This window comes from Coregonus lavaretus (assembly GCF_964263955.1).
Source record: "Coregonus lavaretus genome assembly, contig: HAP1_SCAFFOLD_1209, whole genome shotgun sequence".
Taxonomy (NCBI): Eukaryota; Metazoa; Chordata; class Actinopteri; order Salmoniformes; family Salmonidae; genus Coregonus; species Coregonus lavaretus.
In genome coordinates, this window is record NW_028161877.1 from 25,240 (window position 1) to 97,328 (window position 72,089).

The 72,089-nt window shown below is 45.4% G+C and overlaps 1 protein-coding gene across 2 annotated transcripts; it reads right to left on the reverse strand.

The window, feature by feature from the left end:
- Positions 1–10,955: 10,955 nt before the first annotated feature.
- tdrd3 (tudor domain containing 3) lies at positions 10,956–51,298 on the reverse strand. Of its 2 annotated transcripts, XM_084194608.1 has the most exons (15): positions 51,077–51,298; positions 50,274–50,358; positions 49,058–49,123; positions 46,589–46,749; positions 38,961–39,102; positions 37,306–37,377; positions 32,802–32,951; positions 32,332–32,553; positions 30,449–30,620; positions 29,391–29,537; positions 19,027–19,912; positions 18,322–18,832; positions 13,364–13,489; positions 12,799–12,938; positions 10,956–11,387 (listed from the first exon to the last, which is right to left on the reverse strand). In XM_084194608.1, the coding sequence occupies exons 1-14, from the start codon at positions 51,112–51,114 to the stop codon at positions 12,828–12,830; spliced, it is 2,889 nt and encodes a 962-aa protein (XP_084050734.1). In that variant the 5' UTR covers positions 51,115–51,298; the 3' UTR covers positions 10,956–11,387; positions 12,799–12,827. The 2 variants fall into 2 exon arrangements, with proteins under 2 accessions (XP_084050734.1, XP_084050735.1); XM_084194609.1 differs by lacking the exon at positions 12,799–12,938.
- Between the last annotated feature and the right edge of the window lie 20,791 nt (positions 51,299–72,089).

Sequence of the window (72,089 nt, forward strand, 5' to 3'; positions counted from 1 at the left end):
TGTTACTGTCTGTTGTTACTGTCTGTTGTTTTGTTGCTGTCTGTTGTTACCGTCTGTTGTTTTGTTACTGTCTGTTGTTTTGTTGCTGTCTGTTGTTACCATCTGTTGTTTTGTTGCTGTCTGTTGTTACCGTCTGTTGTTTTGTTGCTGTCTGTTGTTGCTGTCTGTTGTTGCCTTCTGTTGTTTTGTTGCTGTCTGGTGTTTTGTTACTGTCTGTTGTTTTGTTACTGTCTGTTTTGTTGCTGTCTGTTGTTGCTGTCTGTTGTTGCTGTCTGTTGTTACCGTCTGTTGTTTTGTTGCTGTCTGTTGTTACCGTCTGGTGTTTTGTTGCTGTCTGTTGTTTTGTTGCTGTCTGTTGTTACTGTCTGTTGTTTTGTTGCTGTCTGTTGTTTTGTTGCTGTCTGTTGTTACTGTCTGTTGTTTTGTTACTGTCTGTTGTTTTGTTGCTGTCTGTTGTTTTGTTGCTGTCTGTTGTTACTGTCTATTGTTTTGTTGCTGTCTGTTGTTTTGTTAATGTCTGTTGTTACTGTCTGTTGTTTTGTTGATGTCTGTTGTTACTGTGTGTTGTTTTGTTGCTGTCTGTTGTTTTGTTACTGTCTGTTTTGTTACTGTCTGTTGTTACTGTCTGTTGTTTTGTTGCTGTCTGGTGTTTTGTTGCTGTCTGTTGTTACTGTCTGTTGTTACCGTCTGTTGTTTTGTTGCTGTCTGTTGTTACTGTCTGTTATTTTGTCACTGTCTGTTTTGTTACTGTCTGTTGTTACTGTCTGTTGTTACTGTCTGTTGTTTTGTTGCTGTCTGTTGTTACTGTCTGTTGTTTTGTTGCTGTCTGTTGTTACTGTCTGTTGTTACCGTCTGTTGTTTTGTTGCTGTCTGTTGTTACTGTCTGTTGTTTTGTTACTGTCTGTTGTTGCTGTCTGTTGTTACCGTCTGTTGTTTTGTTAATATCTGTTGTTACTGTCTGTTGTTTTGTTGCTGTCTGTTGTTACTGTCTGTTGTTTTGTTACTGTCTGTTGTTACTGTCTGTTGTTTTGTTGCTGTCTGTTGTTACTGTCTGTTGTTTTGTTGCTGTCTGTTGTTGCTGTCTGTTGTTACTGTCTGTTGTTTTGTTGCTGTCTGTTGTTACTGTCTGTTGTTTTGTTACTGTCTGTTGTTGCTGTCTGTTGTTGCTGTCTGTTGTTTTGTTGCTGTCTGTTGTTTGTCTTCTTCTATCAGTAGATCAGCAGACTGAGTGGTCTTGTGTGTAGAGTATCACCATTACCATCCACACCACTGTGACATTTTTCTTTTGCATGTTGGTCCAGTCAGTCAGCCAAGCAGCCAGTCAGCCAAGCAGCCAGTCAGTCAGTCAGCCAGCCAGTCAGTCAGTCAGCCAAGCAGCCAGTCAGTCAGTCAGCCAGCCAGTCAGTCAGTCAGTCAGTCAGCCAAGCAGCCAGTCAGTCAGTCAGCCAGCCAGTCAAGCAGCCAGTCAGTCAGTCAGCCAACCAGCCAGTCAGTCAGTCAGCCAAGCAGCCAGTCAGTCAGTCAGCCAGTCAGTCAAGCAGCCAGTCAAGCAGCCAGTCAGTCAGTCAGCCAAGCAGCCAGTCAGTCAGTCAGTCAGTCAGTCAGTCAGCCAGCCAAGCAGCCAGTCAGTCAGTCAGCCAGCCAAGCAGCCAGTCAGTCAGTCAGCCAGCCAGTCAAGCAGCCAGTCAGTCAGTCAGCCAAGCAGCCAGTCAGTCAGCCAGTCAAGCAGTCAGTCAGCCAGCCAAGCAGCCAGTCAGTCAGTCAGCCAACCAGCCAGTCAGTCAGTCAGCCAAGCAGCCAGTCAGTCAGTCAGTCAGTCAAGCAGCCAGTCAAGCAGCCAGTCAGTCAGTCAGCCAAGCAGCCAGTCAGTCAGTCAGTCAGCCAAGCAGCCAGTCAGTCAGTCAGCCAGCCAAGCAGCCAGTCAGTCAGTCAGCCAAGCAGCCAGTCAGTCAGCCAGTCAAGCAGTCAGTCAGCCAGCCAAGCAGCCAGTCAGTCAGTCAGCCAGCCAGTCAAGCAGCCAGTCAATCAGCCAGTCAATCAGCCAGTCAATCAGCCAGTCAAGCAGCCAGTCAGCCAGTCAGTCCAGTTAGTCAGCCAGCAGCAGATGCTGGTCATGTTGATTCTTGGGTTCCTTTCAATTTCCAAACAACTCTCTCTTGGTATAATGTGTATCTTGCACACACACACATACCTGCATACACACACACACACACACACACACACACACACACACAGACACACACACACACACACACAGACAGGAGTGTGTGACTTGTCAACCATGGGCATACAAAGAATATGCAAACACACCATGCTACAGATTGTAGCAGGGCTCTCAACTTCCTGTCCTGATAAATCCATATAAAGTCTTAATCTTTTTAAGAGCAGCCAAAGCCGCCATTTCCTCATTCCTTCTGTCTTGTGTCCTTCAGAAAAGACTCCTCTTCTGAAATCATAACAGTCTGAAATGAGAGGTTTATTACAACCTGTCAGCCTGTTTAATCAGAGTACACACCCAAACCCTCCCCCACAGCTAGCAACGGTAAGCCTTCCCTGGCACTACAAACCCACGTGAAATATATTATAGTATAAACTGGGTGGTTCGAGCCCTGAATGCTGATTGGCTGACAGCCGTGGTATATCAGACCGTTTACCACGTGTATGACAAACATTTATTTTTACTGCTCTAATTACGTTGGTAACCAGTTTATAATAGCAATAAGTCACCTCAGGGGGTTTGTGATATATGGCCAATATACCACGGTTAAGGGCTGTGTCCAGGCACTCCGCGTTGTGTCGTGCTTAATAACAGCCCTTAGCCGTGGTATATTGGCCATATACCACACCCCCTCGTGCCTTATAGTTTACTATAGTATTCACTGTAGTGTTTTAGTTTTATCTTTGACATAGAAGTGGAAACTTATAGAAGAAATACTAACAGAGCAGATTTTCCATAACAGACAGACAGACAGACAGACAGACAGACAGACAGACAGGACTGGGGTCTGAACAGAGAGTTCAGAGCTTCTGGTCTTTTCTATAACCTGTAGGTAGGTAGGACTGGGGTCTGAACAGAGAGTTCAGAGCTTCTGGTCTTTTCTATAACCTGTAGGTAGGCAGGACTGGGGTCTGAACAGAGAGTTCAGAGCTTCTGGTCTTTTCTATAACCCGTAGGTAACACAATATATTGTCTATACTTGACCTGTAGGGTATTATGGCTTGTACAGTGCCTTCAGAAAGTATTCACACCATTTGACTTTTTCCCCATTTTGTTGTGTTACAGCCTGAATTTAAAATGGATTAAATTGAGATTTTGTGTCACTGACACAATACCCCATAATGTCAACGTGAAATTACACTACCAGTCAAAAGTTTGGACACACCTACTCATTCAAGGGTTTTTCTTTATTTTTACTATTTTCTACGTTGTAGAATAATAGTGAAGACATCGAAACTATGAAATAACACATATGGAATCGTGTAGTAACCAAAAAAGTGTTAAACAAATCAAAACATATTTTATATTTGAGATTCTTCAAATAGCCACCCTTTGCCTTGATGACAGCTTTGCACACTCTTGGCATTCTCTCAACCAGCTTCACCTGGAATGCTTTTCCAACAGTCTTGAAGGAGTTCCCACGTATGTAGAAAATAGTACAAATAAAGAGAAACCCTTGAATGAGTAGGTGTGTCCAAACTTTTGACTGGTACTGTATGTTTGATTTTATTTTTATAAATTCATACAAAATTCAAAGCCGAAATGTCTTGAATCAATAAGTATTCAACCACTTTGATATGGCAAGCCTAAATGAGTTGAGGAGTAAAAATGTACCCCATCTCTGTTCCCCACACATACAATTATCTGTAAGGTCCCTCAGTCGAGCAGTGAATTTCAAACACAGGTTTAACCATTTCTACAGACTCAGGCTATAGATGATAGGGCTTTCATTTGTAAAGGCCTCATTCTACAGACTCAGGCTGTAGATGATAGGGCTTTCATTTGTAAAGGCTTCATTCTACAGACTCAGGTTATAGATGATAGGGCTTTCATTTGTAAAGGCTTCATTCTACAGACTCAGGTTATAGATGATAGGGCTTTCATTTGTAAAGGCTTCATTCTACAGACTCAGGTTATAGATGATAGGGCTTTCATTTGTAAAGGATTCATTCTACAGACTCAGGCTGTAGATGATAGGGCTTTCATTTGTAAAGGCCTCATTCTACAGACTCAGGCTATAGATGATAGGGCTTTCATTTGTAAAGGCTTCATTCTACAGACTCAGGCTGTAGATGATAGGGCTTTCATTTGTAAAGGCCTCATTCTACAGACTCAGGCTATAGATGATAGGGCTTTCATTTGTAAAGGCTTCATTCTACAGACTCAGGCTGTAGATGATAGGGCTTTCATTTGTAAAGGCCTCATTCTACAGACTCAGGCTATAGATGATAGGGCTTTCATTTGTAAAGGCTTCATTCTACAGACTCAGGCTGTAGATGATAGGGCTTTCATTTGTAAAGGCCTCATTCTACAGACTCAGGTTATAGATGATAGGGCTTTCATTTGTAAAGGCTTCATTCTACAGACTCAGGCTGTAGATGATAGGGCTTTCATTTGTAAAGGCCTCATTCTACAGACTCAGGCTGTAGATGATAGGGCTTTCATTTGTAAAGGCCTCATTCTACAGACTCAGGCTATAGATGATAGGGCTTTCATTTGTAAAGGCTTCATTCTACAGACTCAGGCTGTAGATGATAGGGCTTTCATTTGTAAAGGCCTCATTCTACAGACTCAGGCTATAGATGATAGGGCTTTCATTTGTAAAGGCTTCATTCTACAGACTCAGGTTGTAGATGATAGGGCTTTCATTTGTAAAGGCTTCATTCTATAGACTCAGGCTATAGATGATAGGGCTTTCATTTGTAAAGGCCTCATTCTACAGACTCAGGCTGTCGATGATTCCCACTGTGTCACAGGAAACACCTGTAGCTATCTGACCCCCCTCCTCCTCTCCTTCCCTCTTCTTTCCCTCCTACTTTTCATTCACTGACCATTTCATTTACTGGCTCAGTCATTTGCTCACTGCCGAGTTTACTTCCCTCTCTTAAAACACAGGGGAGGGAGGGGAGGGGGGAGAGAGAGGACAGGGGAGGGGGGAGAGAGAGGACAGGGGAGAGGACGGGAGGTGGAGAGAGGACAGGGGAGGGTAGAGAGGACGGGAGGTGGAGAGGGGACAGGGGAGGGGGAGACGGGAGGGGGGAGGGGGAGAGGGGACAGGGGAGGGGGAGAGGGGACAGGGGAGGGGGAGAGGGGACAGGGGAGGGGGAGAGGGGACAGGGGAGGGGGAGTGGGGAGAGGGGACAGGGGAGAGGGGACAGGGGAGGGGGAGAGGGGACAGGGGAGGGGGAGTGGGGAGAGGGGACAGGGGAGGTGGAGAGGGGAGAGGGGAGGGGGAGAGGGGACAGGGGAGGTGGAGTGGGGAGAGGGGACAGGGGAGAGGGGACAGGGGAGGGGGAGAGGGGACAGGGGAGGGGGAGAGGGGACAGGGGAGGGGGAGAGGGGACAGGGGAGGTGGAGAGGGGACAGGGGAGGTGGAGAGGGGAGAGGGGAGGGGGAGAGGGGACGGGGGAGGGGGAGAGGGGACGGGGGAGGGGGAGAGGGAAAGGGGAGGGGGAGAGGGGACAGGGGACGGGGAGAGGGAGAGGGGAGGGGGAGAGAGGAGGGGGATAGAGGGAGAGAAAGGAAACCTTTAATCCACACTACAGGGTCAGATATCAGTCTCCACTGTGCTGCTTCTGTAGAGCTGCTGTGAGTTGGAGGGAGAGGGGGATGAGAGGAGGAGAGAAGGAGAGAGCAGGCTGTTGAAATAATGCCCAATAGATGTGGATAGGGATGGAGGGATGGATGGAGTGAGGAAGCAGGTGAAAAGCGAGAGGCGAAAGAGAGGGAGGGCAGGAGGGAGGAGGTTGCGAGGGGTGGGGGTTTCCCTCTTTCTACCTCTCTGACTCTCTCTCTCTCTCTGAGGGCCAGAAAAGCATTCCTCCGTCTGTTACCAAAGCTTATCGGGTTCCGAGAGGGACTGTGGGAGAGGGTCGACTAGCTGTGAAACCCAGGGCTGAAACACTAAAGCCCCCCCCCCCCCCCCCTCACCTCTGTTCTTTCAGGTTCTGGTCTAAAGAGAGGCCCTTTAGTGTTTCTACACCATGCCCTAACTGCTGGGTATCTAACTCTGCACCATGCCCTAACTGCTGGGTATCTAACTCTGCACCATGCCCTAACTGCTGGGTATCTAACTCTGCACCATTCCCTAACTGCTGGGTATCTAACTCTGCACCATGCCCTAACTGCTGGGTATCTAACTCTGCACCATGCCCTAACTGCTGGGTATCTAACTCTGCACCATGCCCTAACTGCTGGGTATCTAACTCTGCACCATGCCCTAACTGCTGGGTATCTAACTCTGCACCATGCCCTAACTGCTGGGTATCTAACTCTGCACCATGCCCTAACTGCTGGGTATCTAACTCTGCACCATGCCCTAACTGCTGGGTATCTAACTCTGCACCATGCCCTAACTGCTGGGTATCTAACTCTGCACCATGCCCTAACTGCTGGGTATCTAACTCTGCACCTTGCCCTAACTGCTGGGTATCTAACTCTGCACCATGCCCTAACTGCTGGGTATCTAACTCTGCACCATGCCCTAACAGAGTTAGATACCCAGCAGTATTTTACAGATTAGAGCCAGGGGCCTTGGAGGTCCTCCAATGCTTCTCTTTCATATTTCTTCTGTGTGCGTGTGTGTGTGTATGTGTTTGTGTGTGTGTGATGGTCCCAGAGTGTGTGTGTGTGTTTGTGTGATGTGTGATGGTCCCAGTCCGCTGCTGTGAAGTCAGCTTTGTGGGAAAAAACATCATTAAATACTTGCTGCCTAGTCCCGGGGCGCGCGTGTGTGTTTGAGAAATGGGATGAAAATTAAATGTTAGAATCGAATACCTTGAAAAGCAGCAAACGAAATCCCAACTGACCCTGGTAAAATAGTGGATCCTGGTTCTCATCCAGAGTAAATGAAATCCCAACTGACCCTGATAAAATAGTGGATCCTGGTTCTCATCCAGAGTAAATGAAATCCCAACTGACCCTGGTAAAATAGTGGATCCTGGTTCTCATCCAGAGTAAATGAAATCCCAACTGACCCTGATAAAATAGTGGATCCTGGTTCTCATCCAGAGTAAATGAAATCCCAACTGACCCTGGTAAAATAGTGTTTCCTGGATCTCATCCAGAGTAAATGAAAAAGCAAATGGCACCCTATTTCATACATAGTGCACTACTTTTGACCAGGGCCCTATGGTATGGAAAATAGTGCACTACGTAGGGTACCATTTGGTACACACATTGATAACACCCCAGAGGAGGTATCGGCAACATTTATTCTTATTATTCAGACTGAGATCAAAACAGCTAGATGGTTCCATCACACATACACTGGCTACAGGGTTTATTAGTTCATTTACTGGCAGTAAATAAACTGATAAACACTGTCACGGTAGCCAGTAAATAAACTGATAAACACTGTCACGATAGCCAGTAAATAAACTGATAAACACTGTCACGGTAGCCAGTAAATAAACTGATAAACACTGTCACGGTAGCCAGTAAATAAACTGATAAACACTGTCACGGTAGCCAGTAAATAAACTGATAAACACTGTCACGGTAGCCAGTAAATAAACTGATAAACACTGTCACGATAGCCAGTAAATAAACTGATAAACACTGTCACGGTAGCCAGTAAATAAACTGATAAACACTGTCACGGTAGCCAGTAAATAAACTGATAAACACTGTCACGGTAGCCAGTAAATAAACTGATAAACACTCTCACGGTAGCCAGTAAATAAACTGATAAACACTGTCACGGTAGCCAGTAATACCAGGCGGTGTCAGAGGAAGGCCCCTTAAAATAGTCAAAGACTCCAGCCACCCTAGTCATAGACTGTTCTCTCTGCTACCGCACGGCAAGCGTTACCGAAGCGCCAAGTCTAGGTCCAAAAGACTTCTCAACAGCTTCTACCCCCAAGCCATAAGACTCCTGAACAGCTAATCATGGCTACCCGGACTATTTGCACTGACCCCCCCTCCCCCCTCCCTCTTTTATGCTGCTGCTACTCTGTCTATTATCTATGTATAGTCACTTAAACTCTACCCACATGTACATATTACCTAAATTACCTCGACTAGCCGGTGCCCCCGCACATAGACTCTGTATATAGCCTCCCTACTGATATTTTATTTTACTGCTGCTCTTTAGTTATTTTTTTAAACTTAATACTTTTTTTTAGAAAAAGAAAAAAAATGCATCGTTGGTTAAGGGCTTGTAAGTAAGCATTTCACTGTAATGTCTAAACCTGTTGTGTTCGGCGCATGTGGCAAATCAAATTTGATTTGGAAATAAATTGATAAACACTGTCACGGTACCCAGTAAATAAACTGATAAACAGACGTGACGCTTGGCATTCAGGCCAAAGATTTAGATCTTGGTTTCATCAGACCAGAGAATCTTGTTTCTCATGGTCTGAGAACTCTTTAGATGCTTTTTGGCAAACTCCAAGCGGGCTGTCATGTGCCTTTTACTGAGAAGTGGCTTCCATCTGGCCACTCTACCATAAAGGTCTGATTGGTGGAGTGCTGCAGAGATGGTTGTCCTTCTGGAAGGTTCTCCCATCTCCACAGAGGAACTCTGGAGTTCTGTCAGAGTGACCATCGTGTTCTTGGTCACTTCCCTGACCAAGGCCCTTCTCCCCCGATTGCTCAGTTTGGCCAAGCGGCCAGCTCTAGGAAGAGTCTTGGTGGTTCCAAACTTCTTCCATTTAAGAATGATGGAGGCCAAATCATGTGCAATCAATTTAATTTACCACAGGTGGACTCAAAACAAGTTGTAGAAACATCTCAAGGATGATCAATGGAAACAGGATGCACCTGAGCTCAACTTCGAGTCTCATAGCAAAGGGTCTGAATACTTATGTAAATAAGGTGTTATTATTTGTATTATTACTTATTGTTCTAAAAACCTGTTTCCACTTTGTCATTATGGGGTATTGTGTGTAGATTGATGAGGGGAAAAAAATTAATCCATTTTAGAATAAGGCTGTAATGTCACAAAATGTGGGAAAAAGGGAAGGGGTCTGAATACTTTCCGAATGCACTGTTATTGACCGTTAATGAACAAACAGGTTAATCATCTCCAGGCCTACAAGCCACTGATGTGCAACCCTTCCTAACAATCTACATTTAATACATTGGTCAGCCAGCGTGCGATGAATTATTCACACTGGCTGGTCATGGTTGACCAACTCCCTGACCTTTTATACGGTCACAGGACCTTTCATGTCCATTCTAGTATTCTGATTCTCTGATTCTCCCTTTCCTCAAGGCTACTGTTTACTACTGTATTTCACAACACGACTGCTCCTGCCCTGCCAAGGTTATATTAACGTGTTAATACTGTTGGACACTAGGACCCTGCGGTCAATGAGGAGAGGATTAAAATTCCTCCAAACTCACTACAGGTATCTCTCCAACCAACCAAGCCTTCTTCCTTTTAAAACAGCTCATCTGTCAAAGTGGAACTGCTGCCAGCTCTGATGTCACCACTATCCATCCATCCATCCATCCATCCATCCATCTCTCTCTCTCTCTCTAACTCTCTCTCTCTCTCTCTCTCTAATATATATCTATCTATCTAATATCCATCCATCCATCCATCCATCTCTCTCTATCTATCTAATATCTATCTATCTATCTAATATCTATCTATCTAATATCTATCTATCTATCTAATATCTATCTATCTATCTAATATCTATCTATCTATCTATCTATCTATCTAATATCTATCTATCTAATATCTATCTATCTAATATCTATCTATCTATCTATCTATCTATCTATCTAATATCTATCTATCTAATATCTATCTATCTATCTAATATCTATCTATCTATCCATCCATCTATCTAATATCTCTCTATCTATCCATCCATCTATCTAATGTCTGTCTATAATATGCCATTTAGCAGACGCTTTTATCCAAAGCGACTTACAGTCATGCGTGCATACATTTTTGTCTATCTAATGTCTGTCTATCTGTCTAATGTCTATATAATGTCTGTCTATCTAATGTCTGTCTATCTGTCTAATGTCTAATGTCTAATGTCGTCCGTCCATCCATCCATCCTGCTAGATAGACAGTAATATGGAAACCTATCTATTGTTCATCTATGCTCTGATGGAGCTGCATCTAGCTGGGGAATATAGAGTAACAGGTGACCTTCTCAAACCTTAACCGACCTCTGTCCAGCGGACATGGTGGGGCACATTCAAAATGAGAGTGGAGGGGTGAGTTGATTGTTTCGTGGCTGTATCCCAAAATAGCACCCTATTCCCATGGGCTCTGGTCAATAGTGTACTTTATAAGGAATATGGTGCAATTTGGGACACGTACAAATCTGTAAACCGCTTGAGGAGTCATGTCCAATGGTGGGGTCCCGTAAATAGCCCTGTGTGCAATCATGGCTGAAGAGCTGCGGCAGTAGTTCCGTTTGTAATCTGCAAAATGACATCTATCCTCCAGCGCTCTCTATTACAGGCCGACGGATCGTCTTACTCTTCTGAGCCGCTTCGCTGAACGCTGCAAATGAGCTTGAGCTGTCAGAGAAGAGAAGAGAGGAACACATGGACTGTTGTGGCAGACTGAGCTTGAGCTGTCAGAGAAGAGAGGAACACATGGACTGTTGTGGCAGACTGAGGCTCCGTCCCAAATTACACCCTATTCCCTTTATAGTGCACTACTTTAGACCAGGGCCTAAAGGGGAGAGGGTGCCATTAGGGATGCAACCTGAGACAGTTCATTACATAAAGAGCTTTCAAATCAGGCAAATAGAAACCAGACAAATAGAGGAGCAGCGTTTTTATTAGTCTAATAAACTATTTTACAAGTCTTCCCCGTGTACAGCGGCTGGGCACTTTACAAAGTTCGTTAGCTACAGTCCTTGTTGTCAGCGTCTTCGCGCAACAAGCCCTTCTCCTGAACGTTTCACACTTCTTGATATGGACACACAAGTGAACACACGAGGAAGAGTTGTCATCGTGTATTGGTGAAGAGGAGAGAAGGCTTGCAAAATTCCACTAACTTTCCCAAAGTCATCAGGTTTTCCCAGAAATCCCAGTTGAAAGATTCCGGAATAATAAGCATATCTGGAATCCTCCCAACCAGGATTTCTGGGAAAAACCTGGGAAAGTTGCCGGAATTTTGCAACCCATAGAGAAGAGAGATGTAGTTTTGGGGTCAGATGCGTCGACCTCTGGGATCCTTTGTGGACTCAGTCTGAGGGAGAAAGGAAACAGACAGATAAGAGTGTCAGTTCATCAGTTCACTCTTCCTTCCTTCCTTCCTTCCTTCCTTCCTTCCTTCCTTCCTTCCTTCCTTCCTTCCTTCCTTCCTTCCTTCCTTCCTTCCATCCATCCATCCACCATCAAACCTGTGTTCAGTTCACACTGCTTTGTCCAACATCATCCTGCCTTGGGGAGTAAACATATTTTTCATCAAAACACACAAACCTACCCATCATATTATCGGGGCATAGCGCTAGTAACCATGGTAACGGCTGCCGCTGCGGTTTGGGCTGTTTACTTGACGATAAGGTCCGCAGGCTAGATACTGACTAACTGTGTGTGCAGGGAGGGAGGGGGGGGGGTGGAGCACTTCCGCTGTTAAGCGATACCGTCTGTTCACGCATGCAGTATTCATGTATTCACTTCACTCACAAGAAAAGATGCCAAGATGTGCCGACCCGATGTGTCCTTGCTTCTTTGCTTACTAGACGTGTAGTGGGTGGATCTAGTGTGAACGGTTAGCTTGGTGGTTCTCAGAACGGGGTATGTGTCCAAAACGGCTCCATATTCCCTAATATAGTGCACTACTTTAGACCAGGGCCCATAGGACTAACCCATAGGACTCTGGTCAAAAGTAGTGCACTACATAGGGAATAGGGTGTCATTTGGGACTCACTGGTGTGTTCTCTGCTGTGTCTATAAAAGGCTTTAGTGTTTATCTGGCCAGGGGTCCAAGTGTAACCCCGTGTCCGTACCGTAACCCAGTCATGTGGTGCGTGTCCGTACCGTTAACCCAGTCATGTGGTGCGTGTCCGTACCGTAACCCGGTCATGTGGTGCGTGTCCGTACCGTAACCCAGTCCCGTGGTGCGTGTCCGTACCGTATCCTCAGTCATGTGGTGCGTGTCCGTACCGTAACCCAGTCATGTGGTGCGTGTCCGTACCGTAACCCAGTCATGTGGTGCGTGTCCGTACCGTAACCCAGTCATGTGGTGCGTGTCCGTACCGTAACCCAGTCATGTGGTGCGTGTCCGTAACCCAGTCATGTGGTGCGTGTCCGTACCATAACCCAGTCATGTGGTGCGTGTCCGTACCGTAACCCAGTCATGTGGTGCGTGTCCGTACCGTAACCCAGTCATGTGGTGCGTGTCCGTACCGTAACCCAGTCGTGTGGTGCGTGTCCGTACCGTAACCCAGTCGTGTGGTGCGTGTCCGTACCGTAACCCAGTCATGTGGTGCGTGTCCGTACCGTAACCCAGTCATGTGGTGCGTGTCCGTACCGTAACCCAGTCATGTGGTGCGTGTCCGTACCGTAACCCAGTCATGTGGTGCGTGTCCGTACCGTAACCCAGTCATGTGGTGCGTGTCCGTACCGTAACCCAGTCGTGTGGTGCGTGTCCGTACCGTAACCCAGTCATGCTGTGATCGGTCAGTCAGTCCCTGGCCCTGGGCGGCTGGTAATACTGGACTGTGGGCCGCGTCCTCGTGGTGCTCCTAGGCTGACCGTCGCCCCCGCGCCGGTACTCTAACCCCGCCTCTTCCTTCTGCCACCACACATAACAGATCTAGGATCAGTTTGGGCTTTTTAGATCATACTGAATAAAGAGTGTATTTTGACAGGCAGGACCCTGATCCTAGATCAGACACCATGAATACAGGGCCCTGGTTTATCAGATTCTATATCTCAGGCCGACTGATAGATATCTTCCTTAAGGCAAACCATGTTGTATCAGTCTATGTATTCACAACTAAATATGTAGCTTCATCTTAGACGGAACGGAGGATTTCCTTTAGGCAGAACATACTGTAGGCTCATCGTCAAACCCCCAACAGAGGAGACGGTATAGGGGGAGGGACCTTGGACCTTATCGTCCAATACGGTTGAGAAGCTGGAGAGGAGAGAGGATTGTGAGGCATCATCATGGAAAGGTGAGTTGAGATAGAACCCTGCAGTCCCATAGATACTTACCCAGAAGTCCATGTTGACAGGTTTGATGTTGTGTAGAAGGACCTCCTCACAGTTTCCATACTCAGTAAAGGTCACGACCGCCGTGGAACCAGAGGGATGCACAGCATCTATCCTGGACCTGTAGAACTAGACACAGAGGTTTCATTATACACAGCATATATCCTGGACCTGGAGAACTAGACAGAGGTTTCATTATACACAGCATCTATCCTGGACCTGTAGAACTAGACAGAGGTTTCATTATACACAGCATCTATCCTGGACCTGGAGAACTAGACAGAGGTTTCATTATACACAGCATCTCTCCTGGACCTGTAGAACTAGACAGAGGTTTCATTATACACAGCATCTCTCCTGGACCTGTAGAACTAGACAGAGGTTTCATTATACACAGCATCTCTCCTGGACCTGGAGAACTAGACAGAGGTTTCATTATACACAGCATCTCTCCTGGACCTGTAGAACTAGACAGAGGTTTCATTATACACAGCATCTCTCCTGGACCTGGAGAACTAGACAGAGGTTTCATTATACACAGCATCTCTCCTGGACCTGTAGAACTAGACAGAGGTTTCATTATACACAGCATCTATCCTGGACCTGGAGAACTAGACAGAGGTTTCATTATACACAGCATCTATCCTGGACCTGGAGAACTAGACAGAGGTTTCATTATACACAGCATCTCTCCTGGACCTGGAGAACTAGACAGAGGTTTCATTATACACAGCATCTATCCTGGACCTGTAGAACTAGACAGAGGTTTCATTATACACAGCATCTATCCTGGACCTGTAGAACTAGACAGAGGTTTCATTATACACAGCATATATCCTGGACCTGTAGAACTAGACAGAGGTTTCATTATACACAGCATCTATCCTGGACCTGGAGAACTAGACAGAGGTTTCATTATACACAGCATCTCTCCTGGACCTGGAGAACTAGACACAGAGGTTTCATTATACACAGCATCTCTCCTGGACCTGGAGAACTAGACAGAGGTTTCATTATACACAGCATCTATCCTGGACCTGGAGAACTAGACAGAGGTTTCATTATACACAGCATCTATCCTGGACCTGGAGAACTAGACAGAGGTTTCATTATACACAGCATCTCTCCTGGACCTGGAGAACTAGACACAGAGGTTTCATTATACACAGCATCTCTCCTGGACCTGGAGAACTAGACAGAGGTTTCATTATACACAGCATCTATCCTGGACCTGGAGAACTAGACAGAGGTTTCATTATACACAGCATCTATCCTGGACCTGTAGAACTAGACAGAGGTTTCATTATACACAGCATCTATCCTGGACCTGTAGAACTAGACACAGAGGTTTCATTATACACAGCATCTATCCTGGAGAACTAGACAGAGGTTTCATTATACACAGCCTCTATCCTGGAGAACTAGACAGAGGTTTCATTATACACAGCATCTATCCTGGACCTGGAGAACTAGACAGAGGTTTCATTATACACAGCATCTATCCTGGACCTGGAGAACTAGACAGAGGTTTCATTATACACAGCATCTATCCTGGACCTGGAGAACTAGACAGAGGTTTCATTATACACAGCATCTATCCTGGACCTGTAGAACTAGACAGAGGTTTCATTATACACAGCATCTATCCTGGACCTGTAGAACTAGACAGAGGTTTCATTATACACAGCATCTATCCTGGACCTGTAGAACTAGACAGAGGTTTCATTATACACAGCATCTATCCTGGACCTGGAGAACTAGACAGAGGTTTCATTATACACAGCCTCTATCCTGGACCTGTAGAACTAGACAGAGGTTTCATTATACACAGCATCTATCCTGGACCTGTAGAACTAGACAGAGGTTTCATTATACACAGCATCTCTCCTGGACCTGGAGAACTAGACAGAGGTTTCATTATACACAGCCTCTATCCTGGACCTGTAGAACTAGACAGAGGTTTCATTATACACAGCCTCTATCCTGGACCTGTAGAACTAGACAGAGGTTTCATTATACACAGCCTCTATCCTGGACCTGGAGAACTAGACAGAGGTTTCATTATACACAGCCTCTATCCTGCACCTGTAGAACTAGACAGAGGTTTCATTATACACAGCCTCTATCCTGGACCTGTAGAACTAGACAGAGGTTTCATTATACACAGCATCTATCCTGGACCTGGAGAACTAGACACAGAGGTTTCATTATACACAGCATCTCTCCTGGACCTGGAGAACTAGACAGAGGTTTCATTATACACAGCATCTCTCCTGGACCTGGAGAACTAGACAGAGGTTTCATTATACACAGCATCTATCCTGGACCTGGAGAACTAGACAGAGGTTTCATTATACACAGCATCTCTCCTGGACCTGGAGAACTAGACAGAGGTTTCATTATACACAGCATCTCTCCTGGACCTGGAGAACTAGACAGAGGTTTCATTATACACAGCATCTCTCCTGGACCTGGAGAACTAGACAGAGGTTTCATTATACACAGCATCTCTCCTGGACCTGTAGAACTAGACAGAGGTTTCATTATACACAGCATCTCTCCTGGACCTGTAGAACTAGACAGAGGTTTCATTATACACAGCATCTATCCTGGACCTGGAGAACTAGACAGAGGTTTCATTATACACAGCATATATCCTGCACCTGGAGAACTAGACAGAGGTTTCATTATACACAGCATCTCTCCTGGACCTGGAGAACTAGACAGAGGTTTCATTATACACAGCATCTCTCCTGGTCGTGGAGAACTAGACAGAGGTTTCATTATACACAGCATCTCTCCTGGACCTGTAGAACTAGACAGAGGTTTCATTATACACAGCATCTCTCCTGGACCTGTAGAACTAGACAGAGGTTTCATTATACACAGCATCTATCCTGGACCTGGAGAACTAGACAGAGGTTTCATTATACACAGCATCTCTCCTGGACCTGGAGAACTAGACAGAGGTTTCATTATACACAGCATCTCTCCTGGACCTGTAGAACTAGACAGAGGTTTCATTATACACAGCATCTCTCCTGGACCTGGAGAACTAGACAGAGGTTTCATTATACACAGGATACAACCAGTCTATTCTGTCCAGGAACACGTCTAACATGTATGTAAAGCTTTGGGAAAGTGTTGAACGTTATATCAAACTCAATAATGTAAACAGCGTTTAATATCGTCAAATGAATTGCCTTCTGAAAGGGCAATTTGGTTATTTACTTGAGGAGATTCCAATATAACTGATTGTCATCAATTTGTAAGTCGCTCTGGATAAGAGCGTCTGCTAAATGACGTAAATGTAAAATGTAAATGTCATCCCTTCCATTGATATGTAAACATCATTACAGTGTTAATATACAGTGGGGAAAAAAAGTATTTAGTCAGCCACCAATTGTGCAAGTTCTCCCACTTAAAAAGATAAGAGAGGCCTGTCATTTTCATCATAGGTACACGTCAACTATGACAGACAAAATGAGAAAAAAAATCCAGAAAATCACAATGTAGGATTTTTAATGCATTTATTTGCAAATTATGGTGGAAAATAAGTATTTGGTCAATAACAAAAGTTTCTCAATACTTTGTTATATACCCTTTGTTGGCAATGACACAGGTCAAACATTTTCTGTAAGTCTTCACAAGGTTTTCACACACTGTTGCTGGTATTTTGGCCCATTCCTCCATGCAGATCTCCTCTAGAGCAGTGATGTTTTGGGGCTGTCGCTGGGCAACACAGACTTTCAACTCCCTCCAAAGATTTTCTATGGGGTTGAGAGCTGGAGACTGGCTAGGCCACTCCAGGACCTTGAAATGCTTCTTACGAAGCCACTCCTTCGTTGCCCGGGCGGTGTGTTTGGGATCATTGTCATGCTGAAAGACCCAGCCACGTTTCATCTTCAATGCCCTTGCTGATGGAAGGAGGTTTTCACTCAAAATCTCACGATACATGGCCCCATTCATTCTTTCCTTTACACGGATCAGTCGTCCTGGTCCCTTTGCAGAAAAACAGCCCCAAAGCATGATGTTTCCACCCCCATGCTTCACAGTAGGTATGGTGTTCTTTGGATGCAACTCAGCATTCTTTGTCCTCCAAACACGACGAGTTGAGTTTTTACCAAAAAGTTATATTTTGGTTTCATCTGACCATATGACATTCTCCCAATCCTCTTCTGGATCATCCAAATGCACTCTAGCAAACTTCAGACGGGCCTGGACATGTACTGGCTTACGCAGGGGGACACGTCTGGCACTGCAGGATTTGAGTCCCTGGCGGCGTAGTGTGTTACTGATGGTAGGCTTTGTTACTTTGGTCCCAGCTCTCTGCAGGTCATTCACTAGGTCCCCCCGTGTGGTTCTGGGATTTTTGCTCACCGTTCTTGTGATCATTTTGACCCCACGGGGGTGAGATCTTGCGTGGAGCCCCAGATCGAGGGAGATTATCAGTGGTCTTGTATGTCTTCCATTTCCTAATAATTGCTCCCACAGTTGATTTCTTCAAACCAAGCTGCTTACCTATTGCAGATTCAGTCTTCCCAGCCTGGTGCAGGTCTACAATTGTGTTTCTGGTGTCCTTTGACAGCTCTTTGGTCTTGGCCATAGTGGAGTTTGGAGTGTGACTGTTTGAGGTTGTGGACAGGTGTCTTTTATACTGATAACAAGTTCAAACAGGTGCCATTAATACAGGTAACGAGTGGAGGACAGAGGAGCCTCTTAAAGAAGAAGTTACAGGTCTGTGAGAGCCAGAAATCTTGCTTGTTTGTAGGTGACCAAATACTTATTTTCCACCATAATTTGCAAATAAATTCATAAAAAATCCTACAATGTGATTTTCTGTACCTATGATGAAAATTACAGGCGTCTCTCATCTTTTTAAGTGGGAGAACTTGCACAATTGGTGGCTGACTAAATACTTTTTTCCCCCACTGTAGTTGTTGAAGCAGCCTCCCTCCTACCTTGTTGTCTTCCCAGTAGAGAGCTAAAACCTGGTCTCCTGGTTTCCAGTTCCCCGGGCCTTGACACACTGCAGGCTCCATGGACCCAACCTGACCCTGGTCTGACCTCTGCCCTTTGATCTGCCCCGACCTCTTCTTGGGGGCGGTGTTGGAGTTGTTATGGGCAGGGTTAGTGCTGTTCCAGTTATGTGGCTCCTCCCTCTCCGTGGGGGCAGGACCAGAGGAGGAGTTCTGTTGTTTGATTGGCCCTGTCCTGTGTTCCGTTGACGAGTCACCGTTCTGGAGGTGTGGCCCTGAGCCCGGTCCGCCGCCCACTTGGCCTTTCACTGGACGAGACTCACCACGGGACACGCCCCCGTCCTGCGCCCCAGCGCTAGAGTCCTTCTCTTGGCCAACCCACGAGTTCGAAGAGTTCAAAGGTCCGTTGTCCCGGTAACGGTCAAAGTTGTCAGAGTTGGGCCTTTCCCTGTGGAACTTCCCCCCTCCTCTCCTTCTGCAGTTGGGCTCAGCTCTACAACACACAACAACACAACTTCACTGTCCATCCCAGGATGCACCTTTTCTACTGGCATCATCACCGTACAAGAATGAAAAACATTGCGTACACATTAAAAAACAGTCAGCCTCGCACACCGTATTCATAAACACAGAATGACATTGACACTGGGAGGACATTCATAATTAAGTCTAATCAAGTGTCCATACCTGCTGTCAGATCTGTGGATCCCTTTATGTTCTGATACAGTGTTAGAACTGGACTCTGTCTGGTGCTGGCCTGGTTTAGAGGCAGCTGGTGCTGGTCCGTTGTCCTGCTTCACCCCTCCTCCTCCTCCTCCTCCTCCTCTCTTATTAAACGACAGATCAGGTACCGAGTGCTGCTCTCTCCGACTTTGGTTCTGGAACCCTCCGGACCCAGAACTAGAACCTACTCTGATTCCCTGCTGGAATGTTCCAGATCCAGAAGGATCCCCCTGGGTTCTGTCTCTGGGTTCTCTGTTCCTCTGGCCAGTGGCGGGGTACGTAGCAGGGCAGAACACTGATGTCTGTCCTCTTGCCTCCCTGGCTGCTTGTCTCTCATTCTGGGCCTCTCTCCACCTCTCTGACCCTCCTCCACCTCCAGGAGGGGCCTTCTCCTGTGTCTGGCCCCTTTCCTGGCCTCTGTCCTGGGCTCTCTCCTGGCCCTGCTGGCCCCCTGCTGGAGCTGGAGCTGGGGAAGGGCTGGATGGGGTGGTGGAGGGGTCGTGGCCAGGTTTAGGGAAATCCTTTTCACTATCCCTCTGGAAGCGTGGCGGTCCGCCGTTCCTCTCCTTCCTGAAGTCTGCTCTCTCATTTCTCTCCTTGCGTGATGTGTCGTTCCTGGACGAGTCATTCCTATTGTCTGACCTGTCGTTGCGGCTGTCGCTGCGTTGGGGGTACCTGCCCTGGGACTGGCTGTCGCTGCGTTGGGGGTACCTGGCCTGGGACTGGCTGTCGCTGCGTTGGGGGTACCTGCCCTGGGACTGGCTGTCGCTGCGTTGGGGGTAATACTGGTCGTTGGGGGGGAACGTCATCTTACCCTCGTGGTGCCTCTGAGAGGACTGGCTCTTTGGCTCTGGAGGAGAGACCCAGAGAAAAAGGTTAGACATTCAGACACACACGGGGTGTGAACCTTTAGACGTTAAAACATTGCAACAAAACCGGGATCCTTTTTTCCCCAGGAAATGTAAATCCGAGCTGGCTGGACTTCTCCTTCTCTTCAGTAATGAGGCCAGTGTGTTGAGTTTTCAGTCATTTGCCTGGACAATATCCAGCCTATTCATTGATGATAGGCCCTGCTTTACTGAACAGACGTTGCAAGGCAAGAAATTGCAAGATACAGCTTTTGATTGCAAATAGATAGGCCTAGTGCAGGGTTCTGTCTGTCTGGTGGCTGACCTGCCTGTACTGATAGATAGGCCTAGTGCAGGGTTCTGTCTGTCTGGTGGCTGACCTGCCTATACTGATAGATAGGCCTAGTGCAGGGTTCTGTCTGTCTGGTGGCTGACCTGCCTATACTGATAGATAGGCCTAGTGCAGGGTTCTGTCTGTCTGGTGGCTGATCTGCCTATACTGATAGATAGGCCTAGTGCAGGGTTCTGTCTGTCTGGTGGCTGACCTGCCTATACTGATAGATAGGCCTAGTGCAGGGTTCTGTCTGTCTGGTGGCTGACCTGACTATACTGATAGATAGGCCTTGTGCAGGGTTCTGTCTGTCTGGTGGCTGACCTGCCTATACTGATAGATAGGCCTAGTGCAGGGTTCTGACTGTCTGGTGGCTGACCTGCCTATACTGATAGATAGGCCTAGTGCAGGGTTCTGTATGTCAGGTGGCTGACCTGCCTATACTGATAGATAGGCCTAGTGCAGGGTTCTGTCTGTCTGGTGGCTGACCTGCCTATACTGATAGATAGGCCTAGTGCAGGGTTCTGTCTGTCTGGTGGCTGACCTGCCTATACTGATAGATAGGCCTAGTGCAGGGTTCTGTCTGTCTGGTGGCTGACCTGCCTATACTGATACGATAGGCCTAGTGCAGGGTTCTGTCTGTCTGGTGGCTGACCTGCCTATACTGATAGATAGGCCTAGTGCAGGGTTCTGACTGTCTGGTGGCTGACCTGCCTATACTGATACGATAGGCCTAGTGCAGGGTTCTGTCTGTCTGGTGGCTGACCTGCCTATACTGTGCCCCTCCCCTCTCTCTCCGTCCCTTGCCAGCTCGCTATGAAAGATGCGAGTGTTTGTGTTCTCAGAAGAACGGCAACTAATCAGTCTCCGTTCCGAAGACGCTGAATCTTAGGAGGCCATTCCTAGAGGAAGATGGATTTTCTTTCCACTAAATGTCTTGGTAAGTCAAGGTATTTAACTAAATGTGGAGAGATTGGTCCGTGCGCAGGCAGCCAAGGCAGCTCAATATTAATTTGATGGACAGTTCTGGTCGCCTCGTGATGGACGTTAGTCCCACTTCAGAAGCGACATTACAGGGCAAGTAAAAACACCCGTTCAGCTGCGCTTCCATCTCCAGAGGAGGTTTCGTGTTGGCATTTAAAAAGCCGTAGTGTTCCCTTACAAACAAACACTGTAGCAGAGGCGCTTTCAAGGGGATATGACTGCAGTAGATACGGCTTCATTGTCCGGCCCTAGCGGTAATTAACAGGACCATTATTCTGCATTGTGAATTAACAGGACCATTATTCTGCATTGTGAATTAACAGGACCATTATTCTGCATTGTGAATTAATAGGACCATTATTCTGCATTGTGAATTAATAGGACCATTATTCTGCATTGTGAATTAACAGGACCATTATTCTGCATTGTGAATTAACAGGACCATTATTCTGCATTGTGAATTAACGGGAGCATTATTCTGCATTGTGAATTAATAGAACCATTATTCTGCATTGTGAATTAACAGGACCATTATTCTGCATTGTGAATTAACAGGACCATTAAATAAACGTCATTATATACCCGTAAATAAACAAAGAAGGGGGAAACAAACGTCAATATATACCCGTAAATAAACAAAGGGGGAAACAAACGTCATTATATACCCGTAAATAAACAAAGGGGGAAACAAACGTCATTATACAGTGGGGGAAAAAAGTATTTAGTCAGCCACCAATTGTGCAAGTTCTCCCACTTAAAAAGATGAGAGATGCCTGTAATTTTCATCATAGGTACACGTCAACTATGACAGACAAAATGAGGGGAAAAAATCCAGAAATTCACATTGTAGGATTTTTAATGAATTTATTTGCAAATGATGGTGGAAAATAAGTATTTGGTCAATAACATAAGTTTCTCAATACTTTGTTATATACCCTTTGTTGGCAATGACACAGGTCAAACGTTTTCTGTAAGTCTTCACAAGGTTTTCACACACTGTTGCTGGTATTTTGGCCCATTCCTCCATGCAGATCTCCTCTAGAGCAGTGATGTTTTGGGGCTGTCGCTGGGCAACACAGACTTTCAACTCCCTCCAAAGATTTTCTATGGGGTTGAGATCTGGAGACTGGCTAGGCCACTCCAGGACCTTGAAATGCTTCTTACGAAGCCACTCCTTTGTTGCCCGGGCGGTGTGTTTGGGATCATTGTCATGCTGAAAGACCCAGCCACGTTTCATCTTCAATGCCCTTGCTGATGGAAGGAGGTTTTCAGGTCATTCACTAGGTCCCCCCGTGTGGTTCTGGGATTTTTGCTCACCGTTCTTGTGATAATTTTGACCCCACGGGGTGAGATCTTGCGTGGAGCCCCAGATCGAGGGAGATTATCAGTGGTCTTGTATGTCTTCCATTTCCTAATAATTGCTCCCACAGTTGATTTCTTCAAACCAAGCTGCTTACCTATTGCAGATTCAGTCTTCCCAGCCTGGTGCAGGTCTACAATTTTGTTTCTGGTGTCCTTTGACAGCTCTTTGGTCTTGGCCATAGTGGAGTTTGGAGTGTGACTGTTTGAGGTTGTGGACAGGTGTCTTTTATACTGATAACAAGTTCAAACAGGTGCCATTAATACAGGTAACGAGTGGAGGACAGAGGAGCCTCTTAAAGAAGAAGTTACAGGTCTGTGAGAGCCAGAAATCTTGCTTGTTTGTAGGTGACCAAATACTTATTTTCCACCATAATTTGCAAATAAATTCATAAAAAATCCTACAATGTGATTTTCTGGATTTTTTTTCTCAATTTGTCTGTCATAGTTGACGTGTACCTATGATGAAAATTACAGGCCTCTCATCTTTTTAAGTGGGAGAACTTGCACAATTGGTGGCTGACTAAATACTTTTTTTCCCCACTGTATACCCGTAAATAAACAAAGGGGGAAACAAACGTCATTATATACCCGTAAATAAACAAAGAAGGGGGAAACAAACGTCATTATATACCCGTAAATAAACAAAGGGGGAAACAAACGTCATTATATACCCGTAAATAAACAAAGGGGGAAACAAACGTCATTATATACCCGTAAATAAACAAAGAAGGGGGAAACAAACGTCATTATATACCCGTAAATAAACAAAGAAGGGGGAAACAAACGTCATTATATACCCGTAAATAAACAAAGAAGGGGGAAACAAACGTCATTATATACCCGTAAATAAACAAAGGGGGAAACAAACGTCATTATATACCCGTAAATAAACAAAGAAGGGGGAAACAAACGTCATTATATACCCGTAAATAAACAAAGAAGGGGGAAACAAACGTCATTATATACCCGTAAATAAACAAAGGGGGAAACCAACGTCATTATATACCCGTAAATAAACAAAGGGGGAAACAAACGTCATTATATACCCGTAAATAAACAAAGGGGGGAAACAAACGTCATTATATACCCGTAAATAAACAAAGAAGGGGGAAACAAAAGTCATTATATACCCGTAAATAAACAAAGAAGGGGGAAACAAAAGTCATTATATACCCGTAAATAAACAAAGGGGGAAACAAACGTCATTATATACCCGTAAATAAACAAAGAAGGGGGAAACAAACGTCATTATATACCCGTAAATAAACAAAGAAGGGGGAAACAAAAGACATTATATACCCGTAAATAAACAAAGGGGGAAACAAAAGTCATTATATACCCGTAAATAAACAAAGAAGGGGGAAACAAACGTCATTATATACCCGTAAATAAACAAAGAAGGGGGAAACAAACGTCATTATATACCCGTAAATAAACAAAGAAGGGGGAAACAAACGTCATTATATACCCGTAAATAAACAAAGAAGGGGGAAACAAACGTCATTATATACCCGTAAATAAACAAAGAAGGGGGAAACAAACGTCATTATATACCCGTAAATAAACAAAGAAGGGGGAAACAAAAGTCATTATATACCCGTAAATAAACAAAGAAGGGGGAAACAAACGTCATTATATACCCGTAAATAAACAAAGGGGGAAACAAACGTCATTATATACCCGTAAATAAACAAAGAAGGGGGAAACAAACGTCATTATATACCCGTAAATAAACAAAGAAGGGGGAAACAAACGTCATTATATACCCGTAAATAAACAAAGGGGGAAACCAACGTCATTATATACCCGTAAATAAACAAAGGAGGAAACAAACGTCATTATATACCCGTAAATAAACAAAGGGGGGAAACAAACGTCATTATATACCCGTAAATAAACAAAGAAGGGGGAAACAAAAGTCATTATATACCCGTAAATAAACAAAGAAGGGGGAAACAAAAGTCATTATATACCCGTAAATAAACAAAGGGGGAAACAAAAGTCATTATATACCCGTAAATAAACAAAGGGGGAAACAAACGTCATTATATACCCGTAAATAAACAAAGAAGGGGGAAACAAACGTCATTATATACCCGTAAATAAACAAAGAAGGGGGAAACAAACGTCATTATATACCCGTAAATAAACAAAGAAGGGGGAAACAAACGTCATTATATACCCGTAAATAAACAAAGAAGGGGGAAACAAACGTCATTATATACCCGTAAATAAACAAAGAAGGGGGAAACAAACGTCATTATATACCCGTAAATAAACAAAGAAGGGGGAAACAAACGTCATTATATACCCGTAAATAAACAAAGAAGGGGGAAACAAACGTCATTATATACCCGTAAATAAACAAAGAAGGGGGAAACAAACGTCATTATATACCCGTAAATAAACAAAGAAGGGGGAAACAAACGTCATTATATACCCGTAAATAAACAAAGAAGGGGGAAACAAACGTCATTATATACCCGTAAATAAACAAAGAAGGGGGAAACAAACGTCATTATATACCCGTAAATAAACAAAGGGGGAAACAAACGTCAATGCCAGAGTTGAGTAAAACTGAGCCCAAACATCAAACAGGAAATTCTCCTCATAAGAGGCAGGAAATGAAACCCATCCCTGTCTGTTGGCTATGTCCATTTCCCTCTGTGGTGAACCATATGGCAGTTTGTCCCCATGCCTAACCACTGATGTCAGAGACTTAACTAACAGCAGCACTGTTTTATACAGCTTAATTCCCTCTGTAGAGAGAGAGACACACAGACCATCTGGCTGGCTCCTCACTATGACCACCTGAGGAAAGGACAGGACTACAGCACCAGAGACAGGACTACAGCACCAGAGACAGGACTACAGCACCAGAGACAGGACCACAGCACCAGAGACAGGACTACAGCACCAGAGACAGGACCACAGCACCAGAGACAGGACTACAGCACCAGAGACAGGACTACAGCACCAGAGACAGGACCACAGCACCAGAGACAGGACTACAGCACCAGAGACAGGACCACAGCACCAGAGACAGGACTACAGCACCAGAGACAGGACCACAGCACCAGAGACAGGACTACAGCACCAGAGACTACAGCACCAGAGACAGCACTACAGCACCAGAGACAGGACTACAGCACCAGAGACAGGACTACAGCACCAGAGACAGGACTACAGCACCAGAGACAGGACTACAGCACCAGAGACAGGACTACAGCACCAGAGACAGGACCACAGCACCAGAGACAGGACTACAGCACCAGAGACTACAGCACCAGAGACAGGACTACAGCACCAGAGACAGGACTACAGCACCAGAGACAGGACTACAGCACCAGAGACAGAACTACAGCACCAGAGACAGGACTACAGCACCAGAGACAGCACTACAGCACCAGAGACAGGACTACAGCACCAGAGACAGGACTACAGCACCAGAGACAGGACTATAGCACCAGAGACAGGACTACAGCACCAGAGACAGAACTACAGCACCAGAGACAGGACTACAGCACCAGAGACAGGACTACAGCACCAGAGACAGAACTACAGCACCAGAGACAGGACTACAGCACCAGAGACAGGACTACAGCACCAGAGACAGGACTACAGCACCAGAGACAGGACTACAGCACCAGAGACAGGACTACAGCACCAGAGACAGAACTACAGCACCAGAGACAGGACTACAGCACCAGAGACAGGACCACAGCACCAGAGACAGGACTACAGCACCAGAGACAGGACTACAGCACCAGAGACAGAACTACAGCACCAGAGACAGGACTACAGCACCAGAGACAGCACTACAGCACCAGAGACAGGACTACAGCACCAGAGACAGGACTACAGCACCAGAGACAGGACTACAGCACCAGAGACAGGACTATAGCACCAGAGACAGGACTACAGCACCAGAGACAGAACTACAGCACCAGAGACAGGACTACAGCACCAGAGACAGGACTACAGCACCAGAGACAGGACTATAGCACCAGACAGAACTACAGCACCAGAGACAGGACTACAGCACCAGAGACAGGACTACAGCACCAGAGACAGGACTACAGCACCAGAGACAGGACTACAGCACCAGAGACAGAACTACAGCACCAGAGACAGGACCACAGCACCAGAGACAGCACTACAGCACCAGAGACAGGACTACAGCACCAGAGACAGGACTACAGCACCAGAGACAGGACTATAGCACCAGAGACAGGACTATAGCACCAGACAGGACCACAGCACCAGAGACAGGACTACAGCACCAGAGACTACAGCACCAGAGACAGGACTACAGCACCAGAGACAGGACTACAGCACCAGAGACAGGACTACAGCACCAGAGACAGGACTACAGCACCAGAGACAGGACTACAGCACCAGAGACAGGACTACAGCACCAGAGACAGGACCACAGCACCAGAGACAGGACTACAGCACCAGAGACAGGACTACAGCACCAGAGACAGGACTACAGCACCAGAGACAGTGTGGAGCTCAGTAGTAACATGTTTTGTTATCCTACCTATTCGATTTGTTTTATGACAGATAGATCAGAAACAGAGGGGGTGAAATATTAAGAGGAAAGAAAGTGTGAAAGCTGGACTTGGAAGTTGAACCCTGGTCTCCAGCGGGGAATGGTCCATGTTCATGGAGACGGGAGTGTTACCCACTACACCACAGATTTACACCACACACATTTTTTCTTACAAAAGTCTATTTCTTATAAAAATGTACAACACTTGAATGAATTTTGAATGACAGTTGATCTTTGATGCTGGAAAAAAGAGTGCAATCAGAAAGACAAACAGGACGAAGAAAATACCCAGAATCAAAAGACGATTATCTACCTGTGATAGAACATTCCCCTTTCGATAAATGTCACAAATTGGTCGAACAAACTGCTATGATGCTTTGTGAAAACTTCAGGTTGGGGCTTAAAAGCTTGTTCTACAGGCACCGCAGGATAATGGTAGAGGGAGGGAGAAGCACCACAGCAGGATAATGGCAGAGGGAGGGAGAAGCACCGCAGCAGGATAATGGTAGAGGGAGGGAGAAGCACCGCAGCAGGATAATGGTAGAGGGAGGGAGAAGCACCACAGCAGGATAATGGTAGAGGGAGGGAGAAGCACCACAGCAGGATAATGGTAGAGGGAGGGAGAAGCACCACAGCAGGATAATGGCAGAGGGAGGGAGAAGCACCACAGCAGGATAATGGCAGAGGGAGGGAGAAGCACCACAGCAGGATAATGGTAGAGGGAGGGAGAAGCACCACAGCAGGATAATGGCAGAGGGAGGGAGAAGCACCACAGCAGGATAATGGTAGAGGGAGGGAGAAGCACCACAGCAGGATAATGGTAGAGGGAGGGAGAAGCACCACAGCAGGATAATGGCAGAGGGAGGGAGAAGCACCACAGCAGGATAATGGCAGAGGGAGGGAGAAGCACCACAGCAGGATAATGGCAGAGGGAGGGAGAAGCACCACAGCAGGATAATGGTAGAGGGAGGGAGAAGCACCGCAGCAGGATAATGGTAGAGGGAGGGAGAAGCACCACAGCAGGATAATGGTAGAGGGAGGGAGAAGCACCACAGCAGGATAATGGTAGAGGGAGGGAGAAGCACCACAGCAGGATAATGGCAGAGGGAGGGAGAAGCACCACAGCAGGATAATGGTAGAGGGAGGGAGAAGCACCACAGCAGGATAATGGTAGAGGGAGGGAGAAGAACCACAGCAGGATAATGGTAGAGGGAGGGAGAAGCACCACAGCAGGATAATGGTAGAGGGAGGGAGAAGCACCACAGCAGGATAATGGCAGAGGGAGGGAGAAGCACCGCAGCAGGATAATGGCAGAGGGAGGGAGAAGCACAGCAGCAGGATAATGGTAGAGGGAGGGAGAAGCACCACAGCAGGATAATGGCAGAGGGAGGGAGGGAGAAGCACCACAGCAGGATAATGGTAGAGGGAGGGAGAAGCACCGCAGCAGGATAATGGCAGAGGGAGGGAGAAGCACCACAGCAGGATAATGGTAGAGGGAGGGAGAAGCACCACAGCAGGATAATGGCAGAGGGAGGGAGAAGCACCACAGCAGGATAATGGCAGAGGGAGGGAGAAGCACCACAGCAGGATAATGGTAGAGGGAGGGAGAAGCACCACAGCAGGATAATGGTAGAGGGAGGGAGAAGAACCACAGCAGGATAATGGTAGAGGGAGGGAGAAGCACCACAGCAGGATAATGGTAGAGGGAGGGAGAAGCACCACAGCAGGATAATGGCAGAGGGAGGGAGAAGCACCACAGCAGGATAATGGCAGAGGGAGGGAGAAGCACCACAGCAGGATAATGGCAGAGGGAGGGAGAAGCACCGCAGCAGGATAATGGTAGAGGGAGGGAGAAGCACCGCAGCAGGATAATGGTAGAGGGAGGGAGAAGCACCACAACAGGATAATGGTAGAGGGAGGGAGAAGCACCACAGCAGGATAATGGTAGAGGGAGGGAGAAGAACCACAGCAGGATAATGGTAGAGGGAGGGAGAAGCACCACAGCAGGATAATGGTAGAGGGAGGGAGAAGCACCGCAGCAGGATAATGGCAGAGGGAGGGAGAGATCCCTGCTGCTACCTTGCTCTCTAACCAGGAGCACAGTGAAGTAGAGAGGACGTTCAGCAACTCTTGGAGGACAATGGAAGTTGATAAAAATGGCTTCTTTATTGTTAAAACCAACGCCCTTCAACTGTAGCCAAAAACCCTGATGAAGACTATTGGTAAAGGACAGGACCCCTAACTGTACCTTGTATGGAGAAGCTCTCCATCTTGGATTCCAGGAAGTCAAACAGAGTGCTGGGTCCTGACGGTCTTCCTCCTGCTCCTTCCTCCTCATCCTCACCCCCAAACCTGCTGGACCTCCCCCGACCCCGGCCACGACCCCTTCCTCTGTCTGCAGCATGGAGGAAACAGACGCAGCAAAAAAAAAAGTCACATATAAACTAAATCCTTTATTCTGGACAAGAGCATTATCAATGGGATATTAGAGTTATTACGTAGTCGTAGTGCATGTGTATAAGCATAATAATATAATAATAATATGCCATTTAGCAGACGCTTTTATCCAAAGCGACTTACAGTCATGTCTGCATACATTTTTGTGTATTGGTGGTCCCGGGGATCGAACCCACTACCTTGGCGTTACAAGCGCCGTGCTCTACCAGCTGAGCTACAGAGGACCAATTTACTTGAGTAAATTATAGTCTAATCATATTACATCTCTTCAGGGAGGGACAGCGCTTACCTCTGGGTGGGGGACGGTTGGGTTCCTCTGGGGGTGGGGAGCAGGTCTTACCTCTGGGTGGGGGACGGTTGGGTTCCTCTGGGGGTGGGGAGTAGGTCTTACCTCTGGGTGGGGGACGGTTGGGTTCCTCTGGGGGTGGGGAGCAGGTCTTACCTCTGGGTGGGGGACGGTTGGGTTCCTCTGGGGGTGGGGAGCAGGTCTTACCTCTGGGTGGGGGACGGTTGGGTTCCTCTGGGGGTGGGGAGCAGGTCTTACCTCTGGGTGGGGACGGTTGGGTTCCTCTGGGGGTGGGGAGCAGGTCTTACCTCTGTGTGGGGGACGGTTGGGTTCCTCTGGGGGTGGGGAGCAGGTCTTACCTCTGGGTGGGGGACGGTTGGGTTCCTCTGGGGGTGGGGAGCAGGTCTTACCTCTGGGTGGGGGACGGTTGGGTTCCTCTGGGGGTGGGGAGCAGGTCTTACCTCTGGGTGGGGGACGGTTGGGTTCCTCTGGGGGTGGGGAGCAGGTCTTACCTCTGGGTGGGGGACGGTTGGGTTCCTCTGGGGGTGGGGAGTAGGTCTTACCTCTGGGTGGGGGACGGTTGGGTTCCTCTGGGGGTGGGGGGGGTTTGAAGGTCCCCGTCAGCAGACTGTTGAGAGCCACCTCCATGTTGTTGTTGTTGTCCATCAGGGCCTGGCGAGCATCCTCCTTATCAAACCCCATCTCCATAATGTCCCTTAGGGCCCGTTCATCCACCTACATGGAGGGAGAGGGAGAGGGGAGGGAAAGGGCCGAAGGGAGGGAGGGGAGGGAGGGGGAGGGAGGAGGGAGAGGGGAGGGAGGAGGGAGAGGGGAGGGGGCCGAAGGGAGGGAGGAGGGAGGGAGAGAGAGAGAGGGGAGGGAGGAGGGAGAGAGAGGGGAGGGAGGAGGGAGAAGGGAGAGGGGAGGGAGGGGGCCGAAGGGAGGGAGAGGGCCGAAGGGAGGGAGGGAGGGAGAGGGGAGGAAGGAGGGAGAGGGGAGGGGAGGAAGGAGGGAGAGGGGAGGGAGGGAGAGGGGAGGGAGGGAGAGGAGAGGGGAGGGAGAGGGGAGGGAGGAGGGAGGGAGAGGGGAGGGAGGGGGCCGAAGGGAGGGAGGGAGGGGGCCGAAGGGTGGGAGGGAGGGAGGATGGAGGGATGGGATGAGGGAGGATACAAGGGAGGAGAGAAAGAGGGGGATGAGAGACAAAGGAGGATAGTAGCAGAGATAAAGAATGTAGGGGTGAAGAGGTTGGAGGGAGGGACAAGGGAGAGATAAAGAGGAATGGAGGGGGAGATGAAGACCAGAGAGAGAGGGGGAAGTTCAAACAGGGAAGGGGTGGGAGTAGAGGGGTAAATGAAGACCAGAGAGAGAGAGGGGGAAGTTCAAACAGGGAAGGGGCAGGAGTGGAGGGGTAGATGAAGACCAGAGAGAGAGAGGGGGAAGTTCAAACAGGGAAGGGGTGGGAGTGGAGGGGTAGATGAAGACCAGAGAGAGAGAGGGGGAAGTTCAAACAGGGAAGGGGCAGGAGTGGAGGGGTAGATGAAGACCAGAGAGAGAAGTGCTTCACCTCTCCCATTCATCCATTCCATAAAGCTAAACCATAGTTCATCATCACTTCTGTAGTCTGCTCCAGATTAACAGCCTTTCTATTCACACTCCTCAGATTATCTACTTAATCTGTTACCCTCTCCCCTCCCCCCTTCCTCCCCTCCCCCCTCCCCTACCCCCTTCCTCCCCTCCCCCCTCCCCTCTCCCCCCCCCTCCCCCTTCCCCCCCCCTCCCCTCCCCTCCCCCCTCCTCCAGTCAAGACGCACTGAGGTGGAAACATAGTGTGCGACCCAAATGGCACTCTATTCCCTAAAAAGGACACTACTTGCAAAAGTAGTGCACTATATAGGGAATAGGGTGTAATTTGTGACACAATCAGTCTACTGGGGGAAGGGAGGGGTCTTACTGCAAACCAGGAGTCTACATTACACAACTGACTGAATGACTTGTTGTTGTTGTTGTTGTTGTTGTTGTTGTTGTTGTTGTTGTTGAGGCCTGCCCAGCCCCACACAGTCTTAAAGCAATGAGTGTGTCCCCACGATTACTTTCAAATCAGACCACAAAGACCCCCAAACCATCATCTGACTCCGACACCAAAATGGGTCAATAAAAACCCAATGAGAGACATTTTTACTGCAAGCCAGGAATGTAGATTACACAAATGAATGAAGTTGTTGTAATGAAGCCTAAACTGATCAGCCCAAGACCAGAGAGCGAAGGCATATTTCCCCAGAATTATTCTCCTGACCACAAACACCTCAAAACATCCAGTGTCTCTGGCACAAACATTTTCAAGACTGATAGGAGCCAGGGGGGGCAGGAGCTTTTAGACAGAGGGAAAGAGACCCACCCGGCTCTACAGAACTAAGGGAAACCCTGGGTCAAAGGTCAAAGCCCTCACCAGCTCGCGGTAATTTCCTAGTTCCCGGTAGTTTGGCTGTTCCCGGTAACTCCCGAGCTCTCTGTAGTTTCCTTCTGGTCGGCCGGGCTCCTCTGTCCTCTCCTCTCGTCTCTGCCGGTACGAGTCCCTGTCTCCTCGGTCTCCTCGTCGGTAGCTGTCCCGGCTGCCCGTGTTAACCAGGTTCCCCCCCGCATTGCCTCCGCCGCCAAACGTACGAGTTCCCTTCAGAAGAGGTCAAAAGACACTCAGGGCTGGTTTCCCCAGGCAGACAGACTAAACCTAATCCTGGACTAGCAAACTGTTTCAATGGATAATCTAGACCTAATCTGTGTCTGGGAAACTGGCCCTTTAATATACAACAAGCCAGTAGAAACAGCACCAACTCACACAGTGGACACGGATACAGTTTAACAGACATAAGTGATGCAGTTACTGTAGCTATGACAACAGGGATAAAAGCACACACAGACCTCTTTGCTCTTGGCGACCTCAGCGATGGCTGCAAGCCTCTGCTTCTCAAACTCTTCATTCTCCTCAGCTGTTTTCACCACGCTGGTGCTGACCAGGGTTTTCCTGCTGTCCAGCTCTCTACAGTCCACTTCCTCATTCCTTACGCACTTCTGAGGAGCACAGAGAGAAGAGAATCTGATTGGTTAGTCAACAAAGAGAGAATCAGTCTGATTGGTTAGTCAACAGAGAGAGAATCAGTCTGATTGGTTAGTCAACAGAGAGAGAATCAGCCTGATTGGTTAGTCAACAGAGAGAGTATCAGTCTGATTGGTTAGTCAACAGAGAGAATCAGTCTGATTGGTTAGTCAACAGAGAGAATCAGTCTGATTGGTTAGTCAACAGAGAGATAATCAGTCTGATTGGTTAGTGAACAGAGAGAATCAGTCTGATTGGTTAGTCAACAGAGAGAATCAGTCTGATTGGTTAGTCAACAGAGAAAGAATCAGTCTGATTGGTTAGTCAGAGAGAATCAGTCTGATTGGTTAGTCAACAGAGAGAGAATCAGTCTGATTGGTTAGTCAACAGAGAGAGAATCAGTCTGATTGGTTAGTCAACAGAGAGAATCAGTCTGATTGGTTAGTCAACAGAGAGAATCAGTCTGATTGGTTAGTCAGAGAGAATCAGTCTGATTGGTTAGTCAACAGAGAGAGAATCAGCCTGATTGGTTAGTCAACAGAGAGAGTATCAGTCTGATTGGTTAGTCAACAGAGAGAATCAGTCTGATTGGTTAGTCAACAGAGAGAGAATCAGCCTGATTGGTTAGTCAACAGAGAGAGTATCAGTCTGATTGGTTAGTCAACAGAGAGAATCAGTCTGATTGGTTAGTCAACAGAGAGAATCAGTCTGATTGGTTAGTCAACAGAGAGAGAATCAGTCTGATTGGTTAGTCAACAAAGAGAGAACCAGTCTGATTGGTTAGTCAACAGAGAGAATCAGTCGGATTGGTTAGTCAACAGAGAGAATCAGTCTGATTGGTTAGTCAACAGAGAGATAATCAGTCTGATTGGTTAGTGAACAGAGAGAATCAGTCTGATTGGTTAGTCAACAGAGAGAATCAGTCTGATTGGTTAGTCAACAGAGAAAGAATCAGTCTGATTGGTTAGTCAGAGAGAATCAGTCTGATTGGTTAGTCAACAGAGAGAGAATCAGTCTGATTGGTTAGTCAACAGAGAGAGAATCAGTCTGATTGGTTAGTCAACAGAGAGAATCAGTCTGATTGGTTAGTCAACAGAGAGAATCAGTCTGATTGGTTAGTCAGAGAGAATCAGTCTGATTGGTTAGTCAACAGAGAGAGAATCAGCCTGATTGGTTAGTCAACAGAGAGAGTATCAGTCTGATTGGTTAGTCAACAGAGAGAATCAGTCTGATTGGTTAGTCAACAGAGAGAGAATCAGCCTGATTGGTTAGTCAACAGAGAGAGTATCAGTCTGATTGGTTAGTCAACAGAGAGAATCAGTCTGATTGGTTAGTCAACAGAGAGAATCAGTCTGATTGGTTAGTCAACAGAGAGAGAATCAGTCTGATTGGTTAGTCAACAGAGAGAATCAGTCTGATTGGTTAGTCAACAGAGAGAATCAGTCTGATTGGTTAGTCAACAAAGAGAGAACCAGTCTGATTGGTTAGTCAACAGAGAGAATCAGTCGGATTGGTTAGTCAACAGAGAGAATCAGTCTGATTGGTTAGTCAACAGAGAGATAATCAGTCTGATTGGTTAGTGAACAGAGAGAATCAGTCTGATTGGTTAGTCAACAGAGAGAATCAGTCTGATTGGTTAGTCAACAGAGAAAGAATCAGTCTGATTGGTTAGTCAGAGAGAATCAGTCTGATTGGTTAGTCAACAGAGAGAGAATCAGTCTGATTGGTTAGTCAACAGAGAGAGAATCAGTCTGATTGGTTAGTCAACAGAGAGAATCAGTCTGATTGGTTAGTCAACAGAGAGAATCAGTCTGATTGGTTAGTCAGAGAGAATCAGTCTGATTGGTTAGTCAGAGAGAATCAGTCTGATTGGTTAGTCAACAGAGATAGAATCAGTCTGATTGGTTAGTCAACAGAGAGAGAATCAGTCTGATTGGTTAGTCAACAAAGAGAGAATCAGTCTGATTGGTTAGTCAACAGAGAGAGAATCAGTCTGATTGGTTAGTCAGAGAGAATCAGTCTGATTGGTTAGTCAACAGAGAGAATCAGTCTGATTGGTTAGTCAACAGAGAGAGAATCAGTCTGATTGGTTAGTCAACAGAGATAATCAGTCTGATTGGTTAGTCAACAGAGAGAGAATCAGTCTGATTGGTTAGTCAACAGAGATAATCAGTCTGATTGGTTAGTCAACAGAGAGAGAATCAATCTGATTGGTTAGTCAGAGAGAATCAGTCTGATTGGTTAGTCAACAGAGAGAATCAGTCTGATTGGTTAGTCAACAGAGAGAGAATCAGTCTGATTGGTTAGTCAACAGAGAGAATCAGTCTGATTGGTTAGTCAACAGAGAGAGAATCAGTCTGATTGGTTAGTCAACAGAGAGAATCAGTCTGATTGGTTAGTCAACAGAGAGAGAATCAGTCTAATTGGTTAGTGAATAGAGAGAATCAGTCTGATTGGTTAGTCAACAGAGAGAATCAGTCTGATTGGTTAGTCAACAGAGAGAATCAGTCTGATTGGTTAGTCAACAGAGAGAGAACCAGTCTGATTGGTTAGTCAACAGAGAGAGAATCAGTCTGATTGGTTAGTCAACAGAGAGAGAACCAGTCTGATTGGTTAGTCAACAGAGAGAATCAGTCTGATTGGTTAGTCAACAGAGAGAATCAGTCTGATTGGTTAGTCAACAGAGAGAGAATCAGTCTGATTGGTTAGTCAACAGAGAGAATCAGTCTGATTGGTTAGTCAACAGAGAGAATCAGTCTGATTGGTTAGTCAACAGTGAGAGAATCAGTCTAATTGGTTAGTGAATAGAGAGAATCAGTCTGATTGGTTAGTCAACAGAGAGAATCAGTCTGATTGGTTAGTCAACAGAGAGAATCAGTCTGATTGGTTAGTCAACAGAGAGAATCAGTCTGATTGGTTAGTCAACAGAGAGAGAATCAGTCTGATTGGTTAGTCAACAGAGAGAACCAGTCTGATTGGTTAGTCAACAGAGAGAATCAGTCTGATTGGTTAGTCAACAGAGAGAGAACCAGTCTGATTGGTTAGTCAACAGAGAGAATCAGTCTGATTGGTTAGTCAACAGAGAGAGAACCAGTCTGATTGGTTAGTCAACAGAGAGAGAACCAGTCTGATTGGTTAGTCAACAGAGAGAGAATCAGTCTGATTGGTTAGTCAACAGAGAGAATCAGTCTGATTGGTTAGTCAACAGAGAGAGAACCAGTCTGATTGGTTAGTCAACAGAGAGAGAATCCGTCTGATTGGTTAGTCAACAGAGAGAGAACCAGTCTGATTGGTTAGTCAACAGAGAGAGAACCAGTCTGATTGGTTAGTCAACAGAGAGAGAACCAGTCTGATTGGTTAGTCAACAGAGAGAGAATCCGTCTGATTGGTTAGTCAACAGAGAGAGAATCAGTCTGATTGGTTAGTCAACAGAGAGAATCAGTCTGATTGGTTAGTCAACAGAGAGAGAACCAGTCTGATTGGTTAGTCAACAGAGAGAGAACCAGTCTGATTGGTTAGTCAACAGAGAGAGAATCAGTCTGATTGGTTAGTCAACAGAGAGAACCAGTCTGATTGGTTAGTCAACAGAGAGAGAACCAGTCTGATTGGTTAGTCAACAGAGAGAGAATCCGTCTGATTGGTTAGTCAACAGAGAGAGAACCAGTCTGATTGGTTAGTCAACAGAGAGAGAATCAGTCTGATTGGTTAGTCAACAGAGAGAGAACCAGTCTGATTGGTTAGTGAACAGAGAGAGAACCAGTCTGATTGGTTAGTCAACAGAGAGAGAACCAGTCTGATTGGTTAGTCAACAGAGAGAGAACCAGTCTGATTGGTTAGTCAACAGAGAGAGAATCAGTCTGATTGGTTAGTCAACAGAGAGAGAACCAGTCTGATTGGTTAGTCAACAGAGAGAGAACCAGTCTGATTGGTTAGTCAACAGAGAGAGAATCAGTCTGATTGGTTAGTCAACAGAGAGAACCAGTCTGATTGGTTAGTCAACAGAGAGAGAACCAGTCTGATTGGTTAGTGAACAGAGAGAGAACCAGTCTGATTGGTTAGTGAACAGAGAGAGAACCAGTCTGATTGGTTAGTCAACAGAGAGAGAACCAGTCTGATTGGTTAGTCAACAGAGAGAGAACCAGTCTGATTGGTTAGTCAACAGAGAGAGAATCAGTCTGATTGGTTAGTCAACAGAGAGAGAACCAGTCTGATTGGTTAGTCAACAGAGAGAGAACCAGTCTGATTGGTTAGTCAACAGAGAGAGAACCAGTCTGATTGGTTAGTGAACAGAAAAAGACAGTCTGATTGGCTGTGTGTGACAGGCCTTACCTGTCCGAAGGGCACAAAGGGAGGGGCTCCACCCTCTCTTCCGATGTTACTCCTGCTGTGTTTGGCCAAGCTCTGGAGGTCAAAGGGGAGAAGAGAAGGGGGATTTAGTACACCCCTTAGGGACACCCCTTAGGTACACCCCTTTAGTACACCCCTTAGGTACACCCCTTAGGTACACCCTTTAGTACAGTGGTATTCAAAATCGGGGTCGTTGGGGAACTGCAGTGGAGTCTGCAATTATTTGTACACTTTTTTTTTTTTTTTTTTAGGAACAAAATAATTCAGAGTACAGATTATTGTGTGGGACAATATACAAAAGATAATAACACATGTAAAAATGTCATTGAGTAAATGTATTTATTGGTCTCTTTCCATTTTGATAACAGATTAAAATGTAATGAATTGAAGGTTCATTGGTGAAGTAAAGATCTAGATGTACCGATGTTAAGGTTGGGTCATTATATTTGGGACGGGGAAGGGGTCACGAGAAATTAATGCGGAAAAAATGGCGTCCCTGCAGATAAAGTTTGAATACCACTGCTTTAGTACCCCCTTTAGTACATCCCTTAGTACACCCACCCTTTAGTACACCCTTTAGTACACCCTTTAGTACACCCTTTAATATATCCTTTAGTACACCCTTTAGTACACCCTTTAGTACACCCTTTATTATATCCTTTAGCACACCCTTTAGTACACCCACCCTTTAGTACACCCTTTAGTACACCCTTTAATATATCCTTTAGTACACCCTTTAATACACCCTTTAGCACACCCTTTAGCACACCCTTTAGCACACTCTTTAGTACACCCTTTAGCACCCCCTTTAGTACACCCTTTAGTACACCCTTTAGTACACCCTTTAGCACACCCTTTAATATATCCTTTAGTACACCCTTTAGTACACCCTTTAATACACCCTTTAGCACGCCCTTTAATACACCCTTTAGCACACCCTTTAGCACACCCTTTAGCACACCCTTTAGCACCCCCTTTAGCACACCCTTTAGCACACCCTTTAGCACACCCTTTAGCACACCCTTTAGCACACCCTTTAGCACACCCTTTAGCACCCCCTTTAGCACACCCTTTAGCACACCCTTTAGCACACCCTTTAATATATCCTTTAGTACACCCTTGAGTACACCCTTGAGTACACCCACCCTTTAGTACCCCCTTTAATATACCCTTTAGTACACCCTTTAGTACACCCTTTAGCACACCCTTTAATATACCCTTTAGTACACCCTTTAGTACACCCTTTAGTACCCCCTTTAATATACCCTTTAGTACCCCCTTTAGTACACCCTTTAGTACACCCTTTAGCACACCCTTTAATATATCCTTTAGTACACCCTTGAGTACACCCTTGAGTACACCCACCCTTTAGTACCCCCTTTAATATACCCTTTAGTACATCCTTTAGCATATCCTTTGTCATGGTGGAACCAGATAGGACGAACAACTGTCCAGTAACAGTGTATATGCTAATATAGTAAACATTGGTTTAACAGCGCCTCTATTCCCTATATAGTATATAGTCTAGTGCACTACTTTTGAAGTGCATGCACTATGTAGGGAATAGGGTGCCATTTGGGACGCGTTCACAGAGACGTTCTGCTGTAAAACGAAGGGTAAAACTCCCTCTTCCTCACCCTCTGCAGTTCCCATTTCTCCATCATGTGGTCGACCTCCCCTCCGAGGACGGAGATCTTTGAGTCGTCCAGAAGCAGAATGCCATTCTTCACCTGGACCGTACCAAGGACCTTCACCTTGGTTCCTGGAGGGGTGTTCAGACTGAAAGCAACACAGGGGGTGAATTAGGGAGGCCAGAGGACAGCTCCATAGAGAACCAATGTTAAATTATGTGGCGAGCTCTAACTTAGCAGTTAAGGAAGCTTAAACCAATGCCAAAACAATCAAACAACCAGGAGATTGACTATAATAGGTTTATATGGAATATGTTGACAGTTGTATTTAATAACCATTGGCTACAACAATGGAATGGAAGCACAGATCATATGTTAACCTAATATTGACAGGGCAAAAACAACCAGGAGATTGATAAACAATAGATGTATTTATCTGTAACAACGGAATGAAAACACAACAGACAGACGGACCAAACAGGACACTGATATGAAAGCAGTTTGGCCCAGCTTTAATTAGAAGAGAAACAGAAATCATCATGATTCATTTCCCTCCTAAACTCTTCGTCCAGCCGGCTATGCCTGTGGTGGCTCCAGTCCAACAGGGGCAGCCGTGCCAAAAGGACAGCTTAGCTTACGTTACCCCCCCCCCAAACCTCTCCCCCTCTACCCTCGACCATTGCCCTACACACTGTGTTGCAGTAGGATGGTGCGACTATCGGGACTAGGGTGTTGGGTCCGAAATGGCACCCTTTTTGCAACACAGCGTGTCATTTAGAAAAGTGGTCTGGATTGGGCAATGGCCTACGGTCAAAAAGCAGTGCACTATATAGGGAATATGACGCCAATTTGGACACACCCTAGGAATAATCCCATCCACGGTGCAGGCCGTTCTCATCTTAAATTAACAGCCCAGTTCTGTGTACTGATCACCGCCAGCTCTGAGCCCCCAGCCCTCATCCCAAAATGGCACTCCATTCCCTATGTAGTGCACTACTTTTGACCAGAGCCAATAGGGAATAGGGTACCATTTGAGACTCGGCCCCCCCAGTCCTCTCATTAAAAAGCACAGGGACTTAGAGGGATTTCCAGCTACTGATGCAGCGCCGCGCAGCAATTAGGGATTTCACTTCCAACCCAATGGCCCTGTGTGTCCCAAATGGATCCCTGTCCCCCTATATAGTGCATCATATTTGACAAGAGCCCCCCCCATAGGGCTAGTAGTAGTGCACTACATAGGGAATAGGGTGCCTTTTGGGACAGGTTTGAGCTAGCTGAGGCTGGAGCAGGGTCCTCTCAGGATACTGCCTCAGAATGACACTGTGGAACGGAGCTGCATGCCGTTACAAACTAACCCTTTCTTTTTCCCCCCCTATCCATCCTCTCATCCATCTCTTTCTGCTTCCTTTTCTCTCCCTCCCTCCCTCCCTCCCTCCCTCCCTCCCTCCCTCCCTCCCTCTCTCTCTCCCTCTCTCTCTCCCTCTCTCTCTCCACTATCAGAGCTAGCTGATATCAACAGAACAGACACTAGTTAGTGTTGTCATTATAAAAGGGTTGTACTGTTCTCTCCTCATGGCTGACTAGGATAGATTCTGGGCAAGCTCTCGCCTTGCGTCCCAAATGGTTACCCTGTTCCCTTTATAGTGTAGTAGTTTTGACCAGGGCCCCATAGGGAATAGGGTACCATTTGGGACACGGCGCTCTCCTCTACTTTCCTCTCCGGCCACTCCACCTGTAGGGGCTGGCTGGTAGCCATGGCAGCCGTCGCCACGGCCGCTGCTTGGATGGAGTTGTAATTAAGGAAGGGGGATTGGTAGCAGATCAGCCGCTGACGAGTGGAAATTACAGGGAGGAGAAGAAAGCGAGAGAGATGGAGACCGGGAAGGAGGAGGGGGGGGATGGGGGGGGGGCTGAGGAAGTTCAGAAAGTCACCCACATCTGCCTGTGCTTCCATTCCAAAAGCAAGACAAGTACTTTGGTTGAAAATTAGGATCTAGCTACGATACTGGCTGATTTGTAGAGAGGAGTGAAGCAGCATCAGTCTACAGTGAGGGAAATAAGTATTTGAGCCCTCTGCAAAACATGACTTAGTACTTGGTGGCAAAACCCTTGTTGGCAATCACAGAGGTCAGACGTTTCTTGTAGTTGGCCACCAGGTTTGCACACATCTCAGGAGGGATTTTGTCCCACTCCTCTTTGCAGATCTTCTCCAAGTCATTAAGGTTTTGAGGCTGACGTTTGGCAACTCGAACCTTCAGCTCCCTCCACAAATTTTCTATGGGATTAAGGTCTGGAGACTGGCTAGGCCACTCCAGGACCTTAATGTGCTTCTTCTTGAGCCACTCCTTTGTTGCCTTGGCCGTGTGTTTTGGGTCATTGTCATGCTGGAATACCCATCCACGACCCATTTCCAATGCCCTGGCTGAGGGAAGGAGGTTCTCACCCAAGATTTGACGGTACATGGCCCCGTCCATCGTCCCTTTGATGCGGTGAAGTTGTCCTGTCCACTTAGCAGAAAAACACCCCCAAAGCATAATGTTTCCACCTCCATGTTTGACGGTGGGGATGGTGTTCTTGGGGTAATAGGCAGCATTCCTCCTCCTCCAAACAAGGCGAGTTGAGTTGATGCCAAAGAGCTCCATTTTGGTCTCATCTGACCACAACACTTTCACCCAGTTCTCCTCTGAATCATTCAGTTGTTCATTGGCAAACTTCAGATGGGCCTGTATATGTGCTTTCTTGAGCAGGGGGACCTTGCGGGCGCTGCAGGATTTCAGTCCTTCACGGCATGGTGTGTTACCAATTGTTTTCTTGGTGACTATGGTCCCAGCTGCCTTGAGATCATTGACAAGATCCTCCCGTGTAGTTCTGGGCTGATTCCTCACCGTTCTCATGATCATTGCAACTCCACGAGGTGAGATCTTGCATGGAGCCCCAGGCCGAGGGAGATTGACAGTTATTTTGTGTTTCTTCCATTTGCGAATATTCGCACCAACTATTGTCACCTTCTCACCAAGCTGCTTGGCGGTGGTCTTGTAGACCATTCCAGCCTTGTGTAGGTCTACAATCTTGTCCCTGACATCCTTGGAGAGCTCTTTGGTCTTGGCCATGGTGGAGAGTTTGGAATCTGATTGATTGATTGCTTCTGTGGACAGGTGTCTTTTATACAGGTAACAAACTGAGATTAGGAGCACTCCCTTTAAGAGTGTGCTCCTAATCTCAGCTCTTTACCAGTATAAAAGACACCTGGGAGCCAGATATCTTTCTGATTGAGAGGGGGTCAAATATTTATTTCCCTCATTAAAATGCAAATCAATTTATAACATTTTTGACATGCATTTTTCTGGATTCTTTTTTTGTTATTCTGTCTCTCACTGTTCAAATAAACCTACCATTAAAATTATAGACTGATCATGTCTTTGTCAGTGGGCAAACGTACAAAATCAGCAGGGGATCAAATACTTTTTTTCCCCTTCACTGTATATATGTAGTGAATCCCTGGTATGCTGGAATGCAGGAGTTTTCTGCAGTGCAGAAAAGCAAATGATTTACTGGGTTCTGTGCCTTTGGAGAAGAAGCGGATAGCCTTTGATGCTAACTTGTTCTGTGCCTTTGGAGAAGAAGCGGATAGCCTTTGATGCTAACTTGTTCTGTGCCTTTGGAGAAGAAGCGGATAGCCTTTGATGCTAACTTGTTCTGTGCCTTTGGAGAAGAAGCGGATAGCCTTTGATGCTAACTTGTTCTGTGCCTTTGGAGAAGAAGCGGATAGCCTTTGATGCTAACTTGTTCTGTGCCTTTGGAGAAGAAGCGGATAGCCTTTGATGCTAACTTGTTCTGTGCCTTTGGAGAAGAAGCGGATAGCCTTTGATGCTAACTTGTTCTGTGCCTTTGGAGAAGAAGCGGATAGCCTTTGATGCTAACTTGTTCTGTGCCTTTGGAGAAGAAGCGGATAGCCTTTGATGCTAACTTGTTCTGTGCCTTTGGAGAAGAAGCGGATAGCCTTTGATGCTAACTTGTTCTGTGCCTTTGGAGAAGAAGCGGATAGCCTTTGATGCTAACTTGTTCTGTGCCTTTGGAGAAGAAGCGGATAGCCTTTGATGCTAACTTGTTCTGTGCCTTTGGAGAAGAAGCGGATAGCCTTTGATGCTAACTTGTTCTGTGCCTTTGGAGAAGAAGCGGATAGCCTTTGATGCTAACTTGTTCTGTGCCTTTGGAGAAGAAGCGGATAGCCTTTGATGCTAACTTGTTCTGTGCCTTTGGAGAAGAAGCGGATAGCCTTTGATGCTAACTTGTTCTGTGCCTTTGGAGAAGAAGCGGATAGCCTTTGATGCTAACTCGTTCTGTGCCTTTGGAGAAGAAGCGGATAGCCTTTGATGCTAACTCGTTCTGTGCCTTTGGAGAAGAAGCGGATAGCCTTTGATGCTAACTTGTTCTGTGCCTTTGGAGAAGAAGCGGATAGCCTTTGATGCTAACTTGTTCTGTGCCTTTGGAGAAGAAGCGGATAGCCTTTGATGCTAACTATCAAGTATCTCAGAGTAGTAGTGCTGATCTAGGGCCAGATCACCCCTGTCCATTTACTCTTATTCATGGTGATTTAAAACGACAAAACTGATCTTTAAAAATCAGCACACCCTACTCGAAGCAGCTTGATACAAATTACCTCTGAGCTTAGCCTGGTGTTTAAAGTATGTGATCTCTATAAACTGATCTTTGTTTGAACTAGCTGTTCTCTGCCTGATCAATCAAAATCAGATTTATTTTAGAATGCACTTTTTACATTAACAGTTGTCAAAGTAATTTATAGTAACCTGGCCTAGACCCTAAAAAGCCTGTTCTCAACCTGATCTTATAGCTGTTTGAACAAGTAGTTCATCGAGATCCTATAATTTATTGTTCTATGTAATTCTGGGCACAAGTTTTTCGTCAATCTGATCTGGGAGAGGTGTTTCAACTAGTAGTGGTTCTCTACCTGATCTGGGAGAGGTGTTTCAACTAGTAGTGGTTCTCTACCTGATCTGGGAGAGGTGTTTCAACTAGTAGTGGTTCTCTACCTGATCTGGGAGAGGTGTTTCAACTAGTAGTGGTTCTCTATCTGATCTGGGAGAGGTGTTTCAACTAGTAGTGGTTCTCTACCTGATCTGGGAGAGGTGTTTCAACTAGTAGTGGTTCTCTACCTGATCTGGGAGAGGTGTTTCAACCAGTAGTGGTTCTCTACCTGATCTGGGAGAGGTGTTTCAACTAGTAGTGGTTCTCTACCTGATCTGGGAGAGGTGTTTCAACTAGTAGTGGTTCTCTATCTGATCTGGGAGAGGTGTTTCAACCAGTAGTGGTTCTCTACCTGATCTGGGAGAGGTGTTTCAACTAGTAGTGGTTCTCTACCTGATCTGGGAGAGGTGTTTCAACTAGTAGTGGTTCTCTACCTGATCTGGGAGAGGTGTTTCAACTAGTAGTGGTTCTCTATCTGATCTGGGAGAGGTGTTTCAACCAGTAGTGGTTCTCTACCTGATCTGGGAGAGGTGTTTCAACTAGTAGTGGTTCTCTACCTGATCTGGGAGAGGTGTTTCAACTAGTGGTGGTTCTCTACCTGATCTGGGAGAGGTGTTTCAACCAGTAGTGGTTCTCTACCTGATCTGGGAGAGGTGTTTCAACTAGTAGTGGTTCTCTACCTGATCTGGGAGAGGTGTTTCAACTAGTAGTGGTTCTCTACCTGATCTGGGAGAGGTGTTTCAACTAGTAGTGGTTCTCTACCTGATCTGGGAGAGGTGTTTCAACTAGTAGTGGTTCTCTACCTGATCTGGGAGAGGTGTTTCAACTAGTAGTGGTTCACTACCTGATCTGGGAGAGGTGTTTCAACTAGTAGTGGTTCTCTACCTGATCTGGGAGAGGTGTTTCAACTAGTAGTGGTTCTCTACCTGATCTGGGAGAGGTGTTTCAACTAGTAGTGGTCCTCTACCTGATCTGGGAGAGGTGTTTCAACTAGTAGTGGTTCTCTACCTGATCTTGGAGAGGTGTTTCAACTAGTAGTGGTTCTCTACCTGATCTGGGAGAGGTGTTTCAACTAGTAGTGGTTCTCTACCTGATCTGGGAGAGGTGTTTCAACTAGTAGTGGTTCTCTACCTGATCTGGGAGAGGTGTTTCAACTAGCAGTGGTTCTCTACCTGATCTGGGAGAGGTGTTTCAACTAGTAGTGGTTCTCTACCTGATCTGGGAGAGGTGTTTCAACTAGTAGTGGTTCTCTACCTGATCTGGGAGAGGTGTTTCAACTAGTAGTGGTTCTCTACCTGATCTGGGAGAGGTGTTTCAACTAGTAGTGGTTCTCTACCTGATCTGGGAGAGGTGTTTCAACTAGTGGTGGTTCTCTACCTGATCTGGGAGAGGTGTTTCAACTAGTAGTTGTTCTCTACCTGATCTGGGAGAGGTGTTTCAACTAGTAGTGGTCCTCTACCTGATCTGGGAGAGGTGTTTCAACTAGTAGTGGTTCTCTACCTGATCTGGGAGAGGTGTTTCAACTAGTAGTGGTTCTCTACCTGATCTGGGAGAGGTGTTTCAACTAGTAGTGGTTCTCTACCTGATCTGGGAGAGGTGTTTCAACTAGTGGTGGTTCTCTACCTGATCTGGGAGAGGTGTTTCAACTAGTAGTGGTCCTCTACCTGATCTGGGAGAGGTGTTTCAACTAGTAGTGGTTCTCTACCTGATCTGGGAGAGGTGTTTCAACTAGTAGTGGTTCTCTACCTGATCTGGGAGAGGTGTTTCAACTAGTAGTGGTTCTCTACCTGATCTGGGAGAGGTGTTTCAACTAGTAGTGGTTCTCTACCTGATCTGGGAGAGGTGTTTCAACTAGTAGTGGTTCTCTACCTGATCTGGGAGAGGTGTTTCAACTAGTAGTGGTTCTCTACCTGATCTGGGAGAGGTGTTTCAACTAGTGGTGGTTCTCTACCTGATCTGGGAGAGGTGTTTCAACTAGTAGTGGTTCTCTACCTGATCTGGGAGAGGTGTTTCAACTAGTGGTGGTTCTCTACCTGATCTGGGAGAGGTGTTTCAACTAGTGGTGGTTCTCTACCTGATCTGGGAGAGGTGTTTCAACTAGTAGTGGTTCTCTACCTGATCTGGGAGAGGTGTTTCAACTAGTGGTGGTTCTCTACCTGATCTGGGAGAGGTGTTTCAACTAGTAGTGGTTCTCTACCTGATCTGGGAGAGGTGTTTCAACTAGTGGTGGTTCTCTACCTGATCTGGGAGAGGTGTTTCAACTAGTAGTGGTTCTCTACCTGATCTGGGAGAGGTGTTTCAACTAGTAGTGGTTCTCTACCTGATCTGGGAGAGGTGTTTCAACCAGTAGTGGTTCTCTACCTGATCTGGGAGAGGTGTTTCAACTAGTAGTGGTTCTCTACCTGATCTGGGAGAGGTGTTTCAACTAGTAGTGGTTCTCTACCTGATCTGGGAGAGGTGTTTCAACTAGTAGTGGTTCTCTACCTGATCTGGGAGAGGTGTTTCAACTAGTGGTGGTTCTCTACCTGATCTGGGAGAGGTGTTTCAACTAGTGGTGGTTCTCTACCTGATCTGGGAGAGGTGTTTCAACTAGTAGTGGTTCTCTACCTGATCTGGGAGAGGTGTTTCAACTAGTAGCGGTTCTCTACCTGATCTGGGAGAGGTGTTTGAACTCGAGGCCCACAGCGTTGGTGTGTCCGTCTGTCATCTGCAGCCGCAGCATCCTGGGGGCTCCCTGAGACTCCTCATGGTCCTTGGGGGCCGACACGTTCCTCACCTTCTGCACCTGCAGCACACACGGACCCTCCACCTGGGGGAGACGGGGACGGGGGACGGGGACGGGGGATGGGGGACGGGGGACGGGGACAGGGACGGGGGAGAGAAATACAGTGGTGGTGTTAATTAGGGCACACCGTAGAGAGTGAGATGGGGGCCGTATTCATTAGGAACCAAACTGATAAAAGACAGACAAAGCGAGAGGGACCTGGATTTGACCAATAAGAAATGTTTCTTTTAGTTTTCCGTTGCAAAACATTTTGCTACGGTGTGTCCTAATGCCAGGGTTTGTTGAAGTAAAGACATCAGCTTCAATAACTGCTCCTCTGGGATTCATAACGTTTATTGAACTGAGCTACCCTCGCAGTCTCGCTCAAATTGACCTCACTGCTTTTAAGTACCTGACCTTCCTTAACACTTTTAAGTACATAAACCTTCCTTAATGTGTTTATTTACCTGATCTTCCTTACTGCTTTTAAATACCTGACCTTCCTTAACACTCATGTACCTGACCTTCCTTAATGCTTATGTGCCTGACCTTCCTTAACGTGTATGTACCTGACCTTCCTAACCACTTATGTAACTGACTTTCCTTACCACTTATGTAACTGACCTTCCTTAATGTTATGTACCTGACCTTCCTTAATGTTATGTACCTGACCTTCCTTAATGTTTATGTACCTGACCTTCCTTAATGTTATGTACCTGACCTTCCTTAATGTTATGTACCTGACCTTCCTTAACGTTATGTGCCTGACCTTCCTTGCCACTTATGTAACTGACCTTCCTTGCCACTTATGTAACTGACCTTCCTTAATGTTATGAACCTGACCTTCTTTAATGCTTATGTACCTGACCTTCCTTAACGTGTATGTACCTGACCTTCCTTACCACTTATGTAACTGATCTTCCTTAATGTTATGTACCTGACCTTCCTTAATGTTTATGTACCCGACCTTCAATTTTTATTTTTACATTTTAGTCATTTAGCAGACGCTCTTATCAAGATCGACTTACAGTTAGTGAGTGCATACATTTTTATTTTTCATACTGGCCCCCCGTGGGAATCGAACCCACAACCCTGGCGGCCATTCCCTCCCCTACCCTGGACGACGCTGGGCCAATTGTGCGCCGCCCCATGGGTCTCCCGGTCGCGGCCGGCTACGACAGAGCCTGGATTCGAACCAGGATCTCTAGTGGCACAGCTAGCACTGCGATGCAGTGCCTTAGACCACTGTGCCACTCGAGATCCTTAATGCTTATGTACCGGATCTTCCTTAACGCTTATGTACCTGACCTTCCTTAACGCTTATGTACCTGACCTTCCTTAACGCTTATGTACCTGACCTTCCTTAATGCTTATGTACCTGACCTTCCTTTGCGCGCATGTACCTGATCTTCCTTAACACTTATGTACCAGACTATGTACCTGATCTTCCTTAATGCTTATGTAAACAGTGTGTTTGTTCTTCAGTTCCATGCTGTAAACAGAGCAGTGGCATCTAAGCTACAGGGCCATAAAGAAATACAACTACTCAGATGTTGCGTCTTTTCCCAGCTCTGGTTCTAGTTCACTCCTTTGCATCCAACAGCGGTTTACACCTTCCAATTAAAATAGTTTACCTCAGCTCCAAATTCAACCAACTCTTTGGAAATGCAGTACATATTAATTGCAGTCTAGTGATTGCCTACTCTGGGAAAAGAGCCAAAAAAATAACTCAATGCACACACACTGAGAAATTCTGAATTACCAGTATTGATGGCTCTTTCCCTGTTAGAGATATGCAGAGAGAGGGAGTTGTACTTACCTGAAAGGAGTGCAATATCTTATTCTGAGCTTTAGGAGGACCGTGGGTTATTAGCTATCTGAGCTTTAGGAGGACCGTGGGTTATTAGCTCTGAGCTTTAGGAGGACTGTGGGTTATTTGCTCACATACAAATTAATTAATTATCTCCCTCGTCATCATCTGTGGCATTTTCTCAGTTGAACTCAGTGCAACTCCCCATGGCTGAAGGAAGGAATTAAGGCATTTTAAAGCTGGTGTGACAGAGACATCTAGTGGCCTTTGGAAGTAGTGCATTTCTGTATTTCTCAAACGTGCACAAGACAGCGTAACCACCATGGTATCAAACCCGGGTCATGTGCATGTTTTCAAGGCTGCGATAGAGCTAAAGCCTAGGAATTAGCTTTCTAAGTTGACGTGTCTTCAGCATGGTTACTCACCATAGGAGTGTAGCTTGACTAACCTCATCCGCTGAGTCATTATGATAAGGTGTGACAGTTTTTCTGACCCTTTCTTGTACACATATCTGCGCCAGTACACACACACACAACGCCTCACCTTCTCCACCCGGCCACTGTTGACGTCCGCAGGGAGAAACTTCCTGCCAATAGTCCTCAAGTCACTCTGCAGAGGCAGTCACAGAGACAGGGGATTAACAAAAGGGGAATAATACTTGCCCAACCAACATATTAGGCTGACTGAATGAGACACCAGTAAACCTCTATAAGCATAATTCAAAGCAGTGTAGAGAAACCTGTTTTGAAGACACTGGCATTCTGACTCTCCACACGTCTCCCAAAGTGTGCATGTGCACACTCCCAGTCATGGACTTCAAAAAGTATTGGATTGGTGTTAAGTCTGATTAAATCAGGCTGTAATATACAATTAATTGGAATAGACAGCCAGACGTGTGTGAAAAATCATGTAAATGTTCCTTACAAGCCAGAATGTTTAATACAATTACATTTAAACTTACTCTCCCGGTTTCTCATTCGGCTGCTCGAAATCTGAGACAAAATATCCACAGGAAGGTATTGTTTACCTGACATTGTAGAGAGCCGGTAGGTATGTGGTTCAGTACTGAGGTAAAGTAAGTTTTACATTGGATATTTGGATTTCAATCTTCAAAAAAGATTCAGAATATACAATTTTCATTGTCATGGCATGCTTGGTTCAATAGCTATTGACGAGAGATCCTGGGGTTTGAGCACTCTAAAAAGTCAGTTAAACAATACTTCCTGTGGACATTTTGTCTCACATTTCGAGCAGTAGAAGGACAAACCGCACAAACAACTGGTAGAGTAAGCTTACATGTAATTTTAATCAACATTCTGGCTTGTAAGGAACATTTACTCGATTGTGCACAAATGTCTCAGGCTCTATATACCAATTAAGTGTGTATTTCAGACTAGATCGTCGTAAGCATTGGCTGGAGGGACGGGGAGTGCGTGAGTACACACTAGGGTGGAGAATGGGAACGCAGCCATATTAGGCTGACTTTGATTTACTGACATACCGGCAACACATTCAACAAGCAATAGTAAAAGCAATGTAGAGGGATCTGTTTTGTGAGCTTGTAGAGAACCCGGCCTTACACAAACCTGTTTTGTAAGCCGATTTGATTTTTGAAAATGAGATTGACTGTAAGCACTGACAAACATTCCTCTTCTCTCCTCAAACCCCCCAGGGCCAGTTAATGTACATCTACACTGGTGAAGAGAAAACGGTTTTCTGTATACTAGAAAGAGTGATGTGAGAAATACTTGCTACTTACATTAAGTGCAATGCGAATAATGTAATTAGCTGAGGGTTTCTCAGAAGTGGCTTTCAACTCCTCTATTCCTTCATCTGTAAGGTACCTGTGTAGGAGGTAAACCAAAAGAAAGGGCTCACATTCCATGGCATAACCAATGTGCTGTAGTTAAACAAAAAAACACTAGCTAGCTACGGTGAACAAACACATCGACATTCAGAAGCTAGCCAGCCAGCCAGCTCGCTAAGATATCATATGACTTGAGTGTACTTAACTAGCTAACAACTGACTAGCAGATCAACTTTGAAGAGATATTAACAGCTAGGTAGCTACAGTCATGTAGAGCTAGCTAGCTACACCGGTGGTCAGAGTTGTTTACTTAGGTAGCAAGCTAGGTAGCTACTTAGCTAGCTAGCTTCAAATGAGCAAAAATTGTCCTGTAGTTAGCATATCAAAGCTATTCATGCTAAGCTAATTGACAGCAAATTTGCTAGATAAATGACAAACTTCGCAACATCAACTGCCAAAATAATCATAATTAGCTACTAACATTAGCTAGCTACTGTTACCAGTTTGTACTCCAGATATGTAATAACATAGCTAGTTACACATATCTGGCGTACAAACCTTTTAGCTACATTATTACAGCCATCATAGTATGTGAGATCCTAAATCAAACATTAAGCGTTAATTTAGTTAACGTTAACTAGCTAGCTAGCTAGGTTACCGTTAATCCACAAATTGAAAAGCCAAAGCTATGCTAGCTAGCAAAGTGAACGTGTAATTTAGCTAGCTAGCTACAACGTTAGCCCAAAGCTACCCACCAGCCTTCTTTGGAGAGGGCTAAATTGAGTTCAGACATTTTTCTTTAAAAAAATGGAGTATCAAATGCAAAATATAGTCGATGAACTATTTAATATGTGGATTATCCATTGTTTTATCTTTAATAACTCATCCGATAATCAATGAGTTTAGCCGGATATTTTAGCGTTTGCCGACTTAAAACAAATGACCTCTCGTTGGGCGAGACGTCACAGGTCAAAGATGAATCTGGTCCTTGGCGGCAAAGAGGGACGGAACCGAAACAGCAGCCCCAGAGGCAAAGAAAATCACTACATGTACGGTGTCGTATAATAATAATAATATAATATGCCATTTAGCAGGCGCTTTTATCCAAAACGACTTACAGTCGTGTGTGCATTCAGTTTTTACGTATGGGTGGTCCCGGGGATTGAACCCACTACCCCTGTCGTTACAAGCGCCTTGCTCTACCAATTGAGCTACAGAGGACCACAATCCAATGATCAAATACACTCCTTCAAATTGAATAATATTAGTTTCAATGTTTCAATTTCAAAATTGTCTGATCCACTCGTAAAATGTAAAAAAATAGAAACCGTGTTTCAATTTGAGACAAGCATTTCGCTACACCCGCTATAACATCTGCTAAACACGGGTATTTGACAAATAACATTTGATTTGATTTCAAAATGTTCTACCTTGTAAAATTTAGATTTTGATATATAGTTTTTCAAATATTCTAGTTTACCTTGTGTCATTTCAAAAATGTAAGTTGAGATATTGGTGCTGTTAGGAAAACTGGGTGAATACTTGGTTCAAGTGGAAGCTACTGTTACAGTGCTCAGGGAGAGACCCTGCTCATCCAAAGTGGGAGCCTAAATGAATGGGGTCCTTTGGAGGAGAAATTCCTCTCGCGCACGCACCGTGGTGTAAAGTACTTAAGTAAAAATACTTGAAAGTACTACTTAAGTCGTTTTTTGGGGGTATCTGTACTTTACTCTACTATTTATATTTTTGACAACTTCTACTTTTTACGTCACTACATTCCTAAAGAAAATATTGTACTTTTTACTCCATACATTGTCCCTGATAACCCAAAGTACTCGTTATATTTTGAATGCTTAGCAGGACAGGAAAATTGTGAAATTCACACACTTATCAAGAGAACACGTGGTCATCCCTACTGCCTCTGGCCTGGCGGACTCACTAAACACAAATGCATCTTGTGTAAATAATGTCTGAGTGTTGGAGTGTTGCCCCTGGCTATCCGTACATTTTAAAAACAAGAAAATGGTGCCATCTGGTTTGCTTAATATAAGGAATTTGAAATGATTTATACTTTTACTTCTACTTTTGATACTTAAGTATATTTTAGTAATTACATTTACTTTTGATACATAAGTATATTTAAAACCAAATACTTTCAGATTTTTACTCAAGTAGTATTTTACTGGGTGACTTTCAGTTTTACTTGAGTAACTTTCTATTAAGGTATCTATAATTGGGTACAATTGGATACAATTGGGTACTTTTTCCACCACTGCGCACACACACGCACACACACGCACGCACGCACACACACACATACACACACACACACACACACACACACACACACACACACACACAGTCTCCCCTTTGCTACTGCAGACCAGGCATACACTCTTATAACGGTTATGAGCACAACCAAATGAAGAAACTCTCTTGGCACTGTCACCGACTGGTTTTAATGTCTAGGGTCACTGACTGCGAAGAGACCTGGGGTTGAGTCCCTGTCAGTCTGCCCCCCAGCATTAGCTACAACGTTCTTCTGCATGATTTAGGCGAACACCTTGCATAGCCTAGCTCAGAAAGGCGAACAGCTAGGCCTGTATAACAAAAGGGACGTTATATTATAGACTATGTGCTGTGTTGAAACATTTTAGTCCTTTAGCAGACGCTCTTATCCAGAGCGACTTACATGAGCAATTAGGGTTAAGTGCCTTGCTCAAGGGCACATCGGCAGATTTTTCACCTAGTCGGCTCAGGGATTAGAACCAGCAACCTTTGGGTTACTGGCACAATGCTCTTAACCACTAAGCTACCTGCCCCCCCTTCAGAGGAAGGGGTAACTAAAAATCCAGTAGCATGCATGGGTAAAATCACTGGAGAAGCTAAGCCAGAAAAAAAGCCTATGTGTTGTGATAATTGCGTTGTTTTCTCTATAACCTGTGAGTTCATAGGCCTTGCCTCTATAACCTGTTAGTTCATATGCCTTGCCTCTATAACCTGTTAGTTCATCTGCCTTGCCTCTATAACCTGTTAGTTCATATGCCTTGCCTCTATAACCTGTGAGTTCATATGCCTCTACAACCTGTGAGTTCATCTGCCTTGCCTCTATAACCTTTAGTTCATATGCCATTTGATACATTCAACCACACATCTGTTTCATCACAAAAAACTGGAGAGCAACTGTCAGGTGAAGTCAACAAAGCATATTGCATGTAACAAACAGTTACATGACCTACAGCATGGTCAAGCAAGTTCATGTTTCTGACATTTACTAAACAGCTATTGATTTAGAATCATGGAGAGTTAACACAAGTCGCACAAAGAAAACAGGAGCGGCCTCCACTATTCCAGCACCATTTCAACTTCAATATGTCAACATCATCAAATCACCTATGCTTAGTCTAATACAGTGGCAAATACAGTGTTCTGATTTCTGTGTGTGCGTGCGTGCGTGTGTGAATTCCTGCATGTAGAAAAAACATGTTGACTCACCCTACTTGTAGAGAAACGCCAATGCCATCCTCCTCTCTTTCATGTTGACGAAAAGGTCCATGACTCTGTCATACAGTACACGCTGTTAGTTTTTGTTGTCCTCGGCTACCTGGCTAAAATGATTGTTCGCTAACCTAACTTCCTTTCATGGCCAATGATTAGCCAGCTAGTTAACATTAGCCTACTACATCTACATGTAGCTACATATTGAACTTCCAACCTCTCAGGCCAGGGGCACAATGTATGAATTTATGGTGGAATCAAACATTTGGCAAGTCGGTTAGGACATATAATTTTTCCAACAATTGTTTACAGACAGATTATTTCACTTATAATTCACTGTATCACAATTCCAGTGGGTCAGAAGTTTACATACACTAAGTTGACTGTGCCTTTAAACAACTTGGAAAATTCCAGAAAATTATGTCATGGTTTTAGAAGCTTCTGATAGGCTAATTGACATAATTTGAGTCAATTGGAGGTGTACCTGTGGATGTATTTCGAGGCCTACCTTCAAACTCAGTGCCTCTTTGCTTGACATCATGGGAAAATGAAAAGAAATCAGCCAAGACCTCAGAAAAAAATTCATCCTTGGGAGCAATTTCCAAACGCCTGAACGTACCACGTTCATCTGTACAAACAATAGTACGCAAGTATAAACACCATGGGACCACGCAGCCGTCATACCGCTCAGGAAGGAGATTCGTTCTGTCTCCTAGAGATGAACTTACTTTGGTGCGAAAAGTGCAAATCAATCCCAGAACTACAGCAAAGGACCTTGTGAAGATGCTGGAGGAAACAGGTACAAAACTATCTATATCCACAGTAAAAAGAGTCCTATATCGACATAACCTGAAAGGCCGCTCAGCAAGGAAGAAGCCACTGCTCCAAAACCGCCATAAAAAAGCCAGACAACAGTTTGCAATTACACATGGGGACAAGATTGTACTTTTTGGAGAAATGTCCTCTGGTCTGATGAAACAAAAATAGAACTGTTTGGCCATAATGACCATCGTTATGTTTGGAGGAAAAGGGTATGGCTTGCAAGCCAAAGAACACCATCCCAACCTTGAAGCACGGGGGTGACAGCATCATGCTGTGGGGGTGCTTTGCTGCAGGAGGGACTGGTGCACTTCACAAAATAGATGGCATCATGAGGAAGGAAAATAATGTGGATATATTGAAGCTACATCTCAAGACATCAGTCAGGAAGTTAAAGCTTGGTTGCAAATGGGTCTTCCAAATGGACAATGACCCCAAGCATACTTTCAAAGTTGTAGCAAAATGGCTTAAGGACAACAAAGTCAAGGTATTGGAGTGACCATCACAAAGCCCTGACCTCAATCCTATAGAAAATTTGTGGGCAGAACTGAAAAAGTGTGTGCGAGCAAGGAGGCCTACAAACCTGACTCAGTTACACCAGCTCTGTCAGGAGGAATGGGCCAAAATTCACCCAACTTACTGTGGGAAGCTTGTGGTAGGCTACCTGAAACGTTTGACCCAAGTTAAACAATTTAAAGGCAATGCTACCAAATACTAATCGAGTGTATGTAAACTTCTGATCCACTGGGCACGCAGGGCTCAACCGGGCACGCAGGGCTCGCAGGGCTCGTGCCCAGGGGCCCTGACCTCCAGGGGCTCTGACCTCCAGGGGCTCTGACCTCCAGGGGCCCTGACCTCCAGGGGCCCTGACCTCCAGGGGCTCTGACCTCCAGGGGCTCTGACCTCCAGGGGCCCTGACCTCCAGGGGCTCTGACCTCCAGGGGCTCTGACCTCCAGGGGCCCTGACCTCCAGGGGCCCCCCCATTTGATGTTGTTAGTCACTCTCACTCAGATATCATTAACACGGCATAGGTCATGACAAAATGAGTAGAATTGCAGGAAATTAGCTTTAAAACGACAAACATTTCTCTCCACTCCATGACAAAATGAGTAGAATTGCAGGAAATTAGCTTTAAAACGACAAAGATGTCTCTCTGGTCCATGACAATGAGTAGAATTGCAGGAAATTAGCTTTAAAACGACAAACATTTCTCTCCACTCCATGACAAAATGAGTAGAATTGCAGGAAAGTAGCTTTAAAACGACAAAGATTTCTCTCTGGTCCATGGCAAAATGAGTAGAATTGCATAAAATGAGTTATAAAATCGCGACATTTTCTTGCTTTAAAGGTCCAATGTAGCCATTTTGATCTCAATATCAAATAATTTCTGGGTAACAATTAAGCATCTTACTGTGATTGTTTTTTTTTTGGGTCAAAAAAGAAACAAAAATAGTTTCTTAGCATAGAGCAATTTCTCAAGCAAGAATGTTGTTAGGACTGTCTGGGAGTGGTCTGAGTGGGGAGGGGGAAACTATAAAGAAGCTGTTTTATTGGCAGAGAGGTTTGGAACTCTCTTTCTTATTGGTCTATTAACTAATTTACCGCCTGGTGATGTCACCGTGGAAGGCCAAAACTCCATCCCACCAAAACAGTCTGAAATTTCAGGCGGTCTTTTCAAAACACCATTATCATCATTTTCACAATTTCCCAGTATTATGCCAACCTCATAGTATAGAAATATACATAAAACACAGGGAGATCATGTTTTTGATTGCAGTGGGCCTTTAAAACAGCCAAATCTTCTCCTCAAAGTTGTAGAATTGCAAGAAATTATTATTATTTTTTTTTATAATTCTCCACCTTCAAGAAAGAAAAGGGCAGACTCACAATGTGCTTTTCAAAACAGCCCGCCTAAGATATATAAAAATAAGAATTTGCCATATAACTGTCTGACACATATGTTTTTATTAACAATAAAACACTTCAATTAAAACTAAAACGTATTGTGTCATTATTTGACACGCTCCCTGCCCCCGTGGCTATGCCAGGTGTCCATCACAGGGGCAGCCGGTGAGCCCGACAGCCTTCTGGACTCAATCCGTGCATTAGGGCTGGTACATTCTACAAGAGAATAATCCATATGAGGCTGGGCCTACTTCATTGGAAGTGTAAGGCCTACGTAAAACACCATGGCATTACGCAACAGATCATGTAAATGAACCTTCCGTTGTGACATGTCGGCTAGGATACAGCTGTGGACTCTCTGTAATATATGCAAAGGTGTTGGAATTGAGGATGTAACATTGTAGCAAATTTGAAGGGGATTGTCTTCACATTCAGTGACAGTACCAAGAGAGTTAACGCCATTCGGTGTCCGGACAACGCACCATACGGCCATTAGAATGGTAGTCCTAGGCCTATAGCATTGTGTGTGTGTGTGTGTGTGTGTGTGTGTGTGTGTGTGTGTGTGTGTGTGTGTGTGTGTGTGTGTGTGTGTGTGTGTGTGTGTGTGTGTGTGCGTGCGTACGTGTGTGTGTGACTTTCTAACTAACAAAGGCAGTGGTATAGTGGTACCTGGAGAAGTGGGTCCAGACTCCAGACCCAAACATTTCAGCCCAACAAAGGAAAGGCTTCCTGTTTGAAACAGTGCCATGTGCTCTGACTGACCTGAAATGTATACATCCCTTATTGCTCTTTCACAGTCAGGACAAGGCCAACACAAGCTGTACTGGGCTGGCCTGGATATTTTCTTCACACTGAACATTTCTAGCATGGTTCAGAATATTATGGTGGGTGCATATTCAGGCCAACTCATCTGGGCTTGGCTTGGCATGGCTCAGTGTCAGCTTTAGTCCTGCAGTGTGTAAACCATTATTGTGTTCTTGTGTTCTGTGTTCCTACAGTACACGCTTAGGGAAAGAAAAGTGTTCCAAAAGGGTTCTTCGGCTGTCCCCATAGGAGAACCCTTTTTGGTTCCAGGTAGAACCCATTTTGGTTACAGGTAGAACTCTTTTGGAAAGGGTTTTACATGGAACCCAAAAGGGTTCTACGTGGAACTGAAAGAGTTCTACCTGGAACCCAAAAGGGTTCTTCAAAGGGTTCTCCTATGGGGACAGCCGAAGAACCGTTTTTAGGTCGTAGATATCACCTTGTTTTCTAAGATCGTAGCTCTCTTCACACTACAGAGCCAAGCTGAACTGGGCTGGCCTGGTTAGTCGCTCCAACAGAGCCAAGCTGAACTAGGCTGGCCTGGTTAGTCGCTCCAACAGTTGCTGGAAGCCTGGAACTGTGCTGGAAATTGACAATGTGAGATAAGGGGTTCAGTGACAGTACTGCATAATATAGGCTAGTAAGCTGCACTGTACCCCTTCTATAAATAATTACAAATAGATACACCTGGATAGCAAGTTGGATAACTGGAGAAGATAAAATACTTTTGGATGGAATTGCAGAACATACAATAGGCTTAATGCATGAATATACCAAGATGTACTCAAGAGCCATATAACGGCGTTTCAGACAGATTATTAGGTAGTTTGACACATTTGACTTTATATCATATTCATACTCGTCAACATTTAAACACCTCGACTGTTATGGTATTAAAAGTATTCAATATTTACAAAATAAATAGCATTGTTTTGGTCACTTAAGAATTTCATGTCAATTTCATGTCAACATTGTAACAGAACAGTACATCTCTGTAACGTAGATGCTTGGAGTCAGGAAGCAGCTGCAGCAGGTGAGTTTAGTGATAAGTAAGGCAGATCAACAAAAACAGGAGAAGAGTACTGAACGTGACCAAAACCTGCCTGATGACTGAGGCTACTGAGGGCTGACGGAGGCTACTGAGGGCTGGCTGAGGCTACTGAGGGCTGACTGAGGCTACTGAGGGCTGACTGAGGCTACTGAGGGCTGGCTGAGGCTACTGAGGGCTGACTGAGGCTACTGAGGACTGGCTGAGGCTACTGAGGGCTGGCTGAGGCTACTGAGGGCTGGCTGAGGCTACTGAGGACTGGCTGAGGCTACTGAGGGCTGGCTGAGGCTACTGAGGGCTGGCTGAGGCTACTGAGGGCTGACTGAGGCTACTGAGGGCTAAATAAAGGGAGCGTAATCAAGGTGACGATGAGGAGCAGGTGTGCGTAATGATGGTTGCCAGGACGGTGGTTAGTAGACCAGAGACGTCGAGCGCCGGAGCGGGGGAGCGGGAGCAGGCGTGACAATCTCAGTGTATGGTTTATCTCCCGAGTGGCGCAGTGGTCTAAGGCACTGCATCGCAGTGCTAACTGTGCCACTAGAGATCTTGGTTCGAATCCAGTCTCTGCTGTAGACGGCCGCAACCGGGAGACCAATGGGGCGGCGCACAATTGGCCCAGCGTCGTCCAGGGTAGGGGAGGGAATGGCCAGCAGGGATGTAGCTCAGTTGGTAGAGCATGGCGTTTGCAATGCCAGGGTTGTGGGTTCGATTCCCATGGGGGGCCAGTATGGAAAAAAAAAAAAGAATAATGTATGCACTAACTGTAAGTCGCTCTGGATAAGAGTGTCTGCTAAATGACGTAAATGTAAATGTATCTATCAAAATACATTTTCAACAAACATCAAAATCCAAGTGCTAAATATTGGTAATAAACAGAGTCCTGTTTCACACCTTTCAACATGTTCACACCTGTGTTTGTGATGTATCTCTGGCATTCAGAAGATTGCAACAGTGGTTCACATAGCAGCACATGAAGCTGCATTACAACTGTATATTAAACATGAAATCCCCAGGCTATTCAAACATAACACCTTTCTCAGGTCTACAAAATCGTTTTTACTTTGCAACATTACAGTATATTCCAGACAGACTTGCTTTCTACAGGGGTCTTCAGACTGTACTGTCTAAGACCCAAAGCAGAGGCAGCACGGGGGCTCTTTAACCAAGTCCTGGTACGCTTTCAGGGGTCAAACCGGCAGTGGTGGAAAAAGTACCCAATTGTCATTCATGAGTAAAAGTAAAGATACTTTAATAGAAAATTACTCAAGTAAAAGTGAAAGTCACCCAGTAAAATACTACTTGAGTAAAAGTCTAAAAGTATTTGCTTTTAAATATACTTCAGTATCAAAAGTAAATGTAATTGCTCAAATATACTTAAGTATTGAAAGTAAAAGTAAAAGTATAAATCATTTCAAATTCCATATATTAAACAAACCAGACGGCACCATTTTCTTGTTTTTTTTCCATTTACGGATAGCCAGGGGCAACACTCCAACACTCAGACATCATTTACAAACCAAGCATTTGTGTTTAGTGATTCCGCCAGATCAGAGGCAGCAGGGATGACCAGGGATGTTCTCTTGATTAGTGTGTGAATTGGACCATTTTCCTGTCCTGCTAACCAGGAAAATGGTCTTTGGGTGTCAGGGAAAATGTATGGAGTAAAAAGTACAATATTTATTTTATTTTATTTTATTTTAAAATGTAGTGAAGTAAAAGTAAAAGTTGTCAAAAAAAAGAAATAGTAAAGTAAAGTACAGATACCCAAAAAAACTAGTTAAGTAGTACTTTAAAGTATTTTTACTAAGTACTTTTACACCACTGCAAACCGGGAAGTAGGGGGGCCATTTATGTTACTCATCATTAAGTTTGATATGTTTGTGGCCAGTAGGGTAGCCATTTTGTCTGTGCTGATATTGTTCATAAGGCTAAAGTTCCTCCCACACTCCGCTGTGCTGACAGGGAATGTTTGCATACAGTTCATAAGCGGTGTTAGGTCCTTGGGCTCACTGTTGGGATCTTCTATTAGGGCCCTATCCCACCCATGGGGCGGCGCACAATTGGCCCAGCGTCGTCCAGGGTAGGGGAGGGAATGGCTGGCAGGGATGTAGCTCAGTTGGTAGAGCATGGCGTTTGCAACGCCAGGGTTGTGGGTTTGATTCCCAAGGGGGGCCAGTATGAAAATAAATTAACTGTAAGTCGCTCTGGATAAGAGCGTCTGCTAAATGACTAAAAAAAAAAAAAAAAAAAAAAAAGTTAAAACACTTGCACAGTCGTCTTACTTCTGCTTCATCATGGCGGATGTTGGGGTTTAATGGCCATTTAGTCTGATCCAGAATGTTGAGGTCTTTGATTATTTCATCCTCAAAAAGGCAAGCGTTTTTTTCCCAAGTTGTCAATGAGGGTTTGTAGGAACTGACCTGCATTGATTGACTTGAGCTTTGCGTTTGGTTTGAAGGCTATAGACCAGGGGTGTCAAACTCATTTTAGCTCAGGGGCCACATGGAGGAAAATCTATTCCCAAGTGGGCCGGACCGGAAAAATCATGGTATATATAACTTAAAAACAACAACTTCAGATTGTTTTCTTTGTTTTAATACGATCAACATACAACATAAAGCTGGAGCCTGAGGACAGTGTGTCCAAAATAGTACAAGCACAACATCACTATTAATCATAAAACACGTCAAGTTTATTTGAAAATTCTAAAGAAAAAGAACACACAAACACACAATGCCTCAGTGATTAACAGAACTGTTTCACAGATCACAGAACTATATCAGGGTGTCATTTCTCAGGCAGAAATGTAGATAAAAATAATGAAATCCTGTTCCCCAAACAAGTGCAAGAACCACAGAGTCAAGAATAGGTTAAATATACAAATAAAATAAAATCAATTAAAAAGAATAGCACATCAACATAAAAACATATAAATATAAAGCTGGAGCCTGAGGACAGTGTCCAAAAGCACAACATCACTATTAATCATAAAACACCTCACGTTATTTGAAAGTTCTGAGGACAAAGAACACACAAACACACAATGCCTCAGTGATTCACAGAAGTATATCACAGATCACAGAACTATATCAGGGTGTCATTTCTCAGGCAGAAATGTAGATACAAATAATGAAATCCTGTTCCCCAAACAAGTGCAAGAACCACAGAGTCAAGAATAGGTTAAATATACAAATAAAATAAAAACAATTAAAAACAATAGCACATCAACATAAAAACATATAAACATAAATCTGAAAGCGTTGCTCAAACTCCCGTAACAGTCCCGTTATTTTATCTTTGAACCGCTTCATGTCTGCCACATGTTGGGTCGCACACACATTTTTCAGACAGGGGAAGTGAGCTGCATCACCACCGGCAAGTTGCGTCTCCCACAATGACAGCTTCAACTTGAAAGAACGTATGCTGTCATAATACTGCGTGACAACTTTGTTGCGCCCTTGCAGCTGTTTGTTCAAGTTATTCAGGTGCTCTGTAACATCCACCAGGTCCTGCATCCATTCTGCAGAATGAAATTCTAACACTGGTTTGCCCTTTTCTTCCATGAACTGTTCCAATTTCTTCTCGTAAATCAAAGAAACGCCTCAGCACAGCACCTCGGCTTAACCATCTTACCTCAGTGTGGTATGGCAGGCCATAGATGTGGTCTTTCTCTCTGAGAAGGCTGTCAAACTGACGGTGATTCAGGCTTCTGGATCGGATGAAATTAACAGTTTGGATGACCACCTTCATGACGTTATCCATCTTTAATGACTTGCAACACAAAGCCTCCAGGTGCAAAATACAGTGAAAAGTCAAAAAATCACGTACTCCATTTGCAGATTGCACTTTCTCTCTGAACTGTGTCACAACACCTGCTTTTTTCCCTATCATTGAGGGCGCACCATCTGTAGCCAGGCTGACAGCGCGGGACCAGTCCACTCCGACCCTGTCCAGCGCGCCGACGAGTGCGGTAAAAATATCAGCTGCTGTCGTTGTATCTGTCATCGGCACCAACTCCACGAACTCCTCGGTGACGGTCAATGTGTCATCAACTCCGCGGATGAAAATGGCCAGTTGTGCAACATCTGTAATGTCCGTGCTTTCATCAATTGCAACCGAAAACGCAATAAATGACTTTACTTTTTGCTTCAACTGGCTGTCCAAATCCACTGAAAGATCGGAAATCCTGTCTGCAACTGTGTTTCTTGTCAGGCTGATATTTGCAAAAGCCTGCCGCTTTTCAGGGCACACAATCTCCGCTGCCTTCATCATGCATGTTTTTACAAATTCACCCTCACTAAATGGTTTTGAAGCCACTGCGATTTCATTAGCAATGAGGTAGCTAGCTTTCACTGCAGCGTCACTGATGTCTCGGCTGTGAGTAAACACAGACTGCTGTTTCTTCAGACCCGCCAACAGTTCATTCACCTTCTCTCATCTCCGCTGTCCTTGAAAGTTGTCATATTTGTCAGCATGAAGACTCACATAGTGGCGACGAAGGTTATATTCTTTCAGCACTGCAACATGCTCTGAACACACCAAACATACAGCTTTCCCATTCAATTCCGTGAATAAATAGGATGACCATTTTTCTTGGAACACTCTGCACTCTGCGTCCACTTTTCTCTTTTTTGACAGAGACATATTGGGGCAATGAGGGTGCCAAAGCACATAATGTTAAAAGTAGAAGCCGTAATAAATATCGCGGGCAAAACAAAGTAGCTCATTGGCTGCACGTGCTTGACCTAATTGCTCTGCCCCGGTATAAACAGTTTGCTTGCTTAACACAATTGCTATTGCGCCATCCAGTGGACGCAATTGGAACAGCAGTTTATTTTATTGAAAAATTGCAGCGCATTTTTATACTTTACAAAATAATAAAAAACATTTTTTTTTTTTTTTTTTTTTTTTATCATCTCGCGGGCCTGATTAAACCCGTTTGCGGGCCTGTACCGGCCCGCGGGCCGGACGTTTGACACCCCTGCTATAGACGGATACTCGCCACTCTTTTTCGCTTCTAAAGCCACTGCTTACTTCTCTCCTGGACTATCCTTGAAGGAATGTATCCCTCTTTGTGATTTAGCAGTTGCTCTGCTCTGAGGAGAGCTATAGAACGATTTTAAGGCTTAGTTCATGCAGTGCATAAAGCCCAAGGTCGCAAAGAAATGCTGGACTCTTAACACGGTCTATTAACCCTTTGTATATTTGTTTATCTTTGTTGCTATTCCTCTCATCTGCACAAGCTTTTTAGAAGTGCTGCACAAGTTCACCCAGCGATGTCCAGACAGAACCAAAACTGCTGGCGACCCAGCAGACATCCAACACTGCCGATTCGAATAAGTTGTGAGCCTACTTCGGCTGCTGCACCTCTTGAGTTCACGTTCATTTTTGTTTGACATACTATATAGAGAGGTACAGCTTATCCCTTTTCGTGATCAGAAAAAGGTCTGGTTTTTTTGGGGGGGCCAAATGAAAGACAGCTTCGGTCATGGCCTCCGCTGCTTTCCCAATGTCTCCATGTTTCTGTTTTTCTGCTATCTGTCACGCTCTGGCTCCGTGACTTTGTATTTTGAGCCAGGGTGTGTTCGTTTGGTTGTGTTTTGTGTGGTTGGGTTGTCATTGGTTGTGTTTTCCTTGTTTGGTCAAGTGACTCCCAATCGGAGGTAACGAGTGTCAGCTGTCGGCTCGTTATCTCTGATTGGGAGCCATATTTAAACTGTCTGTGTTCACCTTGTGGTTGTGGGTTTTTGTTCCTGTACAGTCATTGTCACTGTGGACTTCACGTATCGTCATTTGTTTTGTGGTTTTCGTGTTAGGCTTTAATTAAAGAAAGTCATGTTCGCTCAACGCGCTGCGCTTTGGTCTCCCTCATTAGACGATCGTGACAGAAAAACCCACCGTAAAAGGACCAAGCAGCGTGTCCAGGAGCAGGCAGCCTGGTCATGGAAGGAAGCGCCAGGAAAAGAGATGGAGAGGCTGGCGATGGCCCAGGTGGGCAAATCGTGGTCCTGGGAGGACATGCTCGGGGGCAAGGGACCTTGGGGGAGGATTAAGGCCCTGGCGAGAGAGGAGCAGCGGCGTCAGCAGTGCCATCGTCGGAAGGACGAGAGGCACCCCCAAGAATTTTTTAGGGGGGGGCACACGGCATGGGCGACTGGGCAGCAGGAGGCTGCCACAGGGCATTTTGGAGAGGAGGCCACCGGGTTTTGGGGGCCAGAAGGCAGGTTGGCGAGGCCGGGATGGAGAGCGGAACCAACTTCCCGTACTCAGGCATGGCAGCATGGGACGGGGCAGGTTCCGCGGTATGCGGAGCAGCGTACGGTGCCACGAGTGGTCCGGCACAGTCCTGTACGTCCTGTGCGAGCACCCCGCACGTGTCGTGCGAAGGGGGGTATGCAGCCAGGACGGAGTGTGCCGGCTCAACGCTCGTGGTCTCCTATGCCTCTCCGCGGTCCCGGATATCCTGCTCCAGTATCACGTGCTGTCATGTCGGTACGGGTACACAGCCCTGTACGTCCTGTGCGGATGCCTCACACAGAGTGTGTGAAGGTAGGCATTCAGCCGGGACGGGTTGTGGCCGCTCTTCATTCCAGGTCTCCTATCCGTCTCCACAGTCCGGTGAGGCCTGTCCCTGCTCCACGCACTAAGTTAATGGTGCGCGTCGCCAGCCCAGCCCGGCCTATCCCTGCTCCACGCACCAAGCCTAGGGTGCGTATCGTCAGCCAGGTCCGGTCCGTTCCTGCCTCACGCGCCAAGCCAGGGGTGCGCGTCGTCAGTCCAGATCCTACCAGCTGGGTCAGATCGGACCGGGGGCGCTACGGGGGGATTGAAGAAGGGTGGTGGTCAAGCCCGGAGCCGGAGCCGCCTCCGAGGAGTAATGCCCACCCAGCCCTCCCCTGTTTGGGGTTTTTGAGGCGCGGTCGCAGTCCGCGCCTTTAGGGGGGGGTACTGTCACGCTCTGGCTCCGGGACTTTGTATTTTGAGCCAGGGTGTGTTCGTTTGGTTGGGTTTTGTGTGGTTGGGTTGTCATTGGTTGTGTTTTCCTTGTTTGGTCAAGTGACTCCCAATCGGAGGTAACGAGTGTCAGCTGTCGGCTCGTTATCTCTGATTGGGAGCCATATTTAAACTGTCTGTGTTCACCTTGTGGTTGTGGGTTTTTGTTCCTGTACAGTCATTGTAACTGTGGACTTCACGTATCGTCATTTGTTTTGTGGTTTTCGTGTTAGGCTTTAATTAAATAAAGTCATGTTCGCTCAACGCGCTGCGCTTTGGTCTCCCTCATTAGACGATCGTGACACTATCTTTACCGCTAGAACGTGTGCCTTAGATTAACCATTGTCTAATACGTGTATTCCTCAAGACTGACAGACCTGGCGTTCTATTGGCCTGCCCAGATGCTTCAATTTCAAAGTTTATCCCACTCAAGTGAGAGAGCGAGAGACTCCTTGCTTCTTGAAGATTCCAAGGGAATTCCCAACTGCCACAGACCAGACACCCTGTGAAACATCGACAAGAAACAAACAATGTAACTGTTTACATCTGTATGTGTGCGTGTTCAAGTGTGAGTCCATTGTCTCCTGACATTCACACTTGGGTGTGACAATCTATTTTTATCCTGCGTCTTCCATTCATTTTTTTATTCTGTAAATATTTGTTACACTTCGTGTAGAAAACATGATCAACACCTTCATAATATTGAGTTGCACCCCCCCCCCCTTTTCCCCTCACAAAAGCCTCAATTCGTCAGGGCATGGACTCTACAAAGTGTCGAAAGCGTTCCACAGGGATGCTGGACAATGTTGACTCCAATGCTTCCCACAGTTCTGTCAAGTTGGCTGGATGTCCTTTGGGTAGTGGACCATTCTTCATACACACAGGAAACTATTGAGCGTGCAAAACCCAGCAGAGGTGCCAGAACAGGATCCGGCACCTCTCCATTTTGGACTGTTTCGTTCCGGAACCTATTTGGCCTGATCTGTTACCTCTAGTGGCATGAAAAATAATTGTCACTTTTTGCAATGTAAAAATTCGAATAAAAGATATCAAAGTTAATTTGAGTTGACTGTTCTTTAATTCTCCTGCACCCCCCACCCCCCCCAAAAAAAAAAAAAACGTAATGTGAAAACGTTGATTTTCAGCCCGGCCTGATATTCTAACAGTCAATTCGGGTTGGGCCGGACCGAACTTATGGTTTGCGCAACATTGTAACTAACCTGTTTGAGACCAACACTTGGCGGTGGCTGTGTGAGAAGCGAGCCTGTATCGAGAATCTCTCCCTCTCTCTTCTCCGATAGACATGAACCTGTAACTCTCAGCTCTCCAGCGTTGCACTTCATAATGTGTTCACTTGTAGAATCATAGCCGCGCGAAGGGTTCTGGAGGAGTTGCAGCACCACTGATTGAATTGAAATCAATTTGCCAAAGTTATAGAATTACTGCGGTCTGTTCAGAAAGAAATGAAATCATTCAGAATAGCCTAATACACCATGAGAAGGCCTATAATTTACCCACAGCTTCTTAAAAAAAAATTAGCCAAGCTGTGGATGTAGCCCAATAACAAGGCATAGCCTACAGTCAACACACAAACTCACACTCCATTTACAGTCGGGAACGCGCGGCAAATCTGTCAGCGAACAAACAGCATGCAGACAAAACAGGCCTTTTTTTTGGTGCAATATTTCAAATGCAATCGCGGGAAAACGCAGGCTGGAAAGCAAATGGACTCCTGCTGAAAAGAGAACACTCTAATATGTCTGCTATAGGCTAGCAAAATATTTCATCAACTTCCAAATATTATTTTACAAAGTAAAACTAGAGCGAGATAGGCTGTTGGCACCAACGCATCCGCCATCACCAACGAGTGAGCTGCGCATCATTGGGTCAGTTAGTGAAACTTGAAAGCATTTTAAGGACTATAATTTCCTCCTCATATTGTAGCCTACAATATGTATCCACACACCCAGGCCTAAGCTATTGTTGATAATCACAAGTTTACTGGAGAACTGAGACTAAGTAGAGACTTTGGACAGGGTGGATATGGTATAATGAAGGCAGTTTATTCAGAGGTAAAGATATCTGGAATCGCGTGCACGGACTCGTTCGTCAAACTCTTAGGGAGTTATCTGAAGAGAGCCCCGAAACATTGTGTGCAGACATTTTATGCAATAAATGAAGTAGGTTGAATCTAGTAGTTCTGATCTTCTGATTGGTCCTGATGAGTTGGGCGAGGTCCCCTCCAGGCTAGTGTCACTGTTGCATTGGCTCTGAGTCGGGTTCTCTGTCTTCAAATGTTCAGCCTAAAGGAGGGGATTTTGTGTGTGTGTGTGTGTGTGTTTAACAGTGATGATGTGTGTGTGTGTGTGTGTGTGTGTGTGTGTGTGTGTGTTATCAGTGATGATGTGTGTGTGTGTGTGTGTGTGTGTGTGTGTGTGTGTGTGTGTGTGTGTGTGTGTGTGTGTGTGTGTGTGTGTGTGTGTGTGTGTTATCAGTGATGATGTGTGTGTGTGTGTGTGTGTGTGTGTGTGTGTGTGTGTGTCCTCAGAGCAAGAACTCGTGAGTTGGAAGAACTGAGAGGCCTATGGCGTGGGTGTTGTCCTTGGCCACCTGCTGACAAGGCTGACAAGATAGGACCCTTTTGTCCATTGTTATTGGATAGGAACAGAACTTATAACCAGCTCCTGACCTAAATAGATCTTAGCACAACATTTTACTCAACATATCATATTCCATATTGACTATAACAAATATATTTACTACGACACTATTGATGGATTCAAGACAGGGTTGTTTTTATTGATCTCAGATTGTCCGTTTGTCAGTGTCAAAGTAGCCTGACATTTCGATCATTTGTGCAGTATTAAAAAAGATTCTGACAAAGTCTCCAGTCATGTAAAATGACATAGAATTGCATGAAATGCCCCGTGTAGCTCAGTTGGTAGAGCAAGGCGCTTGCAACGCCAGGGTTGTGGGTTCGTTTCCCACGGGGGGCCAGTATGAAAATGTATGCACTCACTAACTGTAAGTCGCTCTGGATAAGAGCATCTGCTAAATGACTAAAATGTAAAATAAAAGGACACTTTCTTCTCGGACACTAGGCTACAAAAAATGTTCTCTATGTTTGCAACTTCTGTAAGTGCCTCTTCTCTACTGCTCTGTGCCACTATGCAAATGCGATGATATGCATTCACTGCTTTATTATAAATGTGATTTTTTACCTCAAGAGTCCTGTCGTGTATCTTGTCGCTGCTGGTGCTCATTGCTGTCAAACAAAGGAGTCCGCTCATACTGAACCTTTGATCATAAGTTTTATTCATATCACACGATTTCAGCATAAGTGACGGATGTCATGACACCCGGAGAGCAGTGTCCTCGAATTGTAATGTCTGCTCTAACCCCCTCTTTGTCTAGCCCATACTTATAAGGAATGCAAAAATATGGGTTGCTCCCTCTGCTGTCCAATCACCTGTCTCCCCTGGGGCGTCACCCTACAAATGGCTACTTTTGAACTAAAATAAACATCCGTTCAGTTCCACATGAAAAACATTAACAAAGACATAATCCTAATACACTACAGTCCCCCAGGTCACCCCCCTTCACGCTCACTTTTTGTTCAGGCACCTCCCGGAACACTGGAATGGACGAATCACTCACTCATGAATTCTGAACTATAGCCTACCCAAAAACTCATGCCCTGTCCTTTGACAAAAGATCACTGATACAAAAATAATTGATTATTGATATCCTTGTATGGTTTGGTACTGAAGTGTTTGACTTGGGGTTAGCCTCCGGTCCAGTGACAGATGGTTATAGGCTAGATGAACGGGCCTCTGTGGATCTCGCACGCACCGCTGCACTGGGGCAGAGAAGGTGAACATATTTGGCTACAACAGCACACTTGTTCTGTTACACCCTGATTTACATGAACATTAGAGTCATTTAGCAGACGCTCTTATATCCTAGGTGGAACTGTTTTATCCTATATCCAGTCATTTCATATCCACGAGGAATTCAGTTAGTTAGGGCCTAGGTTTGAGAGTGAGTAAGCAGCTTTTCATACCGCACCCCCCTGGCTTTACGTCAGACTCCCACTCGCTACCGCAAGAACTGGTCCCAAACCCAACCGCAGTCCCGTGTGGGGTTCTTTTTCTCATAATTGGATCTGTATGTGATGAATAGCTTAGAAGGAATGCATTAATGTTAAGCATAGGTTTGTACTATACTGATATAAATTGTTTCACATAACAGGCTGTGATTCATGTAAGGAACGTTAGGGGGTAGGACAGATAAGACTTGTATTTCTTACAGATACCAACACTGCCTCTTTGTTGTCTGTGAACCGTTGTCTGTGAACCGTCCTTGAACTAGGTACTCACAGTTCAGTACAGTGGAATGGTGTCTTTTGGGTGCTAACTCCACAGGTTGTGATGAAAACAACTAAACTGTGAGCCAACGGATAGGCTGAGTAAGTCTAAACCACGCTCAGTCTCTACTCTGATTGGCCAGCAGAGAGTGGGAACTATCTCTGTCAGAGTATTTGAAGAAGAACCTGTAACAATGGATTAGTTCTCCTGTCTGCCCTGCGTGGTATTTCAGTGGACCCGTATATACGAACCAACATACTTTTCATACATACATTTTGCATATAATACATTTAGCTTGGATTGAATATCTCTTGATTATGTTTTCTCTTATTCCAATATCAGATTTGAATTGCGCAATTTCTAACACCCGCAATGTTATTTTAGGCGTATGTGACGCAGCTCACCTGCCAGCCATGGTCCCAGCAATTTAGCGCCCTAAAGGCAATATCAAATGCGCTAAAATAATTTAAGAAATAGGTTAAATTACCAGAGATTTTCACGTGGCCCATTATTTTTTGGCTAATTGTATTACTGGACTATATCAGCCAATATGCTAGATGTAGTATGAAGAGAGCAGAGTTGGAGAGACTTGCACTTTCTCTTGAGCTATTTTTATAGCCTGGGTAATCAAATACTTATTGAAAAGGAAAAGGTGCCTTTTCCTTTTCAATGATGATTACATTTTTTGATTGAACCTCAACTCACGTTGGTTGAGCGCCCTCCACTTCTTTCTATTATCAATATGTATTTACAGACACTTTATAATAATAAACCATTTAGCAGACGCTTTTATCCAAAGCGATTTACAGTCATGTATGCATACATTTTTACGTAGGGGTGGTCCCGGGGATCGAACCCACTACCCTGGCGTTACAATGCTCTACCAATTGAGCTACAGAGGACCAATTTACTTGAGTAAATGATAGTCTAATCATATTTAAGTTAATTTCATATTTAAGTTAACTGCCACGTGTTTCTCCGCCGTGCAGGCAGCCTACTCTATTCCAATTAGACCACACGTAGGCGCACTTGAACTCGCGAGCCCGACTAGGAGAAGAGAGGTAGGCTACTGAAGTTGAATTCTGAGAGCGAAAAAGTCAAAGATGTGCTTTTAATACCATAGGTAGAATTGGGCTAACGCATACAAAGCAGAAAGACGACAGTTTCCAAATAATCTGAGTGACAACAAAAACATTTTCATCCCAAAGTCGTATGTCTGTCTGACCATCCGCAGCATGAAAAATGCTACAAAAAACCACTAAATAACTGTAAAATATTCAAAGAGAGGTTTGTTGATGATTCGGACAGACTACACACAGTAAGATTTGGCCAAGTGTCTGTGTATCTTTGACACATGAAAGAGTTGGACCAACCAGGGGAAAATGTTTTAGTATACAAGGTCATTTTAAAAACTGTCAAAGTTGAGTCAAAAGAGCTGTTGTAGATTAATAATCAACCGGAGCTTTTTCCCGCGTCGTTTTTTCTGTCAGGAAGTTCGTCTCTTGAATGGAATGAGTGACATGACGAACCGCCAATCGTTTACCTCAATATTAAAGGCGTTTCTGTTGTCGGCGAAAACAATTGGCTAGAATGAAATGACGTCAAACTGACAACTTCCGGTGGCGCGGTTTTTTGGACTGAAAAAAATAATACAGTTAGAAGTTTGAGCTGTCAGAATGTCAACTCGCTTTAAGGTTGTCTGAAAAGCTTAACTAACTTTTGTCAACATCGTTTTTGCAAATATTTCGACAATTTTATTCAAGAGAAATGTGCTGATAACTGTAGTTGATCTTTTCTATACGTCTTGGAAGGCAAACTTCCATGAAAAGCCACAAATTGGATTAAGGAAATCCGCCTGTGATAGTTAGCTAGCTCATTAGCCACCTCGTTGGCATCTTTGAAGGGTCTCTTGTCCCCGTTTTGTCCTCGCTTTCACATTGCATTGGCAGGTTTAAGTAACGTTTCCCAAGAATCGCTTTTGTTAACCAACCGTATTGCATGTTTCGCCGTTTTTGCAAGGTCGGGTACAGTAGTTACAGTGAGTAGCCCAGCTAGCTTGCTACCCTAGTTATCATGGAGAACCAGTGGAATAATCTTCAGTCCGGTGGACGAGACAAACAGCGAAAGAAAGGATTCACCGCCGGACTAGGGGGATCGTCTGGATGCGAGGATGGAGAACGGAAACCAAAATTTGTAAGTAGGCCTTTCTAAAACTCAATCACTGAAAGTGTGTCACTGACTCGACACAGTTTACCTCAAGTGGCACACCACTCGCCCTGGATTGTAGCTCTCAGGGCTAGCTAAGGTGACATTTGACACTGCACTTTGCCCAC

Excerpts from the sequence above, each read along its gene's own strand:
- tdrd3 (XM_084194608.1), bottom strand. The coding sequence starts at position 51,114 with ATGTCTGAACTCAATTTAGCCCTCTCCAAAGAAGGCTG. Across the intron at positions 32,952-37,305 it reads CCTTTGTGCCCTTCGGACAG|AAGTGCGTAAGGAATGAGGA; the intron begins GTAAGGCCTGTC and ends TGTGCTCCTCAG. Across the intron at positions 19,913-29,390 it reads GGAGAGCTTCTCCATACAAG|AGCCAAAGAGCCAGTCCTCT; the intron begins GTACAGTTAGGG and ends TCTCTCCTCCAG.